Raw genomic sequence first — 72,089 nt, forward strand, 5'->3', positions numbered from 1 at the left:
CCTTCTTAACATCATGGCTATTCTATGAGCATATCAGGGAGACACTGAAGCAGCTGAGAACAGAAGCTAAGTAACATACATTGGACAAGTCATCCTGTCCACTTATTCACTGTGTGCCTCTGCTGTGATAAAGATTCTATAGGGGGTGCCTGGGTGGCTCAGTGAGTTAAGCCTCTGCCTTCGGCCCAGGTCATGATCCCAGGGTCCTGGATCGAGTCCCGCATTGGGCTCTCTGCTCAGCAGGGAGCCTGCTTCCTCCTCTCTCTCTGTCTGACTCTCTGCCTACTTCTGCCTACTTGTGATCTCTGTCAAATAAATAAAAAAAAAAAACTTAAAAAAAAAGATTCTATAGGAAGCATAAATTTAAGTTACAAAGATTCATGAATTTTGTGTACACACCCTTATATCTATCGATATGCCTCTTCCAGAGTTCCCTGTCTTCAATCTGTCAGTTTTGTACCTTCTAGACCCCTGACCAGAGTAGACATTAATTAAGACGGAAGAGGCCATTTCTCCCTCCATGCAAGGTAGACAATCAAGTGCTCACCGCTCTGTCTCATGGGGACATTTCACCCAAATGTCTTCTTTTTTTTTTTTTTAAGATTTTATTTATTTATTTCAGAGAGAGAGAGAGAGAGAGAGAGCACACAAGTGGGGAGAGGGGCAGATGGAAAGGAAAAGCAGACCCCCCCACTGAGCAGGGAGCCCAGTGTGGGGCTCGATCCCAGGACCCCTGGACCATGACCTGAACCAAAGGCAGATGCTTAACCGACTGAGCCACCCAGGTGCCCAGACACCCAAATGCCTTCTTAGGGCTATCCGTGAGGAGGGCTGCAGTGGAACAGTATTGCATTTTCAGCTCCCACCAAGCTATTCAGCCAACCAATCCTTTAAAAATGTCCGTGTTGCTGCTGAGCTTGTCCTGAGGCCATAGGTGTGAGCTGAAGGAATGGTATTGGTGTAACAGAGGTAAGTGATATCTAACCTACTTTGCACTCGGGACCTGCTCAGGCCTGAACCTTAAGGTACCATTTTCCTCTTACAGCATATCGCTGCTGTACCTGTCCAACCTTATGACTCAGTGGGTCTGAATTTAACGACAGCTAGGTCATGATGGGCATTCACCCCTTTCATAGCCACTTCATGTCTCAAGGTTACAACCCAGCCTCTGCTAGGTCCTGGGAGCACCACAGGAGCTTGTCAAAATCAAGCAGCTCTCCTACAGAAGGCATGCACTGCTCTTCTGATCTGCCAGTCTGAGCTGTGATTCATGTCTTGGCACTTTCCAGAGGTTCCACCTAACCCTATCCTCTACAGTTGATGCCTTCAGCCCCCAATGTATCTACTGGGTCACACATGTCAAGTGGCAGAGCTGCTGATACTCCAGTACAGCCTGAGCCTGTTACAAAGCAGATCCAGGCCACAATCAGAGCTGAAAGTCTTTTGAGTCACCTCATGAAAGGATTGAAACTATTCCTAAATGTAGTATATGTGACCTCCAAAATCGAGGGGCCATCAGGTGCTGGCTCTCTCTCTCTTTCTCCCTCTCTCTCTCTCTCTTCAGTAAGTACTGCAAAGTGCAACAGATTTTCTTTCACTTGAAAAGATGTAACCAGGGCACCTGGGTGGCTCAGTGGGTTAAGCTGCTGCCTTCGGCTCAGGTCATGATCTCGGAGTCCTGGAATCGAGCCCCGCATCGGGCTCTCTGCTCAGCAGGGAGCCTGCTTCCTCCTGTCTCTCTGCCTGCCTCTCTGCCTGCTTGTGATCTCTCTCTGTCAAATAAATAAATAAAATCTTTAAAAAAAGAAAAGATGTAGCCAAATCTTCTGTGTCTCACATGACTTTCCTTCAGCCAATCTCTGATTTAAGCCACAGCTCTGGTGAACATTTTTGTGGGAGCTCAGATCCACTTGGTACTTGCAATGTTTTGGCTCCAGCAGACACTGTGAGTCTCTCTGACTCCTGCTCCAGGGTCTCCTGGATACCACATGTGTTTTTTAGACAATGCTCATGTATGTTTTGCAAGGTGAAGGGATAGGAGCTGTAGATAAATGATCCAAACTCCAGTCTTGCAGGCTTTGCTCATTCTCCCACCTCTTCTCCTTCTTGTTTACCTTCTGCGTCCTGAGATGGCTTTCCAAACAAATTACTTGCACACAAGTCCTTGTCTCGAGGTCTAATGTCAGGTGAAACCAAATTAAGAGACGATGCTGCCGACTCATAAATCACTAGATGCCCCTAAATTGGGCAGATTCTAAGCCCTTATAGGTTTTATCTCCCACTCTGTGACACTCTTCCTAGAATATCTTCCTGGAATATCGAGCACTTGCCTCCTGTTCTCTTGGTCCAATGAGCATGACGTCAATGATACAGAGAACTTCATGACAATCAAGGTTCCTACAGGATTCAATGTTGACAGAGAATGAGAAGGTTAACCTAGCCCTAGAAAAAGACAGTGAATGTAATGTGTACTGAAGTCATTTTCACAAGGGAGCGAAGAGCTTTTTTTCTGCTTTATGGATGGGATATTTGCCAGCTCAGTAACCATATGACAAATATGAGAGGCTGTTTTATCTATTTTAACAAAAATGGGAGCTAACACTTCATTAAGTTTACAGAATCTACCAAAATAACACCATGACACTCCTGTTTTTTTTTTTTTTTTCAAAGACCAGAAAGATGAATTAAATGGGTTATGATGGAGGTCATCATCTGTACATTTTTAAAGTGTTTCCTGATACAATCTCTGCAATCCTTCTTGGGCACAATAAGCTTCTGATTTTTTTATTCTGGTCCAGGGAGGTCAGATGATTTTAGGAGCTTTCACCTGGCCCTTCCTAGCACAAGAACTCTTAACGACAGGTCAGAGAGGGATCTATCAGTTGCTAAGCACGTCAGTACCAATTACACCTGGGGGAGTCCATAGACACATTGGCCACACGATAACACAGATTTTGGTGTCAATTTCATCCCCGTGTAATTCACTTTCCACAGCATGCTCCTCCTTGGGCAAATGGCTTTCAGTCCCTTGGGGAATATATTGGGAACATTTATTGTAGTAATTTGTAGTGGCATTGTAGTGTTCTTCCTCAAGGGACCTGGCTTCAACCTCAGCTGATGGGTCTGGGTGTGAGGTTACTTGTATTAAGGTAGTTAATGTCAGCCTTTTGCTCACTACTTCTGTTTGTTTTTATGGCTATTCAAGGCAAACAGTATGCTTGGGGTACACATCTGCCTCATTGTTGGGAACACTTTGATTGTGAGCTTCCAGGCCAAGGCAACCTGGTTGGTACTCTGGCTTTGCTACTAGTTTAGTAATCACAACCACCTTAACTAAATGGTGCCACAGGGTTCTGCTCTTCTGGAACCCTATCATCCCTGTTGTCCTCACTGTTTACTAGGGGTTCTAGTTTCATGGAAGCATCTCCTACTTCAGCCTTGGCTTACAGAGGAAACCAAGCTTCTCAAAGATACCAATGCTCTTTTCATCAGTGTATTCCTTATTGCAGTGCCCACCCAGCCTTCCCAGGAAAAATGCTCAGGTGTTGGGTTCTTTGTTCTCATATAATAAGTTCATTCCAAAAATACCCATCTCCTGATGTCTTCCTCGATATTCTGCCAAGGCCATTTTACCAAACCTACTTCATTTACTGTGGACTTTCACTGCATTTAAGCTTCAGTGAACCATCTTGGCAGGGCGTTGGGACTGCCTCTAGGTGACCTTGCTTAGCTACTAAATTGAGTCATGGACGTAGCTCCTACATCATCAAATCTTCCATTATCCAGCCTGATATTTTGTCCCCAGCCCCCCAGTCCAAAACCTGCATCCACTCCAGGACTCTGGCATGTGTCCTCCCAGTAGCTGCCAGTTCTTATCAGCTAGATCTAGTGATTCTTTGGATGACACAACTATTTCCTCCAAGAGAAGGGACTGCACTTCCCCACTCAGGCTATACCAAGAGCTCATCTTAATTTTTAGTCTGGAGACAATGAGGGGAGGTTGGAGGAGATCTTGAGGATAAGCATGACCTTGTCAAGCAACTGTCTCTGATGAGGTCTTTTCATTGTCTTCAGGTGAGAGTGGGAGTGGGTCTCTCTGCACAAGGGGAAGGGGGGTATTTCGACCAGCCCATAGGGCTCAAGGGAATTTCGAAGTGTAAGTTTCCTAAGATCACCCACACAATTTTCCCCTTCCTAGATCCTTCGCCTCCCCTATCAAGGCCCTGACTCTAAAATCAGAGATCTGCCAAGGATATACATTCACTTACCAATCAGCTCTGCCACCCTTATAATTAAATCTTGAACAGGGGTTTTGGCATTCTGCCCTGTGGCTGCAAGAGTTGAAGATCTCTTTAGATGCTGATAGGAAGATTTCCTACCTCTCATGAGAGCCCTAAGTCAATAGTTGGCTGATCATGAAAGTTAAAAAAAAAAAAAAAAGCCAGCAAATTCTGCTATTCTTGTAAAGTGTCATTGTCTACTCCCATTCAAGGCCTAGAGTTACCATGCAGGACAGTGTTTCTTGTTCATCTTCTATGCAGCACAGGTAAGAAGAGCCTGAGTAATTGTGATACCCCAGCATACCAGGAATATTCCTGTTGCCATCTGACTAGTGAGTGACCTGGACACCTGAGGGGCCGCATTTCACACTTTCTTCCTATGTCAACTTTCTTAGGCTGATTTCCCTCAAAAGCGTAATCTAAGGTACTTGTGTGTGGCCAGGTCATTTGGAATGTCATCCTACTGAGAAGCCATGAGGGGATAAAGAGAATTGTATACAAGATAATACAAGAATGGGTTTTGAAATTGCTGCTGTGAGCAACACAATTCCCCCGGGACCTCTTGAGAAGCACAAGGAATGGCCTCACAGAACTGCCTTGCTAAAAGGTAAGAGGCAGGAGCCTTTGTCCATTGGATACTGTCACCCATTGTTTGAAAGCTGGCCCTGGAGTGTTAACTCACCAACACTTCAAAGGTGTGCAAGGTGTGAGCTGAGAGGGTTAGTGTTGCCGCAAAGTCAGAGGAGCCTCAGGTAAAAAGCAGAGAATTGTAGAGAAAGGAAGCGGTCAGGGAAAAGTGACAAGTTTGCATGAAACTGTCCCCACAACCAAGTCCGAATATGAGTCAGGGCTTTTGATGCAACAGGACTATGAATTTCTTAGGAGTTGATAATCAGTTCATAGCTACACAAACTTTAGTTTCCCCCTGGGGTCTCACAGTGATGTAATGGAGTCAGTATCTATAAACACCTACTCTGTAGTAAGTTCTGCTCAGGTAATCTGTTACATACACCTCACATTGGACATGTAAAAATATGGCACTGATTATATTGCTTTGCTAGGGTTGCCATAACAAAATCCCACAGACTGGTGGCTGAAGCCACAGAAATTTATTTCCTCACAGTTCTGGAGCTAGAAGTCTGAGATCAAGGTGATGGTAGGGTTGGTGTCTTCTGAGGCCCCTCTCCGTGGCTGTCTCCACATGGTCTTTCTTCTGTACATGTCTGTTCCCAAATTCTTTTTTTTTTTTTTTTTTTTTTTTTTTGACAACTGCTACACCTCACCATTTTCTCCTCTTTTCTGCTTTCTGTTGAATGATTACTGTTCTTTCTTGGAGTGTCTCTTAGAGAGACATCCAGGTAGATGATGTGCAAACCCCAGTTTGCCCTAGGAAAAAAGCTCTGAGACTTCCAGCCAGCTCCTTGGATGCAGATATTTCCGAATTCCCAGTTCCCTCTTTTTTTAATTTATTGGTTTTTTTTTTAAGATTTTTATTCATTTATTTGACAGAGAGAGATCACAAGCAGTCAGAGAGGCAGGCAGAGAGAGAGGAGGAAGCAGGCTCCCTGCCGAGCAGAGAGCCCGACGCAGGGCTCGATCCCAGGACCCTGAGACCATGACCTGAGCCGAAGGCAGCGGCTTAACCCACTGAGCCACCCAGGCGCCCCAGTTTTTTTCTTTTTTTTTTTTTTGATGATGCCTGTCAGATTGGATTATGGCCTACCCTCACCACCTCATTCTCCTTTAGTTACCCCTTGAAAGATCCTGTCTTCAAATACAATTGCACCCTGAGGTACTAAGGGCTAAGATAGCCACATATGAATTTGGGGGGAAAACACAATTCAGCCTTTAATATTGACCTTTACAATAAAAATATATACTTATAATAGGTTAAAGTACAGCTTATTTGAATTAATACAAAAATTACTCTGTGGGCACCTGAGTGGCTCAGTCAGTTAAGCATCTGCCTTAGGCTCAGGTCATGATCCCCAAGATTCTAGGATCAAGCCCCACATCGGGCTCTTTGCTCAGCGGAGCTTGCTTCTCCCTCTCCCTGCTGCTTCCCCTGCTTGTACTCTCTCTTTTGTCAAATAAGTAAATAAAGTCTTTTAAAAAATTACTCTGAATTCATAAAGATCCTTTCCCTTTTACAGCTGATTTTTTACTGTTTCATTATTTTATTTGTCTTTCAGGCACATGAGAAATCTTCATATGTGTAACTTCATGCTTAATTTAAACATTAAATTCTATGTTATTTTCATTATTTTCTTTTTCATGGCTTAAAACAAATTCCATCTATTTGCTAAATATATTTCCAGTCAGTTTGGACTTGACACTAGTTGAAAGATAAAATCTAGGAAGAATGGGATTTGCTACTAAGAGGGGAAAGAGTAAATTAGCCCTCAGTGAGGCAAAGCTGAATTTTCACAGATCAGCTATTAGCAGTTTTCCTGTTTTAGTTTTGCTTTTGGAGCTCAGCATATTAGCATTACTGTAGCTCTGATTACTGCCTTGTCTAATGTCTCTGTTTATATTGGTTGACTCTCTTTGGACTGCCTTTCCTCCCCCTCTTTCTCTCATTCCAAACCCAATGGAATCCCCATCATTTAGGTTTTGCCTCTTAGAGGAAGTTTTCATAAACCATGACAGCCAATATTTTACTTTTTCTGGATTCCCATACTACTGTCCTAACACTCATTTGGCATTTCATCTTAGTCATTCATTTACCAAATATTTACCAAGTGCAGACTGTGTACGAAGCACTTTGTTCTAGATGATGGTACTACAGCTGTGAATGAGACAAAAATCTCTGGCCTCATAAAACAAACGCTTGAGTAGGGGAAAAATATGTGGGGGAGGCACAAACATCAAATATATGGGAATCTATCATAACTGTTATGAAGACAAGAAATGCAGGGTGAGGACGGTGTCTGGATGTAGAGGGGTTAGCCCTCCTACTTGGGTAGTCAGGAAAAACTGCCTGATCAGGTTACATTTGAGCAATGACCTGCAGAAAGTGAAGCAGCACATCCTGTGGATATCTGAGAGAGTAGTGTTCCGTGCAGATGGAACGGTAAGTCCAGAGCGCAGATGTTGGTGTTCTTGGAGAGGGGTAGATGGGTTCTGAAGTGTAGCTGTAGAAAGTTGGAGCCTTTCAGATCAAGTTCTTTCTTAGAAGCCATGGTAAGGGTTTTGAACTTTAATCAGAGTAAAACAGTAAGCCATTAAAGCGTTCTGAGCAGGAGAAGGATATATTCTGCCACAAGTTCTAAAAGAATCATTCTGGCTGTAAAATAGAAATTGGGAGCAGAGAAAAATAAAGGGAAGATAGAAAGACCTATCAGAAGGCTACCAGAACTGTCCAGACAAGAGTAGATGGTTCCTTATGACACCTCTGGCACCCTAAGTTGTTTTATACCGACGTTTACCTTTTCTTGTATATCCACAAATCCTTAAGGGCACGGAGCCCATACTTGTAATTTATGGATTATGTTTATGACCCATGCATATGCCCACTTAATAGGAGCTCAATAAATGTTGCCTAAATGCTTTTAAATCCACATTATTCAGGTAACAGTATGGCATCATTAAAGGCTTTGTCATTTACTGTTTCTTTAGGAAATTCAAATTCTCTAAGTCTTAATTTCACCACTTATAAAATGCTGGTAACACTGGTGTTAAATAATTAGTAAGGATTAAATTAAAAAGCCAAGCCAGACTCACCACTTATAATAAACATTATCTGCTACTCTTTTATATAAACCCTCACATCCAATACAAAATACAAGTGCTGCCCTTCCTGTATAAATCCTGTGACATTTTAAAAGCTACACATAACTGACTGGATTCTAACATATATATTAATCCAGTCCATCACTTTCTGGCTATCTAAATCATGCACTCAAAAATGTCCCGGCTTCCTTGCAGTAATCTTTGCCTTCCATGTCATTTTATTGTTACCTAAAAATATCACAGCTATCCCATTGTGGTGTTTATCTCAATACATCCCAGTGATTGTAGATGCAGCCTTCAATGCATGATAAATGTTTCCAGTTTTGATAGCTGGTAAAGCTATGGGCTTTACATTCGGAGCCGTAAGTGGCATGGTCGAAACAATGCTGGCAACATTTGTCACGTTGCAAGGCCTGGGGTTGCTGTAGCTACGAGGTGAATTACAACATCAGAAGTCCACCTTCACCAGAAAGCAGGCGCAAGTCAGGCAAGAGGGTAAAACCAGAGACAGGTAGAGGGGCCATATCAACTCATCTGGATCAAGAAAAGGGAAGAGGGAAGCCAAGGGTTTCTAAATCCAGATTCAACATTCCCCACTAGACTTCCTTCTCCAAGTCAGCGCAAGGCCATTGCATGGTCTCCTGCGTGGTGGCCCACCGGGTGGCAGGGCCCGGGGAGGACCAGGCCGCAGCAACCCGGAAAGCTGCAGAGGCTCAGACACCAGCAACGAGCGAACACCGATTGGAGGTTGACAACTCCCCACGCGATCGACGTTCGCGGCTCCTATGCCATTTTCAGAGGCTGCAGAAGCGCATCCTTCGCACTCTCAAGCTCACTTTGCGCTCTTCCCGCGTTCGGGAGAGGAGAGAGCATGCGCGAGACGTGACCGCGCCCCCGCCGCCGGACTGCCTCAGGCCGGCGGAGGGGGCGGGGCCGCGCAAGTGCGCTCGCGCAAGGAGACACGTAGGCGGAAGTGGCGCGCGCGGCGCCGGGGATGCGAGCACCTTGCGAGGAGGCGGCGACCGCTGTGGAAAGTGCGGCAGTAGGCGGAGAGGAGAAGCAGGAGGTGATGGCGACGGACTTGGGGAGGGGGAGCGTTCCGTCTGCCTGGCGCCACTCGGGCTGGGGTCACCCTTTCAGGTGACATACCGACTCTGGAGTAGATGTGTGACCCCCGGCCCTTCGCCGTGTTTGGGACCCAGACACCCCTTCTCCCCAGATAATCTGGACATAGTTTATCTTCATCAATAACGGGCGTGAGGGGTCGGGATGGAAGGCATCGGTGACTTATTTTTTAAAGAACGAAAACCTACTGGCTGGGTTTCTAGGGAGGACTATGTCCCCCTCCTCGCCCCCTTTCCGCCCTGTGGCTGGCTAGAACTCCCTGAAGTCCCCGTCTGTGGACTCTGAGGTCACTTCCAGGAGGGCCTTTTAGGATTATAATAAGGGGCCTCCGGAGGACTGTCTGTCGCCTGCGTTCCCAGGACTGCATCTTAGTTGAGAGCTACTTCCGGGTTCTCTGTTAGATAGGGTTCAGGTTACTCTGCTGAACATTTAATTTGTAGTGCAAGGTGATTGTTCTTGCCAGGTTATTAAGCTTAGGTGATAAATTTCCACTGGAAGTTATGCAGATTCTCCAGTCTTTGGAGCTTAATTTTCTCCCCCACCTATTTTTTTTTTTTCCAAGAAATACTGAAAGAAGGTGGAATGCTTTGGTGTGCTCACGGAGGGTGTTGGGTATATGCGCTTCTTCTATGGTAGGACCTCGGATGTTGAGAATTGGTTTTTGGAGTAACGCTTTCCTAAGTGAATTGGAATAGTTTGGAACTTGGAAGAGAGAGATGCAGCAGCATTTTGAAAATAATTTACATAACTGTTTGTACTTAATTTGTACTTAATTTCTTAATATAGATCAACTCCTAAATTTAGATTTATCCCTTGAAAAAAAATAGAGTAACCATCAAGAAGGAGCGCACTGTTTCTTGAACTTTGTGTAATGAAGTGTGTACAAAGAAATGAGACCGACTCTTGTTTTTCACTGTTTTATAATCATGACCCATAGGTCACAATATTTAGAGTTCACTTAATTTATATATAGTGGCAGAGTTATTTTATTTGTAACATTGAGTGTGACAAAATAGAATCAAGTTTGTTCTGGTTATTTACGTTGTGATGACATGATTTCCTCATATTCTACCCTTTTGTAGTGGGAGACTTTTCTTCTGAAGATTGGAAAAAACTAGATTAAGACATTAACTGAAATAATTTTAACTTAAGTAGGTCATTGTAAATCAGTGTTACCACCAGTTATTTATAATTTTTAAATATCAATATGCTTTCGAAATTGCTGCCTTTTTATTCCTCTTTAGCAGTTATTTTGTACCCCCAAGTAACATTAAATATCTGTGTTGACTTTAGGAAGAGGCCTCATCCAGTGATTCACATCTGTGAGTTTTTTGTTCTTAGTTCAAGGGGTTACTGTGAATTTCTAAAGCAAAGCAAAATGTTGCTCATTTAATTTGAAAATAGTTTTTATGCTTGATTTTAGTTTTCCTGCACCAAAAGGACATTGGCCTAGTTTCTTTAGTTGTTGATTAATATCTATCGTTAGTGAAATGGAAGGCATGTGGCAAGCATTAAGGATCACGGTTACCAGGTATCAGAGTTCTCAGCATCTTCATCTGTCACGTGAACTGACCAGTGATGTTCTGATTAATGAAAGTGCATTCTGAATGCAAGGCCTTGTAGGGCAGATTTTCTGGTGCTGGTACCTCAAGTAAGCAAAGGAAGTGAATTTATTTCCATGTTCATTTCAGATGCTTTGTGGGAAATTTCAGTGGAGATGTCAATATTTTGGCACAGATATCCAAGAAGTGACAGTGCTGAAGGGATTTAACTCTACATGTCTGGCACAGATCTGCGACTCCTAAGATTGCCAATAGGTGTGTTAAAAGCAGCAAATTGTCGGAAAGGAGCAGGATACTACTGACTGAATGGTGCTTACTAAAGTGCAATAGAGTCCTTCATTTCATATCTTAAACTTCTGCTATGTGCGAAAATATTATAAAGATGGTCTTGTCTCTTCTCTTAAAGATGTCGTAAATTTGTGAGAGAAGCAGACCCAAAAACAAAAAGTTAGGCCATTATGATCTAGGCATTTATAAAAATCTTTATAAAGTGCTATGAGAGTCCAAGAATCAACAGCTTATAATTTGTAGGACTTTAATCAGAAGTGAAGCATAATGAGCATTCATGTTAAGTGTGAAAGAGGGATCAGAAAGGGAAGAAGAGATTATATAAGCAGGCTAATCTAGTAATCTAGGCAAGAGAAAACAGCTGCTAATGGTAGGGTCAGAAACAGATTCTTGGTACATTTAAGGACGTAGAGTCAACAGGAATGTTGGCAAAATGTAGAATGTGAGGAAAATAAAAGAGTCTAATAAGTTCCAGATGTTTTGCATAATACCAGTAAGTGACATTGGGACTATAGGAAGAGCAGATTTGTTTGGAGGAACATAATGAGTTCAGCCCTGGACACTTTTAAAATAAGTTGCCAGTGGAACTCATGAGTAGAAATGCTTTCAAAGAAGCATTTGGAAATGGAGATCTGGATCCCAGAAGAGAAGTCTGGGTTGGAAATCCGGATTCATATTTCCAGCTGCATATCAAAAGGGTGATGAATCTGTGTCAGCAGACCATATCACACTAGCAATAGTTCTGAAAAATTGAATGGCATCCAACATTTGTGGTCTGTCTTACTATATTCTAGGCACTTTTACATTTATTTCATTTAATCCTGACAAAAATTCTACCATAGGCACATTTTTTTTTACCCCCCTTTTAAAGATGTACAACCTAAAGTTCAGAAGGGTTAAGTAACTTCCACAAGGCTTTTCAGCTATCAGTATCAAAACTGGGTCTTGAACTCAGATCTGTCAAAATCCAAACCCTGAGGAAAGGCTTCTCATTATGGTAGCTGTAATTTTATTGGATCATTACAGTATGCCAGCCATTTTGCTAAGTTACAACACCTGCAGCAGAAGTGGGGGTGGGGGATAAATTTTTGATACTAATAAAAGTAAGAAAGAGGTCTTCTAGAAGTTTTATTTATTCTCTCTGTGTGTAAATACATAAACACTTGCACATTTCCCCCAACCTCTCTGTTTTCTATACGATTTTTAGTTTTGCTCACAAAGTTTGCCAGCACCAGAGTACATTTGAAAAATCATGTTTGGATAGACAGCATATGATTGCAGGGTGGAGTTTTGAGGACGTCCAGGGGAAGGGACAGTTTATTTGGTTCATCAGAGTATTTGTGCAGAGTATGTGTGCATATGTGCAGAGTATGCCAGGTACCAAGGATGCAGAGACAAGTAAGATTTGAGTCTTGCCTTTCCAGTGCTCTTCCCCCCAGCTCAGGGATTCAGGGAGGGTATCACAGAGGAAGAAACAATAAGCTTATTTCAAATCCTGAAAGAAGACATTGGGCTGAAAGAACATCAGGAACGTAAGGCAAGGGTATTTGAAAGTTCATGGTATTTTTCAGGAATGTATTTTCAGGAATGTATTAATAGTTCATTGTGGGCAGTTTAGGGCTTGACTGAAGGGGGTGGAGGGAGGAGACTTATTTGAATGGGACTCTGTATCCATGCCTACACACATGGAAAGTAGTTACTCAGGTTTTTGTTTCTTCTCCGTTCAAGATCATGTAAAGCATGGTTTATAAGGAAAGTCAAATCTGAAGGGTATCCTGCAAGATGACTTAAAAAGTCTTAACTCAGAGATGTCTGATTGAAACAGTGTGGGAAGGAAAAGCAATATATAAAGAAGAAGAAACAGGTAAAAGAAAAGAAATAGAGTAAAACTTGTTAAAATTATGCTTTTTCTATTTAGAAATTAGGCACATGCCCTGTAAAATAAATGTTCTTTGATGCCTGAGTTAGTTACAAGTTGTATTCAGAACCTTGATCCCAGTTTAAATTACTGCAGATAGCTTGCTTAATCTCTGTAAACAGCAAAGGAGAAGTGATGGTGAAGAAGTGATTCTAATTCTTGCCATTTTAAACCATCATGACAGTTTCTTTTAAAAAGATTTCTAGATCTGTCAGAATTATCCTTATATATCCTCTTTCCTCAGCTATTCTAAATTTTGGTTCCCATTGGGATTGTAACAGATAGTAGGTCTTTTCTAGGAAGATAATTTTTTTTCATCCTCAGGTTGTTCTTTGTCATAATTCTTCACTCTGTCTTCAGCCTCCACATGGAACTCATTCTTTGGTATATATAAATCCAAAGTGAAATGGACAGTCATCTATGGGACCCTCATGTTGTTGTTGTTGTTGTTGTTGTTTTTTTTTCCACAGACTAACAAAAAATGATGTTTTCTAGCCCTTTATAATTCCAGAGGCTTCTTTATTTCTTATTTATAAAACAGCTGTATTGAGGTATAATTGTTACACACACAAAAAAATTTGCATGTTTAACATACACAATTTAATGAGTTTGGACACATGTAGGTATACCTGTGATACCATCACCATAACGATCAAGGTAATACACATTTGTCACCTCCATAAGCTTCCATGTTTTCCCCTTTGTGTGTATGTGTGGTTAAGAATGTTTACCATGGTATCTGCCCTCTTAACAGATTTTTAAGTGCATACCACTGTGTTTTTAACTGTAGACACTATGTCATATAGTAGGTCTCTAGAAATTACTCATCTTATAGAACTATAATTTGATATTCATTGAACAACAACTCCCCAAAGACTTTTTAAATTAAAATTATTGTCTCGAAAGGAAGAAAACTTTTACTTTTAACCTAAGAAATGCTGTTGCTAAAGCATATTTTTCTTTCTGTTGTCTGATAAATCTAGCTTTTCTAAATAACTTAAGTTCTTTGAGTTTATTTTAAAACATCATTAACAAATACATTTTACAGTTGACTTAGTATTTAAAGGAGCATCAGCTCATTTCTGCAAAGACTGACACTAATGTTGAAGATGTCACTCATATACTATCATGGATAGATAATTACAAATGATATCCTTAATACATACAAAAACCATAATAAAAGCACATTTACTTCTTTGATGAAGTAAACTCCAAGTTAGCTTTTGATTTTTGCTGTGGAAATGAAAATGGCATATATTTAGTGATGTATTGGTCTTTATCAGAGAAGATAAATAGGAGAGTAGACATTGTTTTTGGTTGCTTGGAAGCTTGTATAGAGGAATTAATATATTAATATCCAGAAAGAATGAGATTTACCTATATAATTCTTAAAGGGTGATGTGAAATATTTGGAGCATAATATCTTATGATCCAAATGTTTTTGCTTTAATTGCTTATTTCCTTCTTTAGGACTTACCTCAGCAAGCAAAAGAAACACTGAACAAAGGAGAGGAAACGAATAAAGATAATTTTAGAAGCACTGAATGCAGCAAAACAAGAACAATGGATCTCAAGTTCAACAACTCCAGGAAATATATTTCTATCACTGTCCCTCCCAAAACACAGACAATGTCACCACACATCAAGTCAATAGATGACATTGTAGTACTTGGCATAAATCTCAGCAGATTTAACAAACTTACTCAGTTTTTCATATGTGTTGCTGGAGTTTTTGTATTTTACCTAATTTATGGATATTTACAGGTAAAAAACAGTTACTTATTTACAAGATGCTATTTATAACAGTTGAGGTCAATGTGGTCATTACTAATAGTTTTGTCCAAGATTGTTTTCCTTTTTTTTTTTTTTTAAAGATTTTATTTATTTGTCAGAGAGAGAGAGCAAGAGTGAGCACAGGCAGATAGAATGGCAGGCAGAGGCAGAGGGAGAAGCAGGCTCCCTGCTGAGCAAGGAGCCCGATGTGGGACTCGATCCCAGGACCCTGGGATCATGACCTGAGCCGAAGGCAGCCGCTTAACCAACTGAGCCACCCAGGCGTCCCAAGATTGTTTTCTTTATAGGATACAACTTTATTCACATTTTTGAGTTTTTTAGTATAGAGAAAGTTAGTCTGCTCCTTGTAGCAGGGATCAAAATTTCACAGTTAAATATTTCAGATGGGGGGAAGGGAGCAGAGACAAACTTAAAAAGACTAAAATTATGAAAAAATTTGAAATACGTTAACAAAATGTAGGTGATGATTGCGATGAGAGTGATTCAAGTATTCAGTGGTATTTTGGAACATAATTCTCCAATAAAATTGAATGATAGTGCAAAAGCCATAAATTAGTCTGTTGTTGATTCTTGGAGCTCAATAATAAAAGGTAATTTTTGCAAAGCTATATTTATACTTATATTTATACTATATTTATATAAAAGGATGCTTTATACTTTTTCCAGGAGTTTCTTTTTAATCCTGTACTATCTGAATTTTTTTTATGAAGTACCTGTTGTGTTCTCATTCTTTTTGCCTTCCTCTTCAAATCTAATTTTGTCAGAACCTTATTTTTCTGTGATTTTTGTTGGTGCAAAACATTTCTGACATTGCTACAAATTGTCTTCTGTTTGTATTATGTTATGGGATAGTTGTATACCTTTGACTAGCAGCAAATTCCTGACCTTCAGGGACATGGGCTGGGTGGGTGAAGAGCCAGGCTAGTGTAAACAGAATGTTTGGGGACTACCTTTCTTAATGGTCCGTTCATTAGTATTTTCAGCCATTAACAACTTTGCTTTTTTAGATAGCTTTCTAATGTAAGAAAACTTTTTATAATTCAAGAAATGGAAATAGACGTGTTTTGTTGAAGCAGTTAATATTTCTGGTATTGTTTAGTATTAATCAGTTAGAATGATCTTAAAAATTATTGTACTTTTTTCCATTGTCCTATAGAGATGAAATATAAAAGGAAGTATAAATAAAGAAAATGGTAGAATTGACTATTCCTTAGATTGTAAAAATTCTATAAGGAGTATTAGTGTAAAACAAAACCTTGAATTAAAAATCTTAATATTTATAAAAACTAATTTCCCCACTGGTGGGTGATACAAAAATTCAGATATCACAATGAAGAACAATGAGAAATAGTAAATTTTATCAAACACAGGTTTTAATTTTTTGTTGAGAAACATTTTTTTTTTAAATGCCATTGTTAAATAATTTGGGAGCAGAGTTAGCCATTGCCAAAAGGAATATGAATTAGAAATTTACAAATTTTAATAATCTTTTTCTGTTTGATAAATTGTTGGATTTTAATTTATAACAATGCAAAGCTTTTAAAGTTAAATAAACATTGCTTTTACTTTGTGAAAACTAACACTGCTACTAACTCTTACATATAATAGCATATTAAAATAGTTTAAAGAAAATGTCGATTAAGCCAAGTATTGGAATACCTCTTACTGACTTGTTAATGGGTTATTAATAATTAATGTAAATGTTACTTCATAATATAACATTATGTTTGACAAAGTAGCCATTTCCTTTACATGTAGAAAATTTTATGTAATCTGTGGCACAAATATTCCAAAAAATCACATTATTAGTTTGAACTGATTAAATTCCTATAGAAAAACAAGCCTGAGATAATAGACTTCTAATGAAATATATTTGTTATACAGTAATTGAGTCTTTGAACCAACTATCTTTCTCACTGTTGGGGCAATTCTTAATTTTGGCAATCTTTTTGTTGTTGTTGTTTGTTGTTAAAGAAAAGCCTGGGATAACATTTCTTCATAGTTATCCCTCCCTCCCTTTGCTTTTCTCATCTGAATATCTAACATCAGTTCTTCGGAATGGCCTCCTGAACTTCTCTGATTTTTTTCCTCTGAGAAGCCTTGAGATTTGGGTGTATTTTTGCTTTTTATTTTTTGTTGTTGGGGGTGAGCTTTGGGTTCTTTTTAAAATGTTTTGTTTATAGGAATTTATTGTGAGGAAATTGATCTGTCCCAGAATTTAACAGTACTCATGTATCTTTTGACAGGAATTAATATTTTCAATGGAGGGTTTTAAGTCCTATGGCTGGTACCTTACTTTAGTACAGTTTGCATTTTACTCCATATTTGGCCTAATAGAACTTCAGCTTATTCAGGACAAAAGGAGAAGGTATGTGGTTTGTTTTTATTTTTTTGACAGTTCATTAGTAGTAGTTAAATTCTTTGTTTTGTTTGGAAATATGGAGTATTTTATACATGAAACATATGCATTTGCAGTTAAGACATATCTAATACCCAATAATTTTTATCAGTATAATCAACTTACAAAAAATATTAAATATAATTCAGTTGTACAGTGAAGAAAGTGGTCTCTCTTTTAGTGTAATGTTATCAGAAAAATGTGGTTTAGGATCAAATTACGATAAATATATCTTCTTGAAACAACGTTTTCAGATGTACATACGTGTTTTTATAAATTTAACTGAAATGGGTGTAATTACTGAAAGATTTACAGTGCTAAGAAAGATGAAAGTGGTGAAATGAATGATCAATGCCACTTTTATAGTGGTTTTTAAAATGCTTGATTAATATTTTGTGGGATATATTCTGTTTAACATTGTGTTCTTTATAGTGTGCAGTCACTGAGACTGCATCTTTAGACATCAGAGAAGCACACCTTTTCATCAGAGCCAAAGGAGTTTGTTGACATAACATTTTGCATTAACCATCTAGATTTGAGAAATATCTTGAAATACTTTTAATGGTACACAGAACAATATGCAATAAAAACCTGATTATGAACAGGAGGAGGTTAGGAAGTTGAATGTACCTTCTTAGTAAATGTCAGTGTGGTTATCCTGTCATACCAGGCTCTAAGATGTGAATATTTCATGTAGACACTGAGCAGTTTAAATGCAGCAAGGAACTATAATACTGATAGCCTGTCTTCAATGATAGAAATGTTTAGTCTTTCAGTAAAAATAAAAAAATACTCACAGCTACTATTTTTCTTACAAAAATGTTTTTGGTATCCGTCTGGAAGGTAACTATAAAATTTTAAATATTTAAGTCTGTCATAACAGTATTCCTTCATAGTTCTAATTTTGCCTCTCAATCTCTCTTTATTGCCAATAAATTATTTTAGCAGTGATAGTAAAAAAAAATGTTTGAATCTGAGGTTAGTGTCTATATTATTTTCATGCTCTGAAGCTGCGGTACTCGGCCATATAGGTGATAGAATAATTAAATATCTGTCAAGACTAATGTATAAGAAAGCATGAAGATTCATTACCAATTGCAAACTGCTGGACGTCTGTTTCCAAAGTAAAAGAATCTAATGCTATCTTTATAAAATGGAAAGCGACACAAAGATATATCTCCTTTAAAAAGGATACACCTTGGGGCGCCTGGGTGGCTCAGTGGGTTAAAGCCTCTGCTTTCTGCTCAGGTCATGATCCCAGGGTCCTGGGGTCGAACCCTGCACCTGGCTCTCTGCTCAGCGGGGAGCCTGCTTCCTCCTCTCTCTCTGCCTGCTTCTCTGCCTACTTGTGATCTCTGTCTGTCAAATAAATAAATAAAATCTTTAAAAAAAAAAAAAAAAGATACACCTCTGGGGTGCCTTGGTGGCTAAGTCAGTTAAGCGTCCGACTCTTAATCTCTGCTCAGGTCTTGATCTCAGGGCCCTGAGTTCAAACCCCACATTGGGTTCCACGCTGGGCATAGAGCCTACTTTACAAAAAAAAAAAAAAAATACACCTCCCTCTCATCTACCCAAATGAAATAGGGAATGAGTCTCCAGCCATGTTTATCCCAACCCTTAAACCAAATAACCATAACATTTTTTTTTTTACTATAACATTTTTAAAGATAAAATAATTTGTGTTGATTTAAACATAAATGAAGGAGAATAGAAGAATTTATAGACATATAATAAATATAATTATGAATTGAAACTTTTTCATTTCCACGGCACATTAAAAAATATTTTTAGAAAAAGCCCTTAAAGGTATGTTACAATGAAAATATGCTAAATGACATATTTCTGAATTTAAGTGGCCCTGCTCTTTAGACCTTTAAGTAGCCAAACTCTGCTTAGTTTTCTTTTTTTCTTTCTTTTTTCCTGTGTTTATATGAATACTATATACTTGAAAGAGTAAAGGATTGGAAGTCAGAAAACATATATTTGAGTCTTGGCATGGCCTCTAATTAACTCTCTTTAGACCTCGAGGGAGTTGCTTAAATTCGCTGACATTTGAGGATCAAATGTGGTAATGTGCAGGGAGCGCATTGTAAGCCTTAACACCCTAAATACATGACCTGTTATTTTTCACCAAAGTTACCTTGTAACTTTATTATTACTTTGCATGAGGTTTTAATAAAGGAGATCTGTCAAATTGGTTGCGAAGGGGCTGTTGAAAGTCACAGTCCACCCCCCTGCCTAAAGAAGTAAGAAATTGGGATATTAAATAAAACAGCCATGTGGCACTCAAGAGGAAGATGATGAATCTAATGTCCTGGTCTCACCAGTGGATGAACACACCGCGAGGAGGACTGGGGTTTTCATGCGTCTGCACAGCAGGTTGCTGTCAGAGTTTTGACTCTCTGAATATAGGCCTCCTGAATTTTAGGTCCCTTTTCTTTCTACCTGTGGTTGTTACTTCTGTAATCACCATTCCTTGTGATTTTTTCTGACTTGAGGCAGAAAAAAAAATTTATTTTCTGGCCACTGTGTGCAATTTATGTCTGAGGAGATTGGACCACTGTGACTTCTATCATTATTGGAGGAGCAGTGCTGTCCTTCCCTGATGATACCTCACTGAAGATTAAGCCCCACAGATGGCGTAGAAATCCTTGTTTGGGTAACACTGATGCATATGTGCATGCCAGGTTATTTCTGCATGGACTTTAAATGTTGACTAGTGTATTAGTAGTTAAGTAGGAAAGGCCTCGAAATTGAAATATAAGTGGAAAAGATACATTTTAATTGAATTTTTCAGTAAATTATTTTGCCTTATATCTAGCCAAATAAAAAATAAGGAGGAATTTTGTTGTCTTGATTTAAATGTGAACACAAATCCCAAAGTGGAAGCTACTTCCAAGTATGCAGTGTAATCTGATTATGTGAATAGTACTTCATGTATTAGTCACACCAGTGTACAAGATTATTTTAGACCATTAAATATCTAGTCAAAGTGAGCATATGCTCGCAATAATAGTGCAAAATTCTGAAGATGCCAAATTAAAAACCCCTTTAGGAAATTCAAATAGAACCCAAAGTAGTGATTTGGGATCATGAGTAGAGAATCAGGTTCTCCATCATGAAGTTGATTATTGTAACATCTTGTGGAATACAGAGTTAAAGTTGACATCGTGGTAATAAAAACTGTTTAGAGTTTTAAGCTGCCACTCCAGAATATCTGGAGATATTCTGCTTGGGTTATTTTAGCAGAAGGGCTGAATGTATTTTTCCTAATGCTAGATGGGAACACTAGGAAACAGAACAACAATTTAGAGGTTGAAAATTAGTTAACGTGCCCTTTACTGTTATGGGGGCCCATATTGTTTAAAACTCAACTCTTTTTTCCTAAATTTAGTCAAGATAGTTTTTATATATATGGTAGAACGGCTGTTAAAAAAAAAAAAAACTTCTTACCAACATTTTTTTTTATGCCATCTGGAAGAATCTATGTAACTCTGATACACGATTTTTTCACACAATTGAAAGTTCTCACTTGTGATTGATTAAATAAGGGTAAATTGTTGTTACCAACATTCTTTTATATAAGTGTGATAACTTTTAAAATAGTGCTATTTCACCAATATTGCTAGAAATATTCAACAGAAATTAGGCATTTACACATTGTAAACACATTATCTTACAGTAGTATGAATTGGGTCCCAAAATGAAGATTTTAAACATTGTCTTTTACAGAATACCAGGAAAAACCTACATGATAATAGCTTTTCTAACTGTGGGTACTATGGGGTTATCAAATACTTCCTTGGGCTACCTGAATTATCCTACCCAAGTCATCTTCAAGTGCTGCAAATTGATTCCTGTTATGCTAGGAGGAGTTTTTATACAAGGTATAGTAATGATATGTTTTCATACTGTTTGAAACTAATAGGATATGTTATGGCATCTAGCATTAGGAAAAACATTAAACTCTAGTTAATATTTTCAATAAACATTCTCAATACTAGAACAATTCTGAGTGACATCTTATAAAAATAAGGTATTATAAAAACACTGATATTTTTGTGATATCTCCTAGTATTAGAAATCAGTAATTCGGACTCAAGAAACATAAAAATGGTATTTTATTATTTTTTTTCTTTTAATCTGGAATCTATCACATTTCCAGAAATACTGTGTTCATGTATTGAAGGCATAGCTCAGAAATACCTGGAAAACTCCCTTTTTCAGTTCTTTCATTCTTCTGCTCCTCAGGGCTCCTCCTTCTCCCTCCATTATACACATGGGCAATTCTCACTATGAAGTAAGCTTAACCTGAGCAGAACTGGTAAAAAGTTTGCTGGCTTATTGGCTTCCTAGATCCCCAACTAAGTTACAAGCTATGTGGAAAAAGGAGTAAAGACGAAATTGTAATAGCAAGTGGAACTAGTTTTTGTTATTCGTGTCCTGTCATGAGAAATACTTAGATTGGTAATCAAGGGCTCCTGTATCACTGAAGTTCTTATACAGCCCAACTTCATTTTTTACATTTGATGCCTTTCCACAGAGGCCCTCTGTAATGAAAGTATGTCTGTTGGCTACTTCATATATAATTTTAGGGTAAATGTTCATGCAGGAAAAAGTATTGACACCAATTCCCATTAAAAACCACATGCATGTATAATATTTCCTTAGCGATCCTTGTGAAAAAGTTATAGTACATGATTTTATTGAAATGTGGATATACTATAACAGGTTAATTCTCACCAACCTAGAAGTTACCTGATTATGGTAGTTGTAAACTTAAACAGTTATATAACCTGAATAATTGCTCTGGTTACTTTGCAAATGTATAAACTATAAGAAAATTAATACCTTCTATTATATATGAAGTAAAGGAGGCACTTGTGTCCACAAACTCTAAGTATTCTATTTACTCACTATCATAACATGTAAAGTAGGATCTCCTCTCTGACTTACAAGGACATGTTGGTGCTCATTGGTCATTAATTCTCAGAAGCCCTTCTTCTGTGACTGTCTCAGGCGTTGATCTAAGCATTCTTCATACATTTTTGACTTTGGATATAAAGAGCAGATCCTGCTCAACTTGGTTAGACACATAGTCTAAAACTGAGCCAAGTGGGCATGTGCGTAATGAGCTTGGCTTTCATTCATTTTACACAGGGAAGCGTTACAACATTGCAGATGTGTCTGCTGCAGTATGTATGAGTCTTGGCCTGATCTGGTTCACCCTAGCTGACAGCACAATTGCACCTAATTTCAACCTGACAGGTAAGGAAATTATTTGTGCTCCTGGATTTTGCAGGTATTTTGGCTTAAGAGTAAGAACTTTCGCAATTTCATAAGAATTTCAAATGATGGTGTGACATCTGTGATTTTCATATCTAACATAAAGCTTTCAGTCTTTCCATATAAGATACAGTAAAAATATTATGGTCCTAGAAATGTAAGAGTTATTTATAGTGCTCTTGTATTTTGACCTGACAGGAGGATGTTTGGCCAGTCAAAATCTTCTGCGACTGGGTGCGTGGTAGAGAAATTTCTCATGGGCGGAGTTGGAAGTTTACACATGAGTTATAGACAAATCACATCAGTAACTTTTTATTCTCTTTTTTTAAAATTGAAATTGTACATTTATTTGTCATTGTTTTAGCTGAAAAGGGAAAGTTATGCTATATGTTAATACTGCACTGTGTGCTCTAAGTGTGGTTAGAACCTTAAAGTGCCTGAACTTTCCACCATGAAGTTACCTTACAGTGTGCCAGGTAGACCTTTGTAAATAAAATTTAGATTCTTCACAGGCAGAATAGGTATTATAGTATATTTAGAACTAGATAAGCATAAATGTGTTATAATATTGTTTTTATTCTAAAGACCTTGAAGAGAAATTATTCTGTATACAATATTATCATACTTACACTACTGAGTTTTATTCATAAGCTTATTATCATCCCGTCTACTAGCCTGACAGAAACAGTATTTAAAATACTTAGGTGTTGGAAGGGGCCTCTTTGGGCAAGAGGAGGAGTAGGTATGGATGAAGATGGTGGCACCCAAGGCAGCAAACTGCATCATGGAGGTCTCCTGTAACCAGGCAGAAAGCAGCAAGAAGCCCATTGCTGAAGACATGACAATGACGTCCAGAGATTACTACTTTGATTCCTGTGCTCACTTCAGCCTTCAGGAAGAAATGTTGAAAGATGAGGTGCACAGCCTCACATACCAAAACTCCAATTCAGAACTGGCAGCTCTTTAAGGACAAGGTGGTGTTGAAGGTGGGCTCAGGCATAGGGATCCTCTGTGTTTGCTCCCAAGGCTAGCACCCATAAGGTCATTGGGAACAAGGGTTCCAGTATCTCTGACCATGAGGTGAAGATTGTCAAAGCCAAGTTGGACCACATGATGACCACCATCAAGAGGAAGGCAGAGGAAGCACTTTGGTGGAGAAGGTGGACATCATTATCAGAGAGTGGATGAGCTATTGCCTCTTCTATGGATCAGTGCTCAGTGTGGTGCCCAGATAAGTGACAGGCACCTGGTGGCCTAATGTTCCCATACCAAGCCACTCTATACATAACAGCCATTGAAGACAGGCAGTACAAAGATGACAAGAACCACTGGTGGGAGAATGTATATGGCTCTGACATGTCTTGTATTAAAGATGTGTCCTTCAAGGAGCCCTTGGTAGATGTGGTGCACTCCATGCAGCTGGTCACCAAGGCCTACCTCGTAAAGGAGTGGGCTTCTACACTATCAAGATAGAAGACCTGACTCTCACCTCTCCAGAGCTTCTGCCTGCAAGTGAAGTGGAATGACCTGTGGCTTACTTCAACATCGAGTCCCTTGCTGCTGCAAGAGGGCAGGCTTCACCAGTCCCAAGTCCTTGTACGTATGGTGGAGCAGTGTTCTACATGGAAGACTACCTGACAGTGAAGACTGGTGAGGAGAGCTGTGGCACCACTGGCCTGCGGCCCAGTGCCAAGAATAATCATGACCTGGACTTCACCATTGACATGGACTTCATGGGCAAGCTCTGTGAGCTTTCCCCTAACTGTTGGTGGCACCCGGTTTCTCCCATCCCAACCAGGCCAGGCCTGCATGGGCCCAGGGCTACAGCCTTCTAAGGCAGTTTTGGGCTTTCCCTTCCTCCCTTCCATCTCAGGGAGTTTTAGGGGTCTGGGCTGGGAAGGTCACATCGTGACTGTTTTTCATAACTTATGCTTTTATATGGTTGCAGTTAGACCAGTAGATCCTCAGCAGGGGGAAAAAAAATAAAAAGGTGTTCAGAGAAACCCTGAAAAATGGGAAAAAAATTCTAATTATTCATGAGAAGGAAAGTATTACATAAAGAAGAAAATCATTTATATCAGCTTTGTTGTTCTTTCCAAGAATCAAAATTTGGCTATGAGTCAAGCTTCTTTATTAACTTTGTTAACCAGGCTAGGTTAATGGATTTAAATGTAACCAGTACAGCCTCTTGGAGCAACCCTTTTGACAACCAGAAGATTCTGGTGGAACCTATTACATCTCTTTCAGTTTTGATTGTTCGGAGTACAAGTGATTACTACTTTGATGAGTTTTACTCTGGAAAGCTTATAGTGATAGATGTGTCTGACATGGCTTAGATTTTTCAGGAACACTTCATGTCAGCAACACAAAGAGGAAGACTGTATATGAAAACTGAGGTAATTGACTCTTTTTTATGAAAAAGCAGTTTTAGAGAAGGCACAAAATTTGCAGTCAGAGACATGGCTTCCAGTTCTGTTCAGGTCACTTAAAATTATAACCATGGGTAGATTGTCAGACCCCTTTATGCTTCCCTTTTAAAACAGAGCTAATGATGATAGCTTGCCTCATACAAGGCCAGTGGGAGGGTTGACTGAGGTGATGAAATAATGGGTAGGAAATTGTATACACTTGCTGCACATGGGGGACAATGATGGAATGAGGTAGTGACAGTAGTCCTGCAACTTCTCATGGTGATGTAGTGCCAACCCATTCTGACTCCCCAGGAAATATTTGGTAAGAGAATTGGAACTTGATAATATTTCATCATTAGGAATAACTGATGAGCACTTATCACAGCCACTAGTCTGACAATATATTATCTAAAGGAGATTGGATTAACTATTAAGATGGTTACTTAAGGTAGACATAAATAAAACTTTGAATGTATAAAGTGAATATATCTGAATTTACTTATTCAGATAAATGTCTGCCTTTAAATATTCCCCTCAGGGTGCAATTCAGGTATTTTCACACCATTGTCATTGCTCAGAACATTTTTGGAATGTCTTCGAATAGCCTGTTAGGAGCTAGGATATTGTATTCAGGGTCTTCAACAGCAGCTTGTCTTTTTGTTTCGACAAATTTGGTATTTGAAATAAGGAAAAGAGCATTCAAAATCAACTTTGGTGGATAAAAATGTATGATTTGATAATAAATGCCACAAAGTGAGATGATCAAAAGGCAAATTGAAGAATAAGTATGAAGACTTGAAAGTTCTCAATTAAGTGCACACACATATATTTTTCTGCTCCCTGTAATTGCTTATACATTGTTAAAAAATAATGCAAAAGGGAAAACTTCCTTAAATCCCATCAGACTCCCTGAGGTAACCAACGCTGCCTTTTGTTTTTTCTGTAAAGCACCATGGCTGGTGACCAGGGTCCCACACACTGGCTGTTAAGAGCCTGCTTCTCAGGTAGACCTGCTCATTTGCATGAGTGTTGATTTCCAGCTTTGTTTATGCTGGTTGTACCTATTCCAATAACTATGTAATAATATTACTTAAAGTGTTCAAAAACAATTTGAAGAGAGACAGAATAGTTTTTGTTAAGTTAATTGAAACAGTTTGGTTGACTTGTCAATAAAATCACTAGGAAACAACTGTAAAAAAAAAATCATACAAGTGTAAAAGAATTCTTTCACTTTCACCCAACTGTTTGAGAAGTTCCTGCATTTCCCTGTGCTTTTTAACAAAAACAACTAGGAAAGCATTAACAGTGTGTGTTGCAAGTGTGGTTTATACAGAGGAGAACGTGCAGAATTTTAGTTAGGACCTGTACTTGGAGAAAAGACCTTGGCAACTGTGTGCATGTTTTTGAGTTCTAAATGAAATGATTTTAATAAAGTAGGTAACACTTTTTATGATTTCCCTCCTCGTCTGATATTTTCAATTAACCGACTAACTACTAGTTCTGGTAGTGCTCCCAAGAATTTCTTCTGTAGTTGTTTAATATAGTATTCCTTTCAAACATTCCATCCTATTTAAAAGCAGAACTATTATTTGATCTAATAGGGAAACAAAATAAGCCTAAAGGTAGTTTATTAGTGTCGGTTACTTGTGTTTTTAACATCATCATATCTGTGCCCATTACAGCTGTTGTGGATAAAAATCATCACCTTCTACTGAAACAGGGTGATTTAAGATCTGCTTTTGTTTTTTTAACCCAATTAAATCTCTGATAAATCTTGATCGTTGTTCGCCTATTTAAATATAAATAAAGAGGTTGTGTTTCTCTTATGCTTTCTTAAAGGTGTGATCCTTATTTCCCTGGCACTGTGCGCAGATGCTGTCATCGGAAATGTTCAAGAGAAAGCTATGAAACTGCATAATGCTTCTAATTCAGAAATGGTAAGTACCCCAGCGTTTTTTCTTCACAGCAGATAGAAGCAAAAGTGGTGATGTGCTTAACCTGATGAAATAGTTATGGTATTAAGGGCTTGTATGGCATTTTAAAACTAGTTTGTCATCATCATTTTCGTAAAAGTAATACATTCAAACATCATGAAAAGTAAAAAGTAAAGGTACCACTACCCCTGCTAAGAGCTTATTGTATAATATTTGATAATTTTTTTCATTTGTAGGATATTTTTTTACATATTAAAAATTTGCTTTCTTCAGTACTTTTCTCTCTTTGTATTTGGTATTGTTTTCCATTTCGAAGTTTGTAATTTTGATGTGGTTTACCTTTTTCTTCATGGGTTCTGACTACCTATTATGATTGAAAAGGGCTTTCCCAACTTTGAAGATTTAAGGATTTTACCCATGTTGTCTACTCCTGTTATGATTGCCTTTTTAATTAAACTTTTGTTTGTTTGTTTTTGTTCTTTTGTTTTAAAGAGAGAGAGAGAGAGATGAGGGGGTGGCATATGGAGAAAGGGAGAGAGAATTTTAAGCAGGCTCCACTCCCAGCTCAGCACCTGACATGGGACTCAGTGTTGTAATCTGAGACTGACCTCACCAAAATCAAGAATCGGACGTTTAACCAACTGAGCCACCCAAGGCTTCCCTAAATAAATCTTTGATCCAACCAGAACTTTAAAAAACTTTCTTCTTTATCTATCTACTTGCCCCAGTATCATTTATTGAAAAATCCACTTTTCCAGCAAAAGTGCCTTCTTTATCATATAATATTCTAATGTAGGATTCAGAGTAGTATTCTTTTGAATTTACTTCTGCACCAAAACCATATGATGACAGCAGCTTTATCATACATTTACCATCTGCTAGGACTAGCCAGGAGTATTCCTTTTGTTTTTTAGAATATTACTACCATTAGTTATTCTTGGGTGTTCAGATCCCCCAAATAAACTAGAAAACCCCATTGTTTGTTGTTTTTTTTTTTTTTTTTTTTTTTTTTTTTGTTTTTTTTTTTTTGTTTTTTTTTTTTTATTTGACAGAGAGATCACAAGCAGGCAGAGAGGCAGGCAGAGAGAGAGGAGGAAGCAGGCTCCCCGAGAGAGCAGAGAGCCCGATGCGGGGCTCGATCCCAGGACTCCGAGATCATGACCTGAGCCGAAGGCAGCGGCTTAACGCACTGAGCCACCCAGGCGCCCCGAAAACCCCATTGTTAATTGTGATTAGTATGGCATTGAACTGTAAGTTAAGTTACGGAGAATTGCATCTATACACTTGAGTCTTTTTCAGTTCAAGAATAAGATATGATTGGGGTGCCTGGGTGGCTCAGTGGGTTAAGCTTCTGCCTTTGGCTTAGGTAATGATCTCAGGGTCCTGGGATTGACTCCACATCAGGCTCTCTACTAGTAGGGAGCCTGCTTCCCCCTTCTCCTCTCTCTCTCTCTGCCTGCCTCTCTGCCTACTTGTGATCTCTGTCAAATAAATAATAAAATCTTAAAAAAAAAAAATAAGGTATGACTTTGCTTTTATTCAAGTGGCTTTTTTTAAATGTCCCTTAGATTCTTATTAAACTTTTTTCATATAAATCCGACATATTTCTTATTGAAGTTATTGTTAGGGGGTTCATCTTTTTGCTGTTGTTACTGCAAATAATGCCCTTTCTTTCCTTACATCTACTACCTGGTTGGTGTTTGGATATAGGAAAGTTATCATGTGTATGTGTACATTAATTTCACAGCCAACCCCTTGCTAGACAGAGAGCATACCACATGAAGGGTATATAGGAATGGTCTTTCCTGTTATTTTGTTTTGTCAGCAGAATGGGCATCTTTAAGGAGTCTTTAATCTCGGTCAGAAGTTTTCTTGAAATTCATCACCACCCTTCCTAGATAAGGTAAAGATCAGAGAATGAAGGAAGTATAAGTAGGTAGAAAGTTGCTATAATACAGTGGTTAAGTGCTTAGAGTCTGGGCTAGGATTGCTTCATTTGTATCCTAGCTTTACAAGTTCTCTTATTGGGGGAAAATGATTTACTATCTCTAAGTTTTAGTTTCTTTTATCTGCAGACTGAGGATTGATCATTTAAGAGTGTCTAACTCATAGGCTGTCTGTGAGAATCAGGTGAAATAATTCATGTAGAGCGTGTTTAGCACATTATTATTAGCATTATTAATACCTGACTCACCACAGGTGTGCAAGTATGAGGACGATGCCCCTGCTGATTGTGCATAAGAGGAGTTTAAGGAGCTGGGTTAGAAAGATTGTAGGAAAACTGAGAAATCAAGCAATAGATATGCCCCTGCTTAGTTTCATTATCTGTTAATATCTTTAGAAACTTAATGTTTGGGTTTTCTGATGTTTAATAAGTAGCTTTGAAGGTTTTTTTTTGTTTTATGTGTGTTTTTGGAACCCCAAAATTCAGATGTGGTTTGAATTCCGTAAGCAAGCCAGGCAAATAAATGAATATTATATAACTATATTCATGGAAGGATCAGTACTGCTATGTTACAATGTACGTAAAATAAACTGTAAACTTTTATAAACAGGCTCAGTCATTATCTCCAGAAAGCTAAGCCATATCGAAACAAGGATGTCATTTAAAAATGGTTTGTTCTTCAGATTTAATTGAGTAGATTAATTGAACCATATATTGTGACTCCTTCATTTCTGCCTTTGGTTTGATAACATTTTCTTTTTCACTTTATTTTTTTATCTACCATAGGTTTTGTATTCGTATTCAATCGGTTTTGTGTACATTTTATTGGGATTGACATGCACTAGTGGATTAGGCCCTGCAGTAACATTTTGTTCAAAGGTAAACACTAATCACATTTTTAAAAATAAACATCTTCCATTAAATAGTTCCCTCTGTATTTCTTGTTCAAAAAGATTATTTTTTATGTAATTTGATAACTCCTTTAATATAATATATGCAGATCAGAAATTATTTCAGAAATGAAATGACTTGTATTTAAACTTACTGTATCCTTTCTTTACCCTGTAAGTTAATTTTTAAGCGATTCATAATGTAAAAGTTGGGGATTTTTAATTTCATCATTGTTTTCCATTAAATCAGAACTAAAGAATCTTTGCTTGACTGAATTGTTGAATGGCTTATTATTGTTCAGGAAGTTGATTAAAATCTGTAGTTTTATTTCATTTGTAATACCTCAGGGTTTGTTTTGCAGTTTCCTAACAGGCTTTTTTATATGTTGCAGAATCCAATTCAGACTTATGGTTATGCTTTCCTTTTTTCCCTCACTGGGTATTTTGGAATCTCCTTTGTTCTGGCTCTGATTAAAATTTTCGGTGCACTTCTTGCTGTAACAGGTAGGAATGATACATCTGCTGAGATTGTGAAATAAGCATTTAAATTTTCTCTGATACTGCTTTTCAAAAGATACAGGCAGCATCTGCTCTACATTAGAAAGAAAATTGTAAAAAAAAAAAAAAGAAAGAAAATTGTTATATTTTCATCAATTTATTTTTTGGCTTATGGTATTTTAAAATTCTAAAGACAGTGATGTTTCCTCATAATTTTTTATTTGAAGGGTTAATTTTAAAATCAAATATATACATTTATCTAAATAGTAACTTTTAAATACATTAAAAGGACCTTTTATTAAAAAGTATGATGGGCTGAATATCCTCAGAGAAAAAAACGTGCTTTTGTCTGCACTTTTAATTTACTACTGAAAACTCCCATTTTGGTGCACTTAAAGTATGGCAGGTATATTTTAAACAAAGTTTTTTGGATGGACCTTTCATTTGTACACTTTCTAGGGAATTAATCAGATTATCCTTTCTAGTCCCTAATAGTTATCATGCAGCTGCTTCATGCAGGAACTTTGGCACTTTAGGGGAATGGGAGTTGTACGGTTTTGCTTTCGAGGAGTCAGGAAAACAGATGAGGGACTACAGGTAAGGCCCCATGAGGAAGACAGAGGACTCCATGTGCTAACCTTGTAGCATTTGCCCAGTGAATGGTCCAGATAACAAATGCTGTCAGCCTCTTCCATATGGAGAGAGCCCTGAGTGAAGCCCAGGATTGGGAACAGTGTGGCATTGTCATGAAGGGCGCTAGATTGAGATGTCAGTGATGTTTAACGACACGTCACTTGGAGAATAACTCTCTCCTCTTCTCTGGGCTTCATTTCTCTCTTGTGAAGAGACTGGGTTGGACTTGACCATTTCTATCAGAGATACATAGGATTTACATTATAATGCATACATGCATTAGTCATTTACCTGATTTTAATATTTCATAGTTTTAGGGGAATACTTATTCTAATACTATAGCATAAATTAAGCAAAGGAATAAATACCTCTATCTCTATAAAAGTTTATTTGCTTCATAACGTTTGTCTTTACTTACTCACATAGGATTCCCCTTTTTACTTATTTTATGACTCTCCTTTTTAAAGTTTACATTGCTAACGGTAGACAGAGGGCATGTAATTGTAGATCAGGCCATATCCACAATCTGTCAAGTCATCTCATGCTACCAAGAAAGGTTGCAAATTCATATACTTAGCTTGGGTTCCAGTTTTGCTCATAAGATAACTGTTCAGAAAGGGTTTGATGTCAGTCGATATGCATTGATTAAACCCTGTGATTGGTATAAAAAATGTGAGATGCCGCCCTTATCTTGAAGGTGCAGGCAGGTTTATTTCTGTCTCATGTAGAAGATACTCAGCTGTAATAATAGCGGCTGCATGCATATCTGTTATTATGTACCAGGAGCCATTGTACATGCAGTATTCGTTTTGATCTCGCAATAATCCCATATGTTATTGTTCCATTTTACAAAGGGTCGACTGAGGCACAGGGAGGTGAAGTGACTTGCCCAGTGGTCAACCAGCTAGTAGGTTGCAGAATCAGGATTCCAAGCGAGGCAGTCTGGCTCCATCCTGTGCTCTTAACCCACATGTTATCCTCCCTCCTGACCTGGTGTGGTGGCATCACACTCATTAGGAAACCAGGCTTCTTCTGTCTTCTCTGCCATCTTCATCCTCTTTCCAGGCAGCAGGATGGGAGAAGATGGACACACCTTTCTCTTTATGGAATTTTCCTAGAAAGCACACTTCCTAGAAATAGCACAGACTATTTTTTTGCTATTTCTTTGACCCAGACCTTGTCACATGACAACACCTAACTGCAGAAAAGGCGGAAGGTATGCCCATAATAGGGAGTCCATTTTACTAACACAGAAGGAAAAACAGATTTGGGGAATTAGGCTCTGACACATTTCCGAAACCGATTCTTCATTTGGAGTTCATTTCTTTATGCCTTAGATAGTAAGTGCCAGGAGCTGTAGAATCCAGAGATATAGGATGACAAAGACAAGAAACTAAGTAAAGCTCAGCATCTAGAGGAGGATAGCAACTCATAATGCAAAGTGGGGCAGAAGGCATGATGGAGACATATTGCCAAGGTCCTATCTCTACAGGGGTGAGACAGGGAGGAGGGTTTCAAACCTGGTGGCAGACTTCAAGGTCATACTTAAAAGGTAAAAGTTAATACAGATGTGTAAAGAGGACCATAAAGATTATTCATGGTGTTACCATGATTATGACCATGATTAAGATATTAGTGTGTGCTTCAGTTTACTACTTTTAAAGACTAGCCCCTGCTCTACCTAATCATACATTCCTTGGGAAAGCCTATCTTTCCTACCAGACTGAGTGTTTTTAAGGGATGACCTTCCTCCCTAGTGTCATGGCCTTTATCAAGTACTTACTACAGTTGTTCTTAACATTTAACCGTATGATTTAATGTCTATACCCTTCTTAGACTGTAAACACCATAGCAGCAGCAACAGTGACTTTCTGTTTGGTTTTTGCTTTCCATCGTTTTCTTGGCATGTCGCATAGATCTGGTACAAAGTAGGGTCTGTAAATATTTCTGAAAGTAATTTCCAAAATATTACCAAGATGGTAGGCACATTCTAAACCAACCTTTTTTTCTTCCTACAGTGACAACAGGAAGAAAAGCCATGACCATTGTACTTTCATTTATGTTTTTTGCTAAACCATTCACATTTCAGTAAGTACTTTTTAATTCAACAAGTTTCTCTACTTGTAGATACCTGGTTTCATATTTCCTCCTAAGCAGCCTTAATTTCTTTAAAAAAAAAAAAATGTGTTTCATCTAGAGCCCTAGTTTATTGATGTGTCTTCTGCTATTTCAGAAATTTAATTATTTTGAAGAAATCATATTGTACGCTTAAATTGCCTAACCAGAGTCCCAATGCGATTGTGACCCCATTTCCAATATAAATGAATGTGAGTGATGTCTTGAGATTAAAGGATTCCACTTTGCCCTGATACATACACACATACATATGAAACCATATATATATACGCATAGTTTTTAAAGTTGTTATTTGTCATCCTCTCCCATAAAGGATTTGAGGTAGAGAATTATGCTGTAAGTTTATTTAGTTTATGGCTTCCTATAAAACATTGACTATTTTCTCAATTGTCTAGTATGCGTTTGAAATCATATCATTTAAATTTGTGCAGCTTAGTAATTGAGAAGATTCAAACCTAGAAATTATCATTGTGTAAGCTTAAAGATAACCACAAAATAAATTTCAGTCTGTATTGTTTTCTATAAATTAGTTTCTCTTTCCCTATATGCTAGGTATACATTACAGCAATCTATGTCAGTTCCCCTACTTTCTCAGCATGTGCAACTTTTTATCTCTTATGTGCTACCCAACTGGGATAAACCACTGGGCTGCCATCGCAGATTGACATACTAGGTACTTTAAGTATACTCTTAGACTATTGATTAGGACGTGGACTTGAACTTGCTGTTATCTTCAAAGTTCAGGTGATCTACATTTAGGATTTTGTAAAGTCTCTCTGTAGATACTTAACATAAATGAGATGGAATTCTATCTAATCTGATCTAAAAATACCATTTTTTATTTTAATGCCATCGTAGGCCTCCGATAGCAAAATTTTATTTTATTGCAGAATTATTGTGAACTTATCACCAAGTTCTGTGGTTAACAATAAATTGTTACCTTGATACTAATATTTTTTCCTTCTTTCTCTTCTTAGGTACGTGTGGTCTGGTTTGTTAGTTGTCCTTGGTATATTTCTCAATGTTTACAGCAAAAATATGGATAAAATAAGACTGCCATCACTATATGATCTGATAAACAAAACAGTGGAAATGAGGAAGTCAAGGACGTTGGCACAAACTGTATAGGCAGTAATTCATCCTACTTAAAATAGAATTCTAAGGGAACAATCATCAAATAATTAATTTTCCAAAGGGATTATTATAAAAACCAAAGGATCTGAAGGTGTGCTCTCCGTTTGTGGATGGGTCAGCTATGAAGTCAGCCTCTTTCACAGAGCACTTGTTTAACTGTTTGACTTCTGAAGCAGTCAAGAGAGCTGCATCTGCCACACCTTAGAATAAAATGTCAGTGTGAAGGACTAATTCTTAGCATTCTGTTGAGAATTTCACTGGAAATGGACCATGTTGCAAAACTAATTGGATATCATTATGACATTTCAAAGAAATTGATATAGTAATATCAATTTAGATTGTTTGGTCTTCATTCATTTTGGTGGTATTATTTAAATGATTCTCTGTTATAAGAGTGAACAGATGATTTAAAGTCTAGAAAGAATAACTTCATTATAAATAAAAATTATTCTGTGATTTTTTAAAATAAATATCTTGTTAGAATTTTGTTATGAAGAGGGAAGTGAAGGCTTTCCCTTTTGTTATGAAGAGGGAAGTAAAGGCTTTTTGGTAGTAAGGCTTTATGTGAATTTCAAACCTTATGCTTTTCTCTGATCATTTAAAAGTATTCTTTAGAGAAAACATGATTTAAGTTTTCTGTGGAATATAGACCGTCTAACAAAAGGAATCATCACCCTGCATCCTGTAAGTATGTATCACAAGAAAAACTTGTTACTATCCATCAAAGAAGTGCTAAAAGATTTAATGATTTGGATTTTTTAATTAAAGAAAAAATAATTCATGTCTTAAATTATAATTAAATAATAAAATTATCATAGTTTTTCTCATAAAACTGAAATTTTAATTTGACAGCTTGAAGATTAAATAGGGTAAATGTAAGAAACACAAGTAGATTTTAGCAAATTTGTGTAATAGGTAGTCTGCAGTTTTGAGTCAAAACTCATAAAGCTTTTGGCCCTTAATGTTTTAGCAGTGAGGTTTGGAATTGCTTCCAGTGTATTAAAAAAAATCATCTCAATCTTCATTTTCAGTATAAGTGATTCTGGTTTTAAAACAGCTTAGTTTCTGCCTTCTTAGTGATATCACTTACATTTTGTGAGTATGATATACTTGGAATATTTAATCTCATTTTTAAAATTCCATTATATTCCGATGGTGACTTTACTAGTAGGTGAATACGTGGGTACAACAGAGCCTATAATAATTTAAAGATTTAGCATAAGGAATTCTGACTGATTTTCGTTTGTCATATATTAAAATACTGTGAGGGTATTTTTCCCCAAGTGGTGATTATATTTATGTTTCCATATTTTGAAATGAAAGAAATATTAGTTGGTACTTTATTATGCCTTCTTAAACTCTTAAAATGGTAAGGATTTGTGCTTTAAAAACGATTTTCCAGGTTTGTTTGTTTTTTTTAAGATTTATTTTTTTATTTGATAGAAATCACAAGGAGGCAGAGAGGCAGGCAGAGAGGGAGGAGGAAGCAGGCTCCCCGCCGAGCAGAGAGCCAGATGCGGGGCTCGATCCCAGGACCCTGGGATCATGACCTGAGCCAAAGGCAGAGGCTTTAACCCACTGAGCCACCCAAGCGCCCCTTTCCAGGTTCTTGATAAAAGATTATGATGTTAACTTTTCAAAGCATCCTTTTATGCCCACACTTTTTTTTTTTAACCTTTTACTATTAAGAATTCTTCCTCCTACCCCCCACTTTCAAGCAGTTTAACACTGCTCAGAAATTGGTTTGCCAGCCTAACCGTTTATACTCCCATTTGCTTTTTTTTTTTTTTTAACCTCCCATCAAATGAAGGTGAACCTCATCTCACTTATTTGTGTCCATGGAGTACTCTTTTTTTTTTTTTTTTAAAGATTTTATTTATTTATTTGACAGAGAGAGATCACAAGTATACAGAGAGGCAGGCAGAGAGAGAGAGGGAAGCAGGCTTCTTGCTGAGCAGAGAGCCCAATGCGGGACTCGATCCCAGGACCTGAGATCATGACCTGAGCCGAAGGCAGCGGCTTAACCCACTGAGCCACCCAGGCGCCCCACCATGGAGTACTCTTAATGAATAGTGTGAAACCCAATAATTGCTATAGTAAAGGAAATCAACATTTGAATATATACTTTGTGTCACGTTTTATAATAGCATTCATAAATCTTATGTGATCACAACAGAAATATAATAAATATAATTAATAAGGGAATTAAAAATAGTAATTGCTATAATCACTAAAATTTAAGTGCTTATTAGGTGCCAGGCACTGTTATAAGTGAAATATTCAATAAATTATTTAATTCTCACAACATCTCTATGAGAGCAAGTATTGCCCTCATTTTACAGATGAGGAATCTGTGGCCAGTGGGATTAGGTGACAATTGCTAACCTTAAATGGCTAGAAAGAACCAGAGCTGTCAAGCAGCCTACTCCGAGAGTCAGGCTCTTAATCAACTTTGTAGCCTCTCTAAAATGATGTGATTATGTTCATGGTTTTGCAGATACAGAGGTTGAAGACCAGAGTAAGTACTTACTAGCTCATGATAACTGGATTTCAAACCCAGTTCGGTCACACCCCAGAGTGCATTTTCTGTCTACCATACCCCACTATGAGCACAGAAGTAGCCCAAAGTAACATAATAGATGATGACATATTTTTAGTAAAGAGTTTGTGAGACATTAATGAATAGACAAGGATCATTTGATTGGAACATTAGTTAAATGCAGATACATGTCTTTGTTTAAGCAATCTGTACATATAAATTGTTTCTTCAGCAGTGTTCATATTAGGTGTCTGTCACAGAGTAGGCACCCAGTAAATATCTGTGTTATACATGACTAGTGATCAAAGAATACTATTAGGCCAAAAACTACACTGGACAACATTTTCTGAATTCTGCCATCTTCTATCCCCTTTTTTGGTATAACCAGTGCAACAAAGTAACAGCAGAAGAATCTGGTGGTCTCCCGTGGATTACCGTATTAGATTTTACCTGGATGGACGTAAGCCGTCCTAGCCAGAATCCTCAGTAAGGCCAACTTGTATAATAAAGAGTTTAGCTGGCCTTTTTCCTTGGTTCCTGGGAAGGACCTTCTCATCTTGGGGGTTTCCGAAGTAACAGGCATGTCTTTGATATTCATGGTGGGGCCCTAGATAGTTCCAAAGTAAGGGCTGACCATGCTGGAATGACCAGCTGTGGAGTTGGGGCTTTGAGCTTCGTGATGTCAGTCCAACCTCCAGAGAAGAACAGGGTTTGTGTCATCAGTGATTCAGCCATCAAGGGTCTGTAGTGAGGCTTTATAAAAATGACATAGGAAAGCTCAGGAGAGCTGCTCAGGTTGGAGATCCACATTGATGTGCCTGGAGGGTGATGTGTCCTGAGGATGTGGGAGCTTAATGTTTGTAACCCGCCCAGACCCCACCCTCGGGTGTTCTTATGTCTTGTCCTGATTCAGAAACTTCATAACAAAGTATAGCACTTCCCTGAGTTCTGTAAATTATTCTGGCACCCTAGAACCTGACCCTGAGGGCATAGTGGGGACTGCCCAATTTATACCCTGTTGGTAACAAAGTGGCCTGGGATCCTCAGAGCTTGCAGCTGGTGTTGGAATTGAGGACAGTCTCCTGGAAACTGCCTTCAAAACTAGACCGAATCTGGGTTTTCAGAACTGCACTGCTGGCTTTATGGTGAACAGATGTTTTAAAATACTGTGAGCATTCTCTGGGCTATCCTCTCAGTCTCTTTAATTTTCTCAAGTGACTTTTATCATAAATCCACTTCACATTCTCGATTCGTCCTGAGCAAAGAGCATGGAATTCTAGAAAAATTTGACCAGGATAATGGGCCAATAAGAGGGCTTAGCATAATGAAAATATTTTTGCATTCCAGTATCACATTTGCCCTTTAAAATTATCAAATTATCACATTATGCATATGATGCCCAAAACCTTTGTGTGCTTACTTCCTAAATAAGCAGATGACAGGGTTTTTTTCCCCATTATGTGTTTGAGCAAAAAATATTTTTCCTATTTTCATTAACTCTGCTTTCCATGGGTCCCTATTAAAAGTTCTTATACTTGCCCATTGAGCCAACCATCTTAATGTTTTTAACAAAGAGTGCAGCGTCGCTGACTTGACTGCTCTGTTTTTGCTTTAACATAATTTACTCACCCATTCTCACTGGGCACATATGAGCCACGCATTATACTAGATGCTGAGGTTGCAAAAAAAAAAAAAAAAAAAAAAAAAAAACACTTAAGGAACACCCATTCTAAAGAAGATTTATTGTGATTGCTACATAAAAATACATGAAGCTATGTTGAAACTATGTTGTTTTTTTCCAGTCATAGATATCTTACTAGCATTAAGTTGTTGCAAAATAATTCCCCATAGTGGTAGTGTTTCCAAAACTTAAATGTGCATATGAGTCACCCAAGGATCTTCTTTAAAAAGATTTTAATTTGATAGGATTATGTATGCTCCTGCTGCTAGTCTGTGGACCACACTTGAGTATCAGAGTCTCCGGAGTACCAGATCCCTGTCCTGTTTTTGGTGTCGGGACATCTTAAACTCCTTGAACAACTTCCACCTGATTCTCCTCTATTTGCTTTTCAAACTTCCATTCTGTGTGACCTGACACTAATTAACATCTCTCAGTCTCTTTGTTCAAACCGACCAAAGATCTCACCATGTTGCAGAGTTGCTAGCATAAGTGAAAAGAGTTCTTTAATCATTGTAGGTGTATGAAAGATTTAATATTCATTACTTTCTCCATAAATGTTACTTTTTTTTTAAATCTTCACAAAACTAAGATAAACCTATAATTTCCTACCAGTCATGGTCTGTTGTTTTAATTTCATGGCATGTAGTTAGAATACTTTTTATGCTATTTTGTAGTGACATTATGAAGAAAATGTTCACTTCAGTGATTTACTCCTGCTTCAGAATGAACTGTGTATTACAAGTGGTTTGGGAAGTAGGACTTAACACTTATGGGATTCTTCTGAGACTTTAATCACAAAAATGTGTTTTATTAAATATCTTAATCCTATGATACCCCCAAATTTCTAAAACATAATTAATTAGTCCATTTTAATCAGTTTAACACAATTGATAAGATTTAAATAGATGAAATAAGTAAAAGGTGGATAATTATTCACAATAGATAATGATAGAAATGAGGCCTTGGAGTCATTATTATAGATTTCCTTGCAGGACTCCTCTCCCTTTTTGTTTCTCCTAATGCCAGTCACAATGAAAGGAATAATAAAAAGCAGATGAGTTCAAGTGTATATTGTGCTTTATTTCTGACTCAACAAAATATGAACATTTGGGGATTGATTTTTTATATGTTTTGGAAAAAAGCATATATCTTAGTTTTAATTGCATAGGATTTTTTTTTGTATGTGTGGGTGTATGTATAACATACATACACACACACACATCCCTACCTAGGGATGACTGAGAAATTCAGGTAATCTTTTCTCTAGTTTCTAACCACATTTTAATTGATATAATGTTAGTATGCAGTATATGCCAATCTTAGTGATGTAGGAAAGATGTTAGGGTCGAAGCCAATGGCCAAGAAAAAATTCTTGAGACTTATTTGGTGCAAAAAGGTGGTTTTATTAAAACACAGGGACAGGACCCATGGGTAGAAATTGCTGCACTAGGGTCATGAGGTGTAGCTGATTATTTACATTCAAGTTGGGAGGGGGTTAAGAATAGCGTAAGTCTCTAAGGAATTTTGGAAGCAAGGTTTCCGGGACCTTGAGTGGCTAGCTATCATTTATTACTGTCCAGTAAAACCTTAGTTATGAGACCCTTCAGATGTATAATGGTGGGTCATATGCTTGGGGATGATGGCCAACATATTTTCTTGGGGGACAGAGATAAAGGAAGTTTCCAAAGGAATTTTTTTTTTTTTTTTTTTTTTTTTTTAAGATTTTATTTATTGAGTCAAGATGGCGGAGAAGTAGCAGGCTGAGACTACTTCGGGTAGCGGGAGATCAGCTAAATAGCTTATCTAAAGATTGCAAACACCTACAAATCCAACGGGAGATTGAAGAGAAGAAGAACAGCAATTCCAGAAACAGAAAATCAACCACTTTCTGCAAGGTAGGACTGGCGGAGAAGTGAATCCAAAGCGACGGGAAGATCGACCGCGGGGGGAGGGGCCGGCTCCCGGCGAGCGGAGGAGCAACGGAGCAAAATCAGGACTTTTAAAAGTCTGTTCCACTGAGGGACATCGCTCCAGAGGCTTAACTGGGGTGAAGCCCAGGCGGGGTCAGCGCGGCCTCAGGTCCCGCAGGGTCGCAGAAGGATCGGGGGTGTCTGAGTGTCACAGAGCTTACCGGTATTAGAACGGGGAAGCCGGCTGCAGAGACAGAGCCGAGGAGTGACTCTCAGCTCAGGGTTGCCTTGAACCGGTCGCAGGCTCGGTCAGCTCGGAGCGCGGCCGGAGGCCAAAGTGACGGGAGTCATTTGGCGCTGTTCTCTGAGGGCGCACTGAGGAGTGGGGCCCCGGGCTCTCGGCTCCTCCGGGCCGGACACCGGGAGGCCGCCATCTTTATTCCCGTCCTCCGGACTCTACGGAAAGCGCTCAGGGAACAAAAGCTCCCGAAAGCGAACCCGAGCGGATGACTCAGCGCGGCCGCGGGTAAGGGCGGTGCAACTCCGCCTGGGGCAAAGACGCTGGAGAATCACTACAACAGGCCCCTCCCCCAGAAGATCAACGGGAAATCCAGCCAGGACCAAGTTCACCTACCAAGGAGAGCGGCGGAATTCCAGAGGAGAAGAAAGCAAAGCACGGAACTCATGGCTTTCTCCCCATGATTTTTTAGCCTTGCAGTTAATTTAATTTTTTTTTCTTTTTCAATTTTTTTTTCTTTTTCTCTTCTTCTGCTAAATTTTTTTTAACTTTTACCGTTTTCTTTTTTTTTACGTTTTTTAAATAGTTTATCTAATATATATATATTTTTTCCTCTTTTTATATTTTTTCTTTATCGGCTTTCTTTTTTTTAATAGTTTTTTTTTTTCTTTCTTTCTGAACCCCTTTTTATCCCCTTTCTCCCCCCTCACAATTCAGGATCTCTTCTGATTTGGCTAAAGCATATTTTCCTGGGGTTGTTGCCACCCTTTTAGTATTTTACTTGCTCCTTCATAAACTCTTATCTGGACAAAATGACAAGGCGGAAAAATTCACAACAAAAAAAAGAACAAGAGGCAGTACCAAAGGCTAAGGACCTAATCAATACAGACATTGGTAATATGTCAGATATAGAGTTCAGAATGATGATTCTCAAGGTTCTAGCCGGGCTTGAAAAAGGCATGGAAGATATTAAAGCAACCCTCTCGGGAGATATAAAAGCCCTTTCTGGAGAAATAAAAGAACTAAAATCTAACCAAGTTGAAATAAAAAAAGCTATTAATGAGGTGCAATCAAAAATGGAGGCTCTCACTGCTAGGATAAATGAGGCAGAAGAAAGAATTAGCGATATAGAAGACCAAATGACAGAGAATAAAGAAGCTGAGCAAAAGAGGGACAAACAGCTACTGGACCACGAGGGGAGAATTCGAGAGATAAGTGACACCATAAGACGAAACAACATTAGAATAATTGGGATTCCAGAAGAAGAAGAAACAGAGAGGGGAGCAGAAGGTATATTGGAGAGAATTATTGGAGAGAATTTCCCCAATATGGCAAAGGGAACAAGCATCAAAATCCAGGAGGTTCAGAGAACCCCCCTCAAAATCAATAAGAATAGGTCTACACCCCGTCACCTAATAGTAAAATTGACAAGTCTTAGTGACAAAGAAAAGATCCTGAAAGCAGCCCGGGAAAAGAAGTCTGTAACGTACAATGGTAAAAATATTAGATTGGCAGCAGACTTATCCACAGAGACCTGGCAGGCCAGAAAGAGCTGGCATGATATATTCAGAGTACTAAACGAGAAAAACATGCAGCCAAGAATACTATATCCAGCTAGGCTATCATTGAAAATAGAAGGAGAGATTAAAAGCTTCCAGGACAAACAAAAACTGAAAGAATTTGCAAATACCAAACCAGCTCTACAGGAAATATTGAAAGGGGTCCTCTAAGCAAAGAGAGACCCTCAAAGTAGTAGATCAGAAAGAAACAGAGACAATATACAATAACAGTCACCTTACAGGCAATACAATGGCACTAAATTCATATCTCTCAATACTTACCCTGAATGTTAATGGGCTAAATGCCCCAATCAAAAGACACAGGGTATCAGAATGGATAAAAAAACAAAAACCATCTATATGTTGCCTACAAGAAACTCATCTTACACCCGAAGACACCTCCAGGTTTAAAGTGAGGGGGTGGAAAAGAATTTACCATGCTAATGGACATCAGAAGAAAGCAGGAGTGGCAATCCTTATATCAGATCAATTAGATTTCAAGCCAAAGATTATAATAAGAGATGAGGAGGACACTATATCATACTCAAAGGAACTGTCCAACAAGAAGATCTAACAATTTTAAATATCTATGCCCCTAACATGGGAGCAGCCAACTATATAAACCAATTAATAACAAAATCAAAGAAACACATCGACAAGAATACAATAATAGTAGGGGATTTTAACACTCCCCTCACTGAAATGGACAGATCATCCAAGCAAAAGATCAACAAGGAAATCAAGGCCTTAAATGACACACTGGACCAGATGGACATCACAGATATATTCAGAACATTTCATCCCAAAGCAACAGAATACACATTCTTCTCTAGTGCACATGGAACATTCTCCAGAATAGATCACATTCTTGGTCCTAAATCAAGTCTCAACCGGTATCAAAAGATTGGGATCATTCCCTGCATATTTTCAGACCACAATGCTCTAAAGCTAGAACTCAATCACAAGAGGAAATTTGGAAAGAACCCAAATACATGGAGACTAAACAGCATCCTTCTAAAGAATGAATGGGTCAACCAGGAAATCAAAGAAGAATTGAAAAAATTTATGGAAACAAATGATAATGAAAACACAACGGTTCAGAATCTGTGTGACACAACAAAGGCAGTCCTGAGAGGAAAATATATAGCGGTACAAGCCTTTCTCAAGAAACAAGAAAGGTCTCAGGTACACAACCTAACCCTACACCTAAAGGAGCTGGAGAAAGAACAAGAAAGAAACCCTAAACCCAGCAGGAGAAGAGAAATCGTAAAGATCAGAGCAGAAATCAATGAAATAGAAACCAAAAAAACAATAGAACAAATCAACGAAACTAGGAGCTGGTTCTTTGAAAGAATTAATAAGATTGATAAACCCCTGGCCAGACTTATCAAAAAGAAAAGAGAGAGGACCCAAATAAATAAAATCATGAATGAAAGAGGAGAGATCACAACGAACACCAAAGAAATACAGACAATTATAAGAACATACTATGAGCAACTCTACGCCAACAAATTTGACAATCTGGAAGAAATGGATGCATTCCTAGAGACATATAAACTACCACAACTGAACCAGGAAGAAATAGAAAGCCTGAACAGACCCATAACCAGTAAGGAGATTGAAACAGTCATCAAAAAGCTCCAAACAAACAAAAGCCCAGGGCCAGACGGCTTCCCGGGGGAATTCTACCAAACATTTAAAGAAGAACTAATTCCTATTCTCCTGAAACTGTTCCAAAAAATAGCAATAGAAGGAAAACTTCCAAACTCATTTTATGAGGCCAGCATCACCTTGATCCCAAAACCAGATAAGGATCCCAACAAAAAAGAGAACTACAGACCAATATCCTTGATGAACACAGATGCAAAAATTCTCGCCAAAATACTAGCCAATAGGATTCAACAGTACGTTAAAAGGATTATTCACCACGACCAAGTGGGATTTATTCCAGGGCTGCAAGGCTGGTTCAACATCCGCAAATCAATCAATGTGATACAACACATTAATAAAAGAAAGAACAAGAACCATATGATACTCTCCATAGATGCTGAAAAAGCATTTGACAAAGTACAGCATCCCTTCCTGATCAAAACTCTTCAAAGTGTAGGGATAGACGGCACATACCTCAATATCATCAAAGCCATCTATGAAAAACCCACCGCAAATATCATTCTCAATGGAGAAAAACTGAAAGCTTTTCCGCTAAGGTCAGGAACACGGCAGGGATGTCCGTTATCACCCCTGCTATTCAACATAGTACTAGAAGTCCTAGCCTCAGCAATCAGACAACAAAAGGAAATTAAAGGCATCCAAATCGGCAAAGAAGAAGTCAAACTATCACTCTTCGCAGATGATATGATACTCTATGTGGAAAACCCAAAAGACTCCACTCCAAAACTGCTAGAACTTGTACAGGAATTCAGTAAAGTGTCAGGATATAAAATCAATGCACAGAAATCAGTTACATTTCTCTACACCAACAACAAGACAGAAGAAAGAGAAATTAAGGAGTCCATCCCATTTACAATTGCACCCAAAACTATAAGATACCTAGGAATAAACCTAACCAAAGAGACTAAGAATCTATACTCAGAAAACTATAAAGTACTCATGAAAGAAATTGAGGAAGACACAAAGAAATGGAAAAATGTTCCATGCTCTTGGATTGGAAGAATAAATATTGTGAAAATGTCTATGCTACCTAAAGCAATCTACACATTTAATGCAATTCCTATAAAAGTACCATCCATTTTTTTCAAAGAAATGGAACAAATAATCCTAAAATTTATATGGAACCAGAAAAGACCTCGAATAGCCAAAGGAATATTGAAAAAGAAAGCCAAAGTTGGTGGCATCACAATTCCGGACTTCAAGCTCTATTACAAAGCTGTCATCATCAAGACAGCATGGTACTGGCACAAAAACAGACACATAGATCAATGGAACAGAATAGAGAGCCCAGAAATGGACCCTCAACTCTATGGTCAACTCATCTTCGACAAAGCAGGAAAGAATGTCCAATGGAACAAAGACAGCCTCTTCAATAAATGGTGTTGGGAAAATTGGACAGCCACATGCAGAAAAATGAAATTGGATCATTTCCTTACACCACACACGAAAATAGACTCAAAATGGATGAAGGATCTCAATGTGAGAAAGGAATCCATCAAAATCCTCGAGGAGAACACAGGCAGCAACCTCTTTGACGTCAGCCGCAGCAACATCTTCCTAGGAACATCACCAAAGGCAAGGGAAGCAAGGGCAAAAATGAACTTTTGGGATTTTATCAAGATCAAAAGCTTTTGCACAGCAAAGGAAACAGTTAAAAAAACCAAAAGACAACTGACAGAATGGGAGAAGATATTTGCAAATGACATATCAGATAAAGGGCTAGTGTCCAAAATCTATAAAGAACTTAGCAAACTCAACACCCAAAGAACAAATAATCCAATCAAGAAATGGGCAGAGGACATGAACAGACATTTCTGCAAAGAAGACATCCAGATGGCCAACAGACACATGAAAAAGTGCTCCATATCACTCAGCATCAGGGAAATACAAATCAAAACCACCATGAGATATCACCTCACACCAGTCAGAATGGCTAAAATTAACAAGTCAGGAAATGACAGATGCTGGCGAGGATGCGGAGAAAGGGGAACCCTCCTACACTGTTGGTGGGAATGCAAGCTGGTGCAACCACTCTGGAAAACAGCATGGAGGTTCCTCAAAATGTTGAAAATAGAACTACCCTATGACCCAGCAATTGCACTGCTGGGTATTTACCCTAAAGATACAAACATAGTGATCAGAAGGGGCACATGCACCCGATTGTTTATAGCAGCAATGTCTACAATAGCCAAACTATGGAAAGAACCTAGATGTCCATCTACAGACGAATGGATAAAGAAGATGTGGTATATATACACAATGGAATACTATGCAGCCATCAAAAGAAATGAAATCTTGCCATTTGCGACGACGTGGATGGAACTAGAGGGTATCATGCTTAGCGAAATAAGTCAATCGGAGAAAGACAACTATCATATGATCTCCCTGATATGAGGGAGAGGAGATGCAACATGGGGGGTCGAGGGGGTAGGAGAAGAGTAAATGAAACAAGATGGGATTGGGAGGGAGACAAACCATAAGTGACTCTTAATCTCACAAAACAAACTGAGGGTTGATGGGGGGAGGGGGTTGGGAGAGGGGGTGGGGTTATGGATATCGGGGAGGGTATGTGCTATGGTGAGTGTTGTGAAGTGTGTAAACCTGGCGATTCGCAGACCTGTACCCCTGGGGATAAAAATATATGTTTATAAAGCTGTAAAAAAAAAAAAAAGAAAGAAAGGATGAATCCCCAAGTTTTGTAGCAACATGGACGGGACTGGAAGAGATTATGCTGAGTGAAATAAGTCAAGCAGAGAGAGTCAATTATCATATGGTTTCACTTATTTGTGGAGCATAACAAATAGCATGGAGGACAAGGGGAGATGGAGAGGAGAAGGGAGTTGAGGGAAATTGGAAGGGGAGGTGAACCATGAGAGACTATGGACTCTGAAAAACGATCTGAGAATTTTGAAGGGGTGGGGGGTGGGAGGTTGGGGGCACCAGGTGGTGGGTATTGTAGAGGGCACGGATTGCATGGAGCACTGGGTGTGGTGCAAAAATAATGAATACTGTTATGCTGAAAAAAAAATAAAAAAATTTATATAAAAAAAAAATGGTAAAAAAAAAAAAAAAGATTTTATTTATTTATTTGACAGAGATCACAGGTAGACAGAGAGGCAGGCAGAGAAAGAGGAGGAAGCAGGCTCCCTACCGAGCAGAGAGCCCGATGCGGGGCTCGATCCCAAAACCCTGAGATCATGACCTGAGCCAAAGGCAGAGGCTCAACCCTCTGAGCCACCCAGGTGCCCCCCAAAGGAATTTTTATATGTTAAAGTAGACTTAGAGCGTCATGGGTCTTGGGCTAAGATTGCCTTTTGCCCTTACCAAAATATTAACAACAAGGCAGCTGAGTTCCTAGAGGAATGTCATCTGCCTGTTTCAAGGATTTGTAAATGGGCTGTAAGTAATAATGAAATTTAAAGTTTCTTTTGCCTTTGTTTCCCACATTATCAGGACTGTTTTCATATCTGAACAACTCTAATGAAATCAAAGAAGTTGATAGCAACATCTGCTCTTAAGGTTTGTTCTAATAGGATGGGGTGGGGGTGGGTTTAGTTTACTGTAAAATGCCCACAAACACATCCATAGCCAGTCAAGTCTATTGTTATTATTTTTATTTATTTATTTATTTATTTGAGAGAGAGAGAGAGCGTGAGACGGGGAAGGAGCAGAGGCAGAGGGAGAAGCAGACTCCTCTATGAGCAGGAAGCCCGACAGGGGGCTCCATCCCAGGACCCTGGGACCATGACCTGAGACGAAGTCAGGCACTTATGTGACTGAGCCATCCAGGTGTCCCTCAAGCCTATCTTTAAACCACTAAGAATTGTTGTGGGATTCAGAAGAGGCTTGCACCAGAGGAGTGTGGTGCCGCGGCCGAGGGGGCTGGTTCATGGAGCTAGTGCGTGGTTATGGGACTCGATCAAATGGTGCCGTACACCAGCTGACAGTCATACGCTGAATAAAGAAACTCATTTTTCAGTGTCCCTGCTATCTCATAAATTCTCAAAGTTACTCTTACTGGCATATATTTAATCATTCACTCCATTCTTAGCAGTTTGCCATTCTCATAAAACACAGGCATGAGCAGTTTTTTGGGGGGCGGGTGTTTGTTTCCCCTTATTTCCGAGGGCTTGTCTATTTACAAAGTTTCTAAGATCTAATAGTTTATTTTTTCCCTCCCTCTCGGGCTCTTTTAAGTGATGTCGGTTCTGTTTTTGTCTCACATATCCCTGAGCTGTGCTTTCACGGCTTCCTTCTCTTTACTGTATTCTTTCTTGCTTGGCTCCGAGACACTCTCAGTCTGATCTTTCTACTTGTTCTTCATCTACCCAACCTACTATTTATCCCATGCAGTGTAGTGGTGGTGTTTTTCTATATTCCAACTATTACATTTTCATACCTAATACTCCCACTTGGATTTTTCTAATGATTTCTTGGTTTTGCTTGATGTTAGCAGTATTTTCCTTTATTACATTTATCATGGTTATTTTAAATTCCCGAGTTCTCTGTTTAAATCATGCTGTTTCTGATGTTTGTTTTACAGTGATTACACACCTCTGTATAGGCATCAGCAGTGTCCTGTTCCTCCCCGCCACCCCCCGCCAAGCCTTCTCATTATCTACTACACCCCACTCCCCAACATACAGCTCTCCCCTGCACACTTTGCCCCCACACACAATGCACCCCCCTCCTTCCCACACCATCCTGCGCGCACACATACACTCTTTATTCCTTCATACTGAAAGGCTTAAAACAGTCACCCCAGGACACCTCATTTTTTGCTTTTGTTTTTGTTTTTTCCTAGAATCCATAGGTTTATCTATCTGCCTCTCTCTTCTGTAATTTCCCCAGGGTTGTTTTAGAAGAAGCCAGCAGTCTATGCTAGTTCACCATCTTGATAGGAGCCAAAACTAATTAAAAAGAAATTTCTTACTTGTCTTACTGATTCACTGGTTTGCCATTGCAGTGGTTCTCTAATTTGCCATTGCAACTCATATAAATCATAGTTGGTTGGCTGCTATTTTGACTGAATTTATTTTAGAAATACTGGCTCATTTACCAATTTAAATTGAGAAAAATTCAAATTTGAGCAGTAAGATTTGTAATGCTTAACAATTTAAAGATCTCAAATATTTTGGAAGGAAAACTAATGGAAATATAGAAATCAGTCAATAATCTTAAATTTTATATTAGATAAGATTGTTTTAATACATATGCATAATTGTTTGAAATTGGAAAACGTTACTACACCTAAAGCCTTGATTATTTGAGATGATACTGATTCATATACCTTATAAGATTCTCCAGTTGTGCTGTTGTCTAATGCACAGTGAAGGAATCATCTCTTGTACAAAATCCTGGGAGACAGGAAAGGCAGAGATCATTTCCATTGTACAGACTTGGAGATAGGCCTCCTCAAGATAAATGTACCTAAAGTTCACATGTAATAAGAGACAGAATAGACCCAAATCCAAGTGTCTTTTACTCTGGATCCTAATGCCTGTCTGACAACCCATTCCTGAAACTCTACTCTTTCTAGCCACCACACCACCAGATGAGGCTTGGTATCCTCTCCGTTGTTTCTTTGTCCTCCTCCAAAGGACTTAATGCTGCCTTCTTTCTCTGGCCCATTTAACACTGAGCAAGACTTTTTCCAAGGAAGGGGTTCTATGGACAATTCTGCTGGTTTACCTATTAACCCATCTCAGGAGACTGGCCAGCTCAACTAGGCTTTAAGGGATGCCTGGGCAGTGGTGAAAAAAGGGATTTTCTTCCTGCTGCCCCTGCTTAAGTAAATCCTCCTCCTCATCAGTGAGGTGCCTAACGTTACAAGTAGGCACTTCGAGTAGACTACCAGCAGGTAATGGGACTCAAACACAGGGAGAAGTTTTATGGACAAGAGGAGGTGGGGGATAGACTCAAAGGACTAGTCAGAATGTGAGTCTTAGTAGAAACATTGAGCACGCAGCCAAAGAAAGTATGGTCAATTTTGAGAAGACATCACTCGGGTAGAACACATGGCAGAAGCTGAATCACAAGGGGAAAAAATAGAGAATGTAGGTGCCAGGATCAGAGGAAAATGAAGTGGAATATGACTTGCTAAGCTGTGAACTCCAAGGTCCAGGAGATCCCGAAGGGACTAAGTCTAAAGCTGGGGTAGGGGTTTAAAGGTCATCAACAACGAGAATTTCAAAAATATGACACATAAAAGCCAGATCAGAAGTTATGCTTTGATGATTTTATGTGACTCCTCTATGTTAGCTCAAAACAATGTCATCACCATAAAAAAGAAAAATCAAGAATCTAGAATTTGGAATCAATATTTCTGAATTATTGTGAGGAATGTGATGGGATTTAACATCAGTTGCTTGATTTTACTGTATTTCACCTGCCACATTGAAAAATGGATAATTCAAAACCTATTCACCACAGAATTGAAATTTCTTTCTTATGACAGTTTTGTTAATAAGTAGTATATAATTTGAAATTATAATATTCAAAAGTCAAATAACATTATCTAAGCTTTTCTAAGCATACAACTTCAATAGTAGTATGATTTGACTTATCTTCCAAATAGACATGAATATTCAAATGAGGTGGCTATAATCTCAGAAGGCTTCGTTAGAACCATATGAACAGGGGCGCCTGCGTGTCTCAGTTGTTCAGTGCCTGCCTTTGGCTCAGGTCATGATGCCAGGGTCCGGGGATTGAACCCTGCATTGGGCTCCCTGCTGGGCAGGAAGCCTGCTTCTCCCTCTCCCACTCCCCGTCTTGTGTTCCCTCTCTCCCTGTGTCTCTCTGCCAAATAAATAAAATCTTAGAAAAAAAAGAAAGCCAGAGAGAGAGAACCACCTGAACATAAACTTTTCCTGGAAAGCAGAGATGGTCATAAATGGTTCATGTTCTATTTTAAAGTGACATTGGCTCATATTAATAGTGCCATCTGGACTAACGACTTTTCAGAAAGGTTAATAAATAACAATCCATGAACCCACATATCCCTTCCACTGAAAAGTATGAGAAGCATTCAGTCGCTTCCACTGAAAAGTATGAGAAGATACTCACTTACTACAATTATTACAACTGCAATTATAATAAGCAATGAGAAAATTGTAATTTTTTAATGAAATCTGCTGACCCAAATGTCACATTGTTTCATCCATTCAACAAATGTATATTGAGCAATTTGAAAGACTCCTAGAATATTTATAGGATATATAAATGGCATAGCTCCCTCACTCAGTTATCCCACAAGAGAGACGCAGGCCTAGAGTTATGGTATAAACATTTATATAATGTGACAATAATTTCTGTGATTTAAATACATATGTTCAGAAAGACTTTCTAAGAAGTGGTATTTAAGCACGTACAAGTAGGAAATTATAAGGACTAAATAAGCACTCAGAAATTGGTGTTGGAGAGAATGGAACCAATATCAGAGATATTTAGGAGGTGATGAATATGCAATTGGAAAGGAGAGGAAGAATTCTAGGATAATTTTTGGAGTTTACAAAATAACTGACCAGTCCTCTTTAGAAGTGCAAACTTCACGAGGAGCAATGAAAGAAAGAAATTGCCACAGACAGGGGGAAAGGCAAGGAGACAGGACAGGCATAATGGTATGCTGCCTTGGATCCCTGAACAGAAAAAGACAATAGTGAAAAAACTCATGAAATCTGAATGAACTTTGTAGTTTATTTTTTTAAAGATTTTATTTATTTATTTGACAGAGATCACAAGTAGGCAGAGAGGCAGGCAGAGAGAGAGAGAGGGAAGCAGGCTCCCTCCTGACCAGGGAACCGATGTGGGGCTCGATCCCAGGACCCTGGGATCATGACCTGAGCTGAAAGGAGAGGCTTTAACCCACTGAGCCACCCAGGCTCCCCTGAACTTTGTAGTTTAGTCAATCATGTCAAACCAATCCCAAATTCTGAGTTTGCTAAGTGTTTTGTTTGACAAATATGTTAATACTAGAAGAAGCTGAATAAAGCACATGTGGGATTTGCCTGTACTCTAACTCTTCTAATAAATCTGAAATTAATTCAAAATAAAAGAATAAATTAGAAAGTTCCTATCAAAGATACCACCTAGAGAGGAAAAGTATAATCCATGGAGTGGGAGAATGAATTTGCCACACATATAAATAATCAAAAATAACTTGTATCTAGAATATGAATAGAGTTTCCTTTTTTAAAAGATTTATTTATTTATTTGTGAGAGAACATGGGGTCATGGGGAGGAGAGAGGCAGAAGGAGAGAGGGAGAAGCAGACTCCCTACTGAGCAGGGATCCCCATGTGGAGCTCTGTCTCACAACCCTGAGATCATGACATGAGCCAAATTCATGAGTCGGATGCTTAACCAATTGAGCCACCCAGGCATTCCTGAATAGTTTCTATAATCACGAAGAAAAAGGACAGCCCTTTTAAGCTAACTGGAATTTAAGTTAAAGCTTGGAGGAAAAAAAAAAAGGATAGCCCAACACAAAAGTTGGGAAGAGACTTGAGGCATTTTACTAAAGAGGATAGCCTAATGGCCATTCAATACAGGAAAAGGTGCTCAACCTCAGTAGTCAGCAGGGAAATCGAAATTTCACCTGAAGTGAAAATCTACAAATTAAAGAGGTCATAACTACTACATATTGACAAGCCTGCGGCAGAAGAAAAATTGTCATATACTGTTGGTAGAAGTGTAAATTAATAGAGCCAGGTCAGAAAGCTACTTGGCATTATCTACCAAATTTGAATATACACATATCCATGACCCAGAAATTCCATTCATATGCACACATAACAGAAATGTGTGCACCTGTCTATCAAAAGACATAGAATATTCAGAGAAACATCATTCCTAAAAGTAGAAACTGAAAGCCACCCAGATACAGCAGCCACCTACAATAGAATGGAAAAGGGGGAAAAAAAATAGTATATACATATAAATAGAATGAAAATAAATTTCAAATGAATAATGTTTCATGAAAAAGCTTAGTAAGAAAGAACATGAACTATATGATTCCATTTATACAGATGTCCCCCCAAAAGGCAAAACTATAATGTTTAAATGTTTTGGTGGTAAAATTATCTAGGAAAGTTAAGAAGTGATAAAAAAAAAAAAACCTTGTATTTGGGGGATAAGGAAGGGAGGAGGGTGGCAGGAGAGGGGGTGGGCATGGTGTTTGCAATGTTCTGTTGCCCTATGTGGTGATTTCATGGTGTGCCCTAAAGCACTGAGCTGTATAGTTTTATTTGATGTTGTTTTCTGTATATGAGTCTTACATTCCACAATGAAACCGTTTTCTAAAAGAGGAAATGGGGGGAAAGCAGAAAACATACTCTTTAGAAGATGACTCAGCAGCTCACTAAGAAGTGGGGCATCGGGGCACCTGGGTGGCTCAGTGGGTTAAAGCCTCTGCCTTCGGCTCAGGTCATGATCCCAGGGTCCTGGGATCGAGCCCCGCATCGGGCTCTCTGCTCTGCGGGGAGCCTGCTTCCTCCTCTCTCTGGCTGCCTCTCTGCCTATTTGTGATCTCTGTCAAATAAGTAAATAAAATCTTAAAAAAAAAATTTTTTTTTTTTTTAAAAAAGTGGGGCATCTTAGACCAACCCATGCTTATTCCTTTGCCTTAAGTCTCATATTCCTCTTTCAGTGAAAAATTCATTCCTTCATTTTAGACTAAATCAGACATTTTTAATAAAACACAAGATTTTCTTTTAGTGGTGCCTTCTCTTTATCAGAGTATCTTTAGCAGGCTCAAGGTGCACATGAAAAGTTGTTTCTTGCTTAATGACAGCAGCTGATTAAATGGGTGTAACTTACACACACACACCTACCTTTAAATACGTATTTATTTTTTAAACCCTCCTTCAAAGACAGTATATTTGACTTGAAGGGAAGTAGTCAGTCATTAAGATACTTTTTCATCACATACTGCATTAAGTGTTTTCCATTTAGAAGACAGATCTAAAACACCAGTCTTATCATTCTTTAGTTTGCAAATTAAGTATAAAATCCTGCCAGTGTTGCATTCATTAGAATCAAACAGTCTTGGAAATTAAGCACTAATTTCCCCCTCAAATAGCCATTTCTGGGTTTTTTTCTTTCTAATTATCACTGTAATGAAGTGGCCAGTATTATGGTAGGAAGTGATTTCAAAAGCAGCAATTTCTTCTTATGAATCATATACTTTATTTCTCCCCTAATGTGAGTCAACCCCAGTTATAGAAAATGCACGTGCAAACTCCCATCTCTGCTGAGACTAAAATCGTTTTTGGAATAGCAAATCATACTTGCAGCTCCAAGAGTAGGCTTTCAAGCATTTCACTAAAGCAAAGAGGAAGAAGAAAGCCATTATATTTTCACTATGAGATCATTTCTGATCACTCTAATCTGTTGCTCTCAGAAGCAGATTTTCAATATCTTAAAACACTGCTAGGGTAATAACACATCTGGCAAGGATAACGTATCAAAATAGATGTGAGAAAAGGCACTTAGAAAACTATAAAGCACTATAAAAGGATTAATTTCTGTTAAGCTGTTAGTCTGAGCACGTCCTCTACTATTGATCATGCCATTCACTCTGCTTCTAACACAGTTTCCCCTTTTTGCTTTCCTTAAAAGTGAGGCTTCCCCAAAATATCTTGCTTTCACAGTTAAAAAAGAATTTCTCTTTCGGGGCACCTGGGTGGCGCAGTGGGTTAAAGCCTCTGCCTTCGGCTCAGGTCATGATCTCAGGGTCCTGGGATCGAGTCCCACATTGGGCTCCCTGCTCAGCGGGGAGCCTGCTTCCTCCTCTCTCTCTCTCTCTCTCTGCCTGCCTGCTTGTGATCTCTCTCTGTCAAATAAATACATTAAAAAAAAAAAAAAAAAGAATTTCTCTTTTAACTTTGTATTCCGTGCAGACTTCAGATCATTCTATGTCCCCTTGGAGTTATTTTCCATCAAATGATTAAAATGTTGTAGGGGCACCTGGGTGGCTCAGTGGTTAAGCAGCTGCCTTCGGCTCAGGTCATGATCCCAGAGTCTTGGAATTGAGCCCCACATTGGGCTCTCTGCTCTGCTTCTCCCTCTGCTTCTGCCCGCTGCTCCCCCTGCTTTTTGTGCACTCTCTCTGTCAAATAAAATAAAAGCTTTAAAAGAAAATTTGATCAAGCAGGAGCACCTAGCTGACTCCACTGTTTAAGTATCTGACTCTTGCTTTTGGCTCAGGTCATGCTCTCAGGGTCCTGTTGGGATCAAGCTCCAGCATCAGGCCCCATGCTCAGTGAGGATTCTACTTGAAACTCTCTCCCCTTCCCCCTGGACTCTCTCTCTCTCTTTCTCTCTCTCTCCCTCTCTAAAAAAAAAAAAATGTGGTCAAGCAAATGTGGTCAAGCATGGCTTCTAGACTATGAATTGCATGTGGTAACCCTCAGATTCATGCACCAAACTTTTAGCTGTCCTATTAAACTGGTTTTGAGATCATTTACTCCAAAACAAAGAGTGGTAAGTAGGCACTCCATTCTTTGGTATCAGTGCTACCAAGTTGAAATGGGAGTGGTAGCATTCGGAGATAGGTTTTGTCTATTTGAAATGGAGCAGTGCTGACGTTTGCAATGAACTCTCACCACTGAGATTTTTCTGATGAAAAAATAAAGAAAATAATAATAGTGACCATGGCAATCCCTAGATTGTATATTAGGTTATCTTATCATTGTCATATATGAGAAATTGATAAACTCTTACCAAGCTGAAGGTACTATAGCCAGTTGTAGTTTGGTAACAGATAGGAAAAATCAGCATCCATCATGAATATTTCTGGATCTATCTGGACCCTCATTTCTCCCCAGGGATCTTTCTTCTTCCTATAGCTTTCGTTGATCAACAGTGTATTCACTGAAAGTTCATGGGAATAAAAAATGCAACCTGGGGGGCGCCTGGGTGGCTCAGTGGGTTAAAGCCTCTGCCTTCGGCTCAGGTCATGATCCCAGCGTCCTGGGATCGAGCCCCGCATCGGGCTCTCTGCTCGGCAGGGAGCCTGCTTCCTCCTCTCTCTCTGCCTGCCTGTCTACTTGTGATCTCTGTCTGTCAAATAAATAAATAAAATCTTAAAAAAAATTTAAAAAAAATGCAACCTGGTTGGTCTTGAAAAACCTCTACCACTAACTAAAAAAATTCAACCTGTGAACACTTACTATTTTTACAAAATAATTTAAATTTTATGAAGACATTCTTTTTTCATTTTAAGAAAACAGATCTCCTTGGGGCTCCTGGGTGGTTCAGTGGGTTAAGCCTCTGCCTTCGGCTCAGGTCACGATCTCAGGGTCCTGGGATCGAGCCCCGCATCGGGCTCTCTGCTCAGTGGGGAGCCTGCTTCCTCCTCTCTCTCTCTGCCTGCCTTTCTGCCTACTTGTGATCTCTGTCTGTCAAATAAATAAATAAATAAAATCTTAAAAAAAAACAGATCTGCTTAAAAAGGTGACTCAATCTTTGGCTCAAAATATGGTATTGGAGGGGCGCCTGGGTGGCTCAGTTGGTTAAGCAGCTGCCTTCGGCTCAGGTCATGATCCCAGCGTCCTGGGATCGAGTCCCACATCGGGCTCCTTGCTTGGCGGGGAGCCTGCTTCTCCCTCTGCCTCTGCCTGCCATTCTGTCTGCCTGTGCTCGCTCTCTCTCCCTCTCTCTCTGACAAATTAAAAAAAAAAAAAAATCAAAAAAAAAATATGGTATTGGAGGACAATTATGGTGGCAGTAAAAAGATCACTGGTTGAGAAAAAGGAGAAGGAAGGGAAAGATGAATAAAGCACAAATGAAGCTATTCTGTGTGAAACTCCACACTGAATACATGCCATTGCAAATTTGTCAAAACCCATAGGACTAGGTGTCACAAAGAGTGAGCCTTAATGTAAACTATGAACTATAGTTAATAGTGGTATATCAGTTAGATACTGATACATTAATTGTAACAAATGTAACACTATGGAAACTTGTTAATGATAGGGAAACCATGAGTAGGTTAGTGGGGGTGAGAGCATGGGAGGAGGAGTTGGGTGCATATATGGGACACTGAATATTACCTGCTCAATTACTCTGTGAACCTAAAACTATACTAAAAAAATAAAAAACCTATTAATTATTTTTTGAACAAAATAAAATAGGGAATGAAGAAGCTAACCATTGAAGACAAGGAATGCCCTAATCTCTTACTGGAGATCTGGGAGTAAATCCACAGCCTTCCAGTTTTTTGCTTCGAGATAGTATGAGTTACTCTTACAATTAAAAGACTTGGAAATAGGAATAAAAAATAACAACTTTTTTGAAGTTTTACAATGCCTATATTCACCTGAACTGTATCAGAAAAATAAAAATAAAGAGAAAGCCATTACCTATCATTTTTTTTTCATTAAGGTATTTTAGTAAAGATTAGACATTCTAATTAAAAGAGATTTGCTTGCTTATGAAAAATTGAGGGGGGAAGAATGTGGAAATAGAAAAAATTTTAAATCTTAAAATATATATATATGACATTTGTGGAACAAATCCGTAATGACAAGGACAGTAAAGGCAAAGACTCACCAACCCAGTACTGAGAGGTTTGGCAGAGAAGCAGTGTACACAAATATTTGAAGATCACTAACAGGGAAGGGAGCTCCAAGAGCTGCAGGTAGTTCACTGCAGCTGAAACTGATTTCAATTAGAGTTAAACTGCAGAAAGAGATGGGGAACGTTTGGGGTTGGGTTTTGCCCTTGGGAGTGGGAAGTCATTGTGTGGCTTGCAGCTGGAAGCAACAAGATTCAACAGTGTGCTTTAGGAATGACTGGGGACAGAATTGGAGGGGAACGGGACTCATGAGGAGATGTACCAGAATAACACAGATTAGACTTGATGAGGTCAATGGTGAAGGGATATGGAGGAAGGGAAGACTGAGAGGTATAAAGGAGGCAGCCCAGTAAGACTGAGAGGCGGCTTGGGTGGGAAAAGGTGGAGAAAGCACTTGAGCTGGCTCCCTATGACATGGAGAACATAGCAGGAACAGGGGAGGAGGACAGCACAGTGTTGGGAAGGCACTGAATTCCTCGTGGGGCATGGTGAGATTTCGTTTGCCTTGGGTCATCTGGGTGGCACTGTCCAACAAGAAAGAAATGGGATTTATGGCTCTACAAGTCAGAACAGTCTGTGCCAAAGATGAAGTCATCAGTCTACAGATGGTAGTGGGAACAGAACACATGACATTGCCTATGAGATGTCATACACAGTGAGAAGGAAAGAGACCCAAGGACAGAACTCTGAGAAACACCCACATCTAATAGACAAGCAGAGGGAGATGACCCCACCAAGGCTTTGGCAAAGACCTGAAAGGGAAGAGAGAAACCAGGAGGCTGGTGCCATGGAAGGCAAGAGAAAAGAAATGTTATTCTCTGGTGAAGAATGTTACCAAGTAGTTCCCTTCAAGATGCTTCCTCATTGCCTGGAATATTTTTTAAAGTCATAAAAGACTTTTATGTGTGCCATACATATTCTAACTCTAAAATATTAAAAATGCATCTCAGTGAAATAAATCTAATCATAATGGCATGTCAAGTATGAATTAATTAAAAAATTCTATCCAACTTAACAGCCATAGAGACCAAGAAAAGAAGTACTGCTAGCCTCTCTTGGCATGATCTACCACACCATCATGGCTTCTACATTTGTGGATTCCTAAGAGAAAAAGCAAAGCAATATCAATGTGCACTCGCCTTGGAGTCAGGGTTTAAATATGATTCCTGCCACTTGTCAGCTTGGGCAAATCCTTTAACCTATCTGAAGTCCAATAAGGGAGACAACAAATTCTGGAAATTTAGTGTTTTGAGTATTATTTTTTTACAATCAATTCATTTTCCTCCACTCTTTAGTATTCATTGAGTACTTCCAAATACTAAAAAATCTGGTAGAGTTCTGGAGAGTAGATAATATTTTCTTTCAGCAAAACTCCTGCTTAAAAGCATGTCAGTGTCCCTGAGATCACAGCAGCTCCCTCTCTCCCCATGAAGATTCTGGCATAAATGCTGTACAGGGACCCACAAGCTGAGAACTACTGAACCATACCCCATTTTCAGGGCAAAAATTGGGGTGCAACTTAACCTTTTAATTCAATCTGAAATTTTTTTTTTTAATGAAACTTGTACAAAAACAACTGTAGGTCTGTCAACATTTTTTTTTTCATCCAGCAGGTTATCTGATACATAGTGGAAACAGCAAAGTTTTCATCTCCCCTTCTATCCCAGTGTTTAACACACATCTCACCACAGCTAGACGGGGGCCACCTCATTATATTCTGAGCCTGTGCCATAAGTAATGGTAGAGTCAAAAGCCCCTCACAGCAACAAATAGGTTACTATACAACCCTGTGTCCTCTCTGAATTACCACAGCAGGATAAGACCGGCAGCCCATTTATTACCACAGCCATTTTGAGGAAAAAGAAAGATAATTTTGCTCCTAAAAATGATGGAAACAAAATACATATCCCTTGATAAACTAAGCTGGAATTTTGCTTATCTTTATTTTGTTTTTCTTTTTGAACAGATTTACTGAAGAGACATCATTTACTTACAGTAAAATTTGCCCGCTCTTATACACAGTTTTGTGGATTTTGGCAAATACCCACAGTACTGTGATATGGAGTCTAGAAGAGCCAAAGAACACCCCTACTCCCAGAAACTCCCCCATGCCCTTGTAACCAACCTCTCTTCTCCCGCCCATCCCAGTTCTTGACAGCCAATGACATGTTTTCTGTCTATAGAGTTTCGTCTTTTCCAGAACAGCATTTAAAACAGAATCAAAGTATATGGACAACCTTTTGAGTCTGGCTTCTTTCCCTTACCTGAATGCATCTGAAATTCATCCCTAGTGGGGCCAGTGTAAGCTGTCCCCTTGCATTACAGTAATACTCCATTGTATGACTTTGCCGCAGTTTGTCATTTCAGTTTTGATGATCATTTGGGTTATTTCCAACTCTGGCGATTTGAATAAAGCCACTGCAAACATTTATTGTATGGGCCTTTGTAAACAGAAGTTTCCTTTCCCTTGAGTACATAAATACCTAAGAGTAGGATCTTTATGCTATCTGCTAAGTGTATTTTTAACTCTAAGAAGCTTCCAAACTATTTTCCAAGTGGTGTTCCTATCAACAGTGTATGACAGTTACAGCCCCTCTGCATCCTAACCAATACTATTACGATGTTTTCTATTTCAGCCATCCTAATAGGTGCTTAAATGTATCTCATTGTGATTTCAAGCTGCATTTCCCTAATGATTATGATGTTGAGTATCCTTTCATGCCTTTGTCATTTATTTATCTATTTTGGTAAAGTGTCTGTTCAAATCTGTTACCAATTTTTTATTGACTGTCTTTTTTATTACTGAGTTTCAGGACTTCTTTTATGTGCTTTTATATCCTAGATACACATTTTTTATCAGATATATGTTTTTTTTTAAGATTTTATTTATTTGACAAGAGAGATCACAAGTAGGCAGAGAGGCAGGCTGAGAGAGAGAGGGAAGCAGGCTCCCTACTGAGCAAGAGCCCGATGTGGAGCTCGATCCCAGGACTCTGAGATCATGACCTGAGCTGAAAGCAAAGGCTTTAACCCACGGAGCCACCCAGGCGCCCTCAGATACATGTTTTGCAAATATTTTCTCTCAGTGTACAGCTTGTCTTCATTTTCTTGACAATATTCTTCAAGGAGCAGAAGCTTTTAGTTCGATGATGTTCTTTTTCCCATTGTTTTCTTTTGTAGATTATGCTTTTGACCACTTCCAATAAATCTTTGCCTTGTCTGGGATCACAAAAATTTTCTTCAATGCTTTCTTCTAGTTTTACAGTTTCATATTTTACATGTAAGTCTAGTTATTCTTTATAAGTTAGTACTTACTTAAAATATGAGGTATGGTTTTTATTGTTTTGCGTGTGGATATTAAATTTTTCCAGCACCATTTATTGAAAAGACATTCCCTTTTCCACTAACCTGTCTTTGCGCTTTTGCTCAAAATCTGTGTGTATAAGATCTATCTGCACTCTATCCTATTCCATCAATTCCCGTGCTGGTTTTTCCCCCAAATATTACACTGTCTTGATTATTGTAACTTTAATGTAAGTCTTAAAATCAAGCAATACTAGTCCTACAACTTTGTTCTGCTTTTTCAAAACTGTCTTGTCTAATTTAGTTTCTTTGTCCTTCCATTTTAGAATAAGCTTGTCGATTTCTTTTTAAAACTGTGGCTGGGGGTGCTGGGGTAGCTCAGTCAGTCAGGCCATTGACTCTCGGTTTTGGCTCAGGTTGTGAGATGGAGTCTGGCCTTGAGCTCCACACTCAGCAGGGACTATGCCTGGAGATTCTCTCCCTCTGCCCCCTCCCCCACTTGTGCCCATTCGATCTCTCTCTCTCTCTCAAATAAATAAATAAATCTCTTAAAAAATCTGCTACCAGGATTTTGATTGGGATTGCGTTGAAACTATAGATCAACTTGGGAAAAATGACATTCTAGCAGTATAAAATTTTCTAATCCATGAATATTTTATATATATATATATATATATATATATATATATGTCACTTTTGATTTCTTTTATTGGTATTTTGCAGCTTTCAGCATGTCTATCTTGTACATGTTGCTAGATTTATACCTAAATATTTTGTACTTTAAGTGCTATCATAAATTGTGCTTTCTAAATTTTATTTTCCAGTTGTTCATTGCTGATATATAGAAATACATTGATTTTTCTGTATTTGTTAGAATTTTATTTTTAATTACAATATTTCCTCTGGTCATTGTATGTATTCTAGGACAGTGGACTCAAAGCTGGATAAACATAAAATTACCTATGAAACTAAAAAATACAGATTCCGGGAACCTCATCTCTCAGAGGTTGTTATTCTATAGTTCTGAGAGAGCCCTAGGAATTTATATTGAAGTTTTCCTGGCATTTCTGATCTCGGTGAGGTTTGGGAGTTAGTTTTAAGTGTTTGTGGATATAAATTAATCAATAAGCAAATATGACAAGTAACAGTTCATTTCCCATATTGACAGTACTAACCTACATTCAGTGGGCATTTTTAGCTGGATTTCTGGTGATGGATTTGCTGTGATAACTCTTTTCAGAAACCTGACTGTTCCTTTTTAACCAAGGGCATGTATTTGTTGGAAATTGTGCCAGATTACTAACTGGCACATTAAATTTCAGTCATAAAATGAGTCATTCAACTCATTAAGTTCCAGTCTACAACCATGCTTGGCCAGATTAGCACAATATTGCTCACTACTTGAGCAATGTATGTATGATTTCTTTGGGGGAGAAAGCAAATAAGGGGACACTGGCTGAAAAAAATACAAATTTGTTTAAATTCTAGAGTGGTTTGTTGAAATCAAGTATGGTGATGAAAGAATTATTGAGTGCAACTGCTACAAAGTTGTATTTAATTAGTTTTGTTCAGACCCTGGGAGTCCAGACGCTGGACCATCTAAGAGCAAGGATTTCAAACTGGCCTCCATCTGAAGGGACTGGAAGACGAAGAAAGCCACTAGGATCTTGGCATTTCCTCTGTCCCTTCTCTTCACCTACCATTTCTCTTGCTTTCTTCCAGAAGGTTAGTTTTCTCTCTCTGCTTTTTTTTTTTCCCCCACACAGGGAGGGGAGAGAGGCAGAGAGAGAGAGAATCTTAAGCAAGATCCATGCCCAGCCTGACCAAGGAATCAGTCTCACGACCCTGAGATCATGATCCAAGAAAAAAATCAACAGTCAGTTGTTCAACTGACTGAGCTAACCAGATCCTCCTCTATGTCCTCTTAGTCAAGAATATCCCTAAAGAAGATCCTAAGTTCTATATCTACATGACCCAGAAGTAACATCAATATCTAACTAATTAAAAAGCTCTCAGGCCAGGTTATGGGATTGACCTAAATTATGTGACCACCTCTTCATACTGACTGATGGGGGCTATGATAAATGATCCTCTGAGAAAAAGATCAAGTAAGGTATGTCATTTTATTAACATTGTCCACATATGGGTGTCTTTGAGGACTATCACAAAAAGTACGAATGATGACATTATAATGATATGAAGTGTTTCTACCATGTCATTTTGTGGTGATGACATGATATGTCCCATGTAAGTGTAGATATTTTGAATTGTCTAATAAACTAAGAACAGCATTTGCTAAATAAAACTCTAATGTTTGTAAAAAAAAAAAAAAAAGAAATTATATTCTCAACACTTAAAGCTTAAATTTAATCTATCCTTTTAAACATGAGCATTACAGAAACAGAATTGGGGTAATTAAAACTAAATTACTTCTAAATAAATGAGCTAACTATGTAACAGGGCCATGGAAATAAGGCCGTTCACATGGATTTTATACTATTTTTTTCTTCTTCCTCCCTAATTCTCAGATTACAGTGGTTTCCAGATTATACCTCAGAATTTAATCAAGTTGGCCACAAAGCTTGGCATTTCAGAGCTGCTTACACCTGAAAGGGAAAGGAAGATTTCTCTATGTGACTTAGCAAGTATTCTGGAAAAGTTAGAACCAGATTATATACATTCTCCATAAGGAAGTCTTGGGGAAATCCAAGCCAGACTATTAGAAGTAGAATAGAGTTTTGTCACGACATACACTTTGCTTTAGAGAAGAGGAAATTGAGGCTGCAGAACAGAGGCTACCTTCTGTGAAGCCAGCCATGTTTGTCCACTTAAAAGCTCTGGGTAAGAGAAAAATAACAGTGGTAAGCTTTTAAAAACCAAGCCTGTTATTCTCCCTAAAGAAATGAGCCTGAACAAGGTTCCTTCTGCCTATACCCTGTCATTGATTCCCACATCTATCTAGCTATATTCATCTCCTTTATTAAGCCTCTCTTCCACCATCTGGGTGTCCAAGCCTAGACTTTGTATCCACTGATTTTAGTAGAATGCTACTTTAATCTTCAAAGAATTATGTCAATGTTGCTGATATTCTTTTTGTTTCATTTTGTTTTGTTTTGTTTTGTTTTAAAGTAGGCTCTACACCCAGGGTGGAGCCCAATATGAGGCTTGAACTCACAACCCTGAGATCAAGACCTGAGCTGAGATCAAGAATCAGACACTTAACCAAATGAGCTACCCAGGTGCCCCAGTGTTGCTGATTTTCTTATAAATGCATCTAGAGTTTACTTACGTATGACACCTGACATAAAGACTTATGTAATCAAAAATATTTATATATAAATACATAAGAGAATAGAAGAAACTATTGTTGTCAGAGTTTTAATAATTTAATTTGTGGTTTAGTTTTCAGAGTTCATACTGATGAGTGTTATGGACTGAACTGTGCCCCTGACAAAGCACTTATGTTGAAGGCTTAACCCCAGGGTGACTCTTTGGAGATAGAACCTATAAGAAAGTAATTAAAGTTAAATAAGGTCATAAGGGTGGGGCCCTTAGGAACTTCAGAGATCTCTCTCTTTCCACATACGAGGAGAGAAAAGGCTATGTGAGGACAAGCAAGAAGGTGGCCATCTGCAAGCCAAGAAGAGAGGACTCACCTGGAAACAACCATGGCAACCTCCAGAACTGTGAGAAAATAAATGCCTGTTGATTAAGCCCCGGGTCTGTTATGTTTTGTTATGACAGCCTGAGGAGACTGATGCGATGAGCAGGCTGTGGGCTGTGTTGAGAATTGCAAAGTGTTTTCTGAACTCCTATGCAAGGAAAGATAACAAAAAATAACATAAGCATATATCCAGAACTTACTATTATGTATATTTTTAAAAGCTTATTTTCATTTTCCAATGTCAGCACTTTTAAACATTGTGAGAAGGTAATCTATTTGTTTGTGCTTCTTTCTACCATGAAATTTTTTGCCAGATTTTTTTTTACATAAGCTAGAACAATTTGAGCATGTTTTGCATTTTTAAAATGTTATATTTATTTCAGATTGTACTGTTTACTAAGACTTTTCCATTGGATCACTTCTTGTATTATTTTCTCAATAGTTTCTTTGGGGATTTCATCCAATATCATGACCCATAATCTACTTTTTATAAAATAGAATTATATGTTTTGTAAAAATTCTAATCTTCCATCATATAAAAATTTTAAGCAGTTTAGATTAATTTTCCTTTTATCTCGATCCCTTAAGTTTCCCCCAAAATAAGCTTTGTCGTCTGCTGTATGAGCCTGTTAGATTAAAGAGATACTACCTGTCTCATCTTTCATTCCACCCAGACCCCACTCCCAAGCTGTAGGAGGGTCCATAGAGACAATACTTATATACTGACTCCTGGAAGATAAAAATCTCTAAGTGACAGTACATTCCGTTTGCAGCAATAAATCCTGAAGGCATACAGAAAGTTGCCATTAGTTGTATCATTCATCCCTGGGGCATTTGTGTGGGAAAACTTTAAGGGCATTTTGCAAGCTGGTAAACTAAATAGCAAAACTGTGTGAATTTATTTTCAGAGCCGTGCTAAAGGATTACACTGAAATACTCCACTCTTAGTTCCTCTTGTACATTTCCATTTTCCATTACCTTATCATTAAAAGCCATCCCAAATGTTCCTGACTGATGGAGATCAAGGAAAGAAGATGATGTCCACTGACTTCACAGTTCTAATTCAGTGCTAGTAGATCGAATTCTGAAGATATTTGAGTCCATAAGTTATGATTAAAATACTAAAAATAAGGTTCCAGTTTTGATGCTCAGATTCACTTTAGCACCTGTTTGTTATTTTATACAAGGAATTTAAATGCATCAGAAATTGGGACATAATATTACTTGAGAAAGATCAGCACTAGTTGAAATCATTAAGGACATAACATTAATTCTCCACTTGTCATTGTTAAATAATGTTAGCAAAATCAGAGAGCATGATTGTGATTGCCCCTGTTCACACAGTCTGGTTTGATTATTTTGACTGCATATTATCATGTGCATGAAGTTCATGTCAAGTTGAGTCTCAAGAAATGCTAGAATGAGAATATTGTTCCAGTGACTCCATTATATCCCAGCTCAAATCCAGACTTCTGTGAAAGACAAACAAAATCCTCCATTACCTTTCCTGTTCACACTCTGTCTTGTGTATGTATATGTCGGGGGGGGGGGGTCTCTCTTTTTTTTTTTTTTTTTTCTTAAACCTCCACAGAAACCTGTGCTCCAACCAGGCCTTCCTCCTTCTTGCTCTTTTACGAATATGGTATTTGTTCCCACCACTTCCAGAGTCATGTCAGAATTCATTGGTGTGATTTACCAAGTTCTCCTAAGCCTGGCCTCTGCCTGTGTCTCCTGCCTCATCCCTCACCGTGCCTCACACATACATCTCGCTCCCTCCAAGCTGTAACACAACAAACTCTTCTCCCTCTCTCACTTGACCTCACCAACCAATTCCCTCTGTCCAGGATCTTCTTCTTCTGCCTAATTGCTTCCTGACTTAAGATTCCTCTTAGACATGAACAACTCTGGGAAAAGTTTCTTTATACTCTTGTTTCTCCCCCAATCATGTCATGTTGCCCTCCTCTGAGGTCCGTGAGCATGCCATGTTCTGTTCTTGCATGACACTCATCACTCTGTACTCCACAATCCGCCAGGATCTGTTATACTTTTCATTCCAGAGCACAAACCATGTCTTTTATCTTTGTGGCCCTCCCACCTAGAAAAATGAGTGAAAGAGTGATTGTTTATTGAATGAAGACCCAATATTATACCTCTGCTCATATTCTTCCCTTTGCCTGGAAACCCCTTCTTCCTTTGGTCCATCCATCCCAATTTTCTCTTCTACCCAAATCCCACTTAAGCCTCATTCCCCTATGAAGACCTTCTCTTCTCTGTTTATTCTTAGAGCGTCTGTTTTGTGCTTTTAGTTATTTTGTGAAAGGTTTAGAGACCCAAAGCAGACTAGAAGAGGTTTTTAGTAACAGTTGGGTCTGTATTACTTCTGCACAGCCTGATGCTAGGCACAGAGAAGTTTCCTGGTATTCATTGACTAATTTGCCTGAATGGGGAACGAAACACTCTGGAAGGACGGTAGAGGGCCAACCCCTTCAAAAGAATAATGATTTGTACAATGCCATGGCACCCTTTTAAAATAAAATAATTCTCTTTGTTTAATACAAGTGCTATTATCATCATTACTATTTGTATTATTATTATTATTATTATTATTATTACTTGCCAAATAAAACACATCTATCCTGAAGCCAAAAAAAAGCAATAAGAGTAGTGACATGCTTTGAGGGTTTTTATTAGTCAGAACACTGGTCTATTACATGCTCAAGTCTTTAATATGCATGAAACAATATTCTCTGATGCAACAGATGATTAAAGAAATATATTAGAGCATTCATTCTGAATGGAAATACATGGACAAGGTAATTCCCAAGGCTCAGAGCAAATACAGAGAGGAATTTAAGCTGAAGTAGGTCATTTCTCTCCAGAGAAATTCTATGGAGATTGCTTTCAATTTTGGTTTTAAATTTAAGAAGTTGTGGCAGAGAGTTGAAAAATGTGGTTTCTGGCTTATTTGCATGCAAGCTCTATTTTTTTATTTGTTTGTTTTTGTTTTGGGGGGAAGGATGGAATGGGGAGGGGGGTGAGAGCCCTTTTTTTTTCTGCTATGAAGACCCCTCATTAAGAACTTCACACAGGACCTGTTTGTTGTCAAGGCACCAAAAAAACTTCCATTTGGCATTCTGGCTACCAACTAGTTAGGGGCCTTGGCCAAGCCTCTTGACCTTTCTGAACCTCACCTTTTTTACCTTCTAAATAGGAATGGTAACATCCCTGCTTATCCCACATTGTTGTGGGGTGGAGTAGGCCTGGGAGGTACAATGAAATAAAAATTTTTCATTTGAAGGCAAGCCGTTAAGATCCACACGTTCCCACAGTTTGGGCTGCTCCCAAACTGAATTTTCAGACACTTCTATTAACTCATGAGGCTAGCGCTAATGTATGCTTAATGAGGACTTAAAGCAAAACCTGCTTTGCTTATCTAGAAACAGAAGAATTATCCCTGGGCCGCCTAGCACACTTGCCTGGGATTTTTCTTTCAACGCATCAATCAACAAGGTATATATTGATTAACTGTTACTCACAGACAAGTAAAATGGACAGTGTATAGAGTTTTCCCATTCTCCAGAACCGTAATATATACTTGAAGACGCAAGACTTGTGGTATGTGTGTCAAGTTAATTAAAACCCCACCCAAAGTAGTTGTGTAGATTGTGGTCGTGGGGGATATTGGAATCAGGGTGCTGGAAGAGACTGCATTTGAGACTTCTTGAAACCAAGGCAGAGTATTAGTCTCCTAGGGCTGCTCTAACAAACACCATAGACTAAGAGGCTTAAATAACAGACATTTAATTCCTCCCTGTTCTGGAGGCTGGGAGTCCAAGATCAAAATGTCAATAGGTGAGGTTGGTTTCTTCTGACGCCTCTCTCCCTGTCCCATAGGTGGCTACCTTCTCCCTGTGACCTCACGTGGTCTTCCCTCTGTCTGTGTCTGTGGCCTGATATCCTCTTTGTATAAGGACACCAGCTACCTTCTAGCCCCAGCCCATCCCAATTACTTCAACTAATCACCTCTTTACAGACCCTATCTCCAAATAGTCATATCCGAAGATATGAGGGTTAGGACTTTAACACATGAATTTTGGTGGCACACAATTCAGCCATGGCAGGGATAGTTCCAGGCAGAGGGAGAGGTGAGAGGCAGAAAGGGGCATGCGTGAGCAGAGATATCATATAACTTAACCAGAATCATCTAACTTAAATTAACAACATGCCTCACAGTCACCAAAACACACTGTTTTATTTAATTTCCACAGCCGTCCTGAGATAGAGATTATTCTTTACAAATGAGAAAACAGATTTTTAGTGGCTGCCCTCTCACCTCCCTCTTCAAATATAGTGTGCTTGTGGGGAACTTACTCAAGAGCAGATTCTTATTCATGAGGTTTGGAGAGAGAGGAGAATCAGTTGCAATAAGAATCAGTATTTCTAACAAGTTCTTAAGTGGTGTTGGGTTGCTGGTCTATTACCGCACTCTGAGTGGCGAAGGTATGGGGATGGGAAAGCAGAGTTGTGGAAGGTTATGTTTTAGAAGTATATGGTGAAACTCATTCATCAGTTCTAATAGGTTTTTGCTGGAATCTTTTGGGTTTTCTATATGCAATGTCCTGTCATGCACAAACAGTGAAAGTTTTACTTCTTCTTTGCCGATTTGGATGCTTTTATTTCTTTTCATTGTCCGATTGCTGAAGATAGGACTTCCAGTAGTATGTTAAACAGTGGAGAGAGTGTACACTCCTGTCATGTTCGTGACCTTAGGGGGAAAACTCTCAGTTTTTCCCCATTGAGGATGATGCTAGCTCTGAGTTTTTCATAGATGGCCTTTATTATATTGAGGTACGTGCCCTCTAAAACTATTCTGTTGAGATTTTTTTTTTTTAAATCAAGAATGGATGTTGTACTTTGTCAAATGCTTTTTCTGCATCTATTGAAACAATCATATGGTTGTTATCCCTTTTTTTTATTAATGTACGTATTACATCGATTGATTTGCCAATATTGAACCAGCCTTGCAACTCAAGAATAAATCCCACTTGATTGTGAATGATTCTTTCTTTGATATATTGCTGGATTCAGTTTGCTAGTATTTTATTGAGAATTTTTACATCTGTATTCATTAAAGATATAGCCCTATACTCTTTTTTTTTTATTTTATTTTTTTTAAACATATATTTTTATCCCCAGGGGTACAGGTCTGCGAATCGCCAGGTTTACACACTTCACAGCACTCACCATAGCACATACCCTCCCCAATATCCATAACCCCAACCCCCCTCTCCCAACCCCCCTCCCCCCATCAACCCTCAGTTTGTTTTGTGAGATTAAGAGTCACTTATGGTTTGTCTCCCTCCCAATTCCATCTTGTTTCATTTACTCTTCTCCTACCCCCTTAACCCCCCATGTTGCATCTCCTCTCCCTCATATCAGGGAGATCATATGATAGTTGTCTTTCTCCGATTGACTGATTTCGCTAAGCATGATACCCTCTAGTTCCATCCACGTCGTCGCAAATGGCAAGATTTCATTTCTTTTGATGGCTGCATAGTATTCCATTGTGTATATATACCACTTCTTCTTTATCCATTCGTCTGTTGATGGACATCTAGGTTCTTTCCATAGTTTGGCTATTGTACACATTGCTGCTATAAACATTCGGGTGCACGTGCCCCTTTGGATCACTACGTTTGTATCTTTAGGGTAAATACCCAGCAGTGCAATTGCAGGGTCATAGGGTAGTTCTATTTTCAACATTTTGAGGAACCTCCATGCTGTTTTCCAGAGTGGTTGCACCAGCTTGCATTCCCACCAACAGTGTAGGAGGGTTCCCCTTTCTCCGCATCCTCGCCAGCATCTGTCATTTCCTGACTTGTTCATTTTAGCCATTCTGACTGGTGTGAGGTGATATCTCATGGTGGTTTTGATTTGTATTTCCCTGATGCCGAGTGATATGGAGCACTTTTTCATGTGTCTGTTGGCCATCTGGATGTCTTCTTTGCAGAAATGTCTGTTTATGTCCTCTGCCCATTTCTTGATTGGATTATTTGTTCTTTGGGTGTTGAGTTTGCTAAGTTCTTTATAGATTTTGGACACTAGCCCTTTATCTGATATGTCATTTGTAAATATCTTCTCCCATTCTGTCAGTTGTCTTTAGGTTTTGTTAATTGTTTCCTTTACTGTGCAAAAGCTTTTGATCTTGATAAAATCCCAATAGTTCATTTTTGCCCTTGCTTCCCTTGCCTTTGGTGATGTTCCTAGGAAGATGTTGCTGAGCCCTATACTCTTTTTTAGTGGAGTCTGTATCTGGCTTTGGAATCAGGGTAATGCTAGCCTCATGGAATGAAGTTGGAAATTTTCCTCATTTTTCTATGTTTTGGAATAGCTGAAGATGAATAGGTATTAACTCTTCTTTACATGTTTGGTAAATTCACCTGTGAAGCCATCTAGTGCTGTATTTTTTTGTTGGAATTTTTTGGTTACTGATTTAATTTCCTTTCTGGTTATCAGTCTATTCAAGTTTTCTATTTCTTTCTGTTTCAGTTTTGGTAGTTTATATGTTTCTAGGAGTTTATCTGTTTCTTACAGGCTGTCCAACTTTTTGGCATATGACTTTTCATAATATTCTCTTATAATTGTTTGTACTTCTGTGGTGTTGGTTGTTATTTCTCCTATCTCATTTGTGATTTTACTTGTTTGGGTCTTTCTCTTTTCTTTTTGATAAGTCTGGCTAGAGGTTTATTAATTATATTCATTTTTTTCAACAAACCAGCTCCTGGTTTCATTGATCTGTTTTATTGTGGTTTTTTTGTAGTTTATATATCATTTTATTTCTGCTCTAATCTTTATTATTTCCTTCCTTCCTTGGCAGGATACAAAATAAACATACAGAAATCTTGGATTTCTACATCAATACTGAAGCAATAGAAAGAGAGATTAAGGAATCAATCTCATTTATGATTGCACCAAAAAGAGTAAGATACCTAGGAAAAAACCTAACCAAAGAGGTAAAAGACTTGTACTCTGAAAACTATAAAACACTGATAAAAAAGATTAAGGATGACACGAAGAAATGGAAAGACATTCCATGCTTGGATTATTGTTAAAATGTCTATACTACCCAAAGTGATATTCACATTTAATGCAGTCCCTATCACAATACCACCAACATTTTTCACTGAACTAGAACACAACCCTAAAATGTATATAGAACCACAAAAGACCCCAAATAGCCAAATCAACCTTGAAAAAGAAAAGCAAAGCTGGAGGCACCACAATTCCAGGTTTCAAGTTATATTACAAAGCTGTAGAATTCAAAACAGTATAGTACTTGCACAAAAATAGACACATAGATCAATGGAAAAAATGGAGAATCCCAAAATTAACCACAACTATGTAGTCAATTAATCTTTGACAAATCAGGAAAGAATATTCAATGGGAAAAAGTCTCTTCAACAAATTGTGTTGGCAAAACTGGAAAGAAACATCCAAAAGAATGAAACTGTACCACTTTCCTACACCATACACAAAAATAAATTCAAAATGGATTAAATACCTAAGTATTAGACAAGAAACCATTAAATCCTAGAAAATAATACAGGCATCAACTTCTCTGACATCAGCTGTAGCAACTTCTTTCTAGATATGTCTCCTGAGGCAAGGGAAATAAAAGCAAAGATAGACTACTGGGGCTTCATCAAAATGAAAAGGTCTTGCAAAGTGAAGGAAACAGTCAACAAAACTAAAAGGCAACCTATGAAGTAGGAGAAGATATTTGCAAATGACATATCTGATAAAGGGTTAGTATCCAAAATATATAAAGAACTTATAAAAGTCAATACCCAAAATGTGAATAACCCAATTAAGAAATAGGCTGAAGACACAAACATTTTTAAAAAGATGACATACAAATGGCCAACAGATACATGAAAAGGTGCTGATCAACAGGGAAATGCAAATCAAAACTATGATAAGATTTT

The 72,089-nt window shown here is 38.5% G+C and overlaps 1 protein-coding gene and 1 pseudogene across 4 annotated transcripts; both read left to right on the top strand.

Annotated features, from left to right (window-relative positions):
* The first annotated feature begins 8,961 nt into the window (after positions 1–8,961).
* Positions 8,962–35,757, top strand: SLC35B3 (solute carrier family 35 member B3). 4 transcript variants are annotated; one of them, XM_047733780.1, is made up of 13 exons: positions 8,965–9,078; positions 10,829–10,954; positions 12,716–12,851; positions 14,376–14,669; positions 16,946–17,067; positions 20,830–20,984; positions 22,258–22,365; positions 26,634–26,731; positions 29,460–29,552; positions 29,956–30,067; positions 32,713–32,782; positions 33,808–35,366; positions 35,570–35,757. In XM_047733780.1, the coding sequence occupies exons 4-12, from the start codon at positions 14,469–14,471 to the stop codon at positions 33,956–33,958; spliced, it is 1,110 nt and encodes a 369-aa protein (XP_047589736.1). In that variant the 5' UTR covers positions 8,965–9,078; positions 10,829–10,954; positions 12,716–12,851; positions 14,376–14,468; the 3' UTR covers positions 33,959–35,366; positions 35,570–35,757. The 4 variants fall into 4 exon arrangements, with proteins under 4 accessions (XP_047589737.1, XP_047589736.1, XP_047589738.1 ...); XM_047733781.1 differs by lacking the exon at positions 10,829–10,954 and having other exon boundaries at positions 8,962–9,078; XM_047733782.1 differs by lacking the exon at positions 12,716–12,851.
* Positions 22,385–24,373, top strand: LOC125102486 (protein arginine N-methyltransferase 1-like; annotated as a pseudogene).
* Positions 35,758–72,089: the final 36,332 nt, after the last annotated feature.

This window comes from Lutra lutra, chromosome 6 (genome assembly GCF_902655055.1).
Source record: "Lutra lutra chromosome 6, mLutLut1.2, whole genome shotgun sequence".
Taxonomy (NCBI): Eukaryota; Metazoa; Chordata; class Mammalia; order Carnivora; family Mustelidae; genus Lutra; species Lutra lutra.

What these genes read in the sequence shown, in the direction of transcription:
- SLC35B3 (XM_047733779.1), top strand. Translation starts at nt 9,007, where the DNA reads ATGCGAGCACCTTGCGAGGAGGCGGCGACCGCTGTGGAAAGTGCGGCA. An exon ending in TGCACTTCTTGCTGTAACAG is followed by an intron (nt 30,068 to 32,712) that starts GTAGGAATGATA and finishes TTCTTCCTACAG; the next exon opens with TGACAACAGGAAGAAAAGCC. An exon ending in GCTAAACCATTCACATTTCA is followed by an intron (nt 32,783 to 33,807) that starts GTAAGTACTTTT and finishes TTCTCTTCTTAG; the next exon opens with GTACGTGTGGTCTGGTTTGT.